Source organism: Cupressus sempervirens, chromosome 4, assembly GCF_028749045.1.
Source record: "Cupressus sempervirens isolate cs-2001-9-10 chromosome 4, ASM2874904v1, whole genome shotgun sequence".
Taxonomy (NCBI): domain Eukaryota; kingdom Viridiplantae; phylum Streptophyta; class Pinopsida; order Cupressales; family Cupressaceae; genus Cupressus; species Cupressus sempervirens.
This window is the reverse complement of record NC_143121.1, coordinates 564,442,107-564,514,195: the sequence shown is the minus strand read 5'-3', so window position 1 is coordinate 564,514,195 and position 72,089 is coordinate 564,442,107. Positions and strand designations below refer to the sequence as shown.

General features: G+C 33.3%; 2 pseudogenes; both read left to right on the top strand.

Moving 5' to 3' along the window:
• The first annotated feature begins 20,058 nt into the window (after nucleotides 1–20,058).
• LOC149562460 (glycine dehydrogenase (decarboxylating), mitochondrial pseudogene) lies at nucleotides 20,059–40,519 on the top strand (annotated as a pseudogene).
• A 13-nt stretch (nucleotides 40,520–40,532) lies between these two features.
• Nucleotides 40,533–41,167, top strand: LOC149562459 (glycine dehydrogenase (decarboxylating), mitochondrial pseudogene; annotated as a pseudogene).
• The last annotated feature ends 30,922 nt before the right edge of the window (nucleotides 41,168–72,089 follow it).

The following is a 72,089-nucleotide window of genomic DNA, read 5'->3' as shown; positions in this document are numbered from 1 at the left end:
TGGAAACCCAATTTGGGAAAAACCACTACTAACATGCTGCCAGTTTTTCACTCTTTTAAAGTGAGCTCAATGAGGAGACAACCCTGTTAAAAGTTAAAATACACACTATTAGGATACACTATTAGTTGTGATCCTATTAAAGGGTTTAATCACCTTAGTAGGAATGGTCATGTTAAAGGACTTAAGAACATTCCATTAGAATGTCACCTAGATCAAAGGACTTACAAATGACTACTAGGCCAACCTTTATTAAATGATTTTAACCAATACAATGGTTAGAAATTAATAACCAATTCATCTAATAAATATAACTCAATTTGCAAATACAAATCAAAATGTATCTCATATGCTAATCTACAAACTGGCATCCATTATCACCTATGTCTTTGATCTTGTTGGAAACCCTTCAAGTAATCACACTTCACCTCTTCTCAACTCTTCTCAACCTTCTTCTAAACTTCTCCATCGACTAAATCAAAATCTTGTATAATCCTATTAGATTACCCTTATGCCTCCTTAAATGGGTAACTATTATCTTTTTCTATTTAAACATCATCATGGATCTTAGGGTTTGTTTAGATTCATCAAATCTTCCATCATTTTATTCTCCTTCTCTCTTGTAGATACTTCTCAAACCTTTTCTTTGAATCCATTCATAGGAATGCACAAACATGATTTATCATGTATCAATTAATGCTCAAGGTAATTCATCCTTATTATCAACATACTTATCTTATCCAAAGAATTCAACTGTGTTGGTTGAGAATCTTAATTCCTTTAGAAATAATGAAATGATGACACTCAATCATCACTATGTTCCTCCACTTAGTCATGACTGGATAACTTTGTCATTACTAGCAAATATTCTCAGCATACTCTATCTTAGATCAGCCCAAATTTATGATACTTGGTCATTATTGATGCTCAGTCAACACTATATTTTTCTTAACTTATACTACCACTCGGTGAACTCTGGCATCACTTAGTGTCTATTACAAGTTTCTTAATCTTTTATTATTTTCTTAGTCAAGCCTAAAGTTTTATTCTTTTTTCTTTCATCTCTTCTAGGATTCAATAAATTAATCTTCTCCACTTAGTATTATGAATAAACAATACATTATCTTGTCAATGTGCCAACTAATCAAGTGCCCATTATAGTTCTAGATAACCCAACCTTTTGACTTGGTCTTCTTTTTGTTCACATGAATGCTAATGATACTACATTGGGGGATTATCCTAAATATTCTAGAGTATTGATATGTTGCATTCATGATTATATTTGTCAACATAGTTGTAATTCTGTTAAGACTAGAAGAATAGCAGCCAGTAATCTTAGTATGTGTAGAAGTTGAGGAAGTTTTAGATGATGCATAGTAGAGGATATGTTCCTAGTGTTGTCATAATGACATGTTTAAAAGGACCAAGTCTAACTTGATGGTATACAGAGGTTACACCTAATTTACTAGAAGAACTATAGAAATAAAACATCTATTTGCCAGCTTTTGATGTTTGCATTACATCTTTCAGCCAGAGACAAATGATAGTCATAGACAAATGTGAAGTTTTGTATAGACAATGAGCCAAAAATACTATTATAATTGTGAATTAATTAATTATCTCACTTTAATTAATTTGGAAATCCTCAAGGCCTACTTAAGTAATTATTAAAAAGATATGGTATGAAGGAAAGTTGTTTTCCTTACCTATATGAGGACTTGAATTAGAAGAAAAGAGGAATGTGAAGTATTAATGCATAGTTCAAGAAGGAGTATAATGCTTACTAAATGCATGTAAGTGATCCAAGGGATTATTGGATGCATAGTATGAGATCTAGTTATAAGATCTGAAGAAGAAGAAGTCTGGTTGACAAGACAAAGAAAGAGGAAGGAAGTACATTTTATTCTGCAAGGAATAATCCATAGATCATTTGGACAGTGGGTTCTTTGATCTTAACCTTGAAACTATTTGGGTAGTGGATCCAACTATCTTCCAAAACTCCCAATAGGGTTGGCATAACTCCTAACATGGTTAGACTCTCCTAATAGGGATTTAAAGTCTCCTAATAGGGACTCATATGTACTAGCTGTTGTGACAAATTCCTAATAGGGTCTATCCTCTAATAAGGAATATTTATATTAGTACATCATCTTGTGGGTACCATCCCCACTGAGGTTTTCCCTCTGATCAAGGGTTTACCTAGTTAACATATCTAGTGTTAATTGTGTATGGGTATCTTGTTGTGGTTTTAGTTAATATTACCCATATGGTTAAGATTGTTTAAAGATAATAATAATATTTATTTGGATAGCTGATTCAACACCCCCACCCCTCTTAGTTATATTAGTGGACTATATTTTCTAACAATTGGTACTAGAGCATCAAGTCCTTAAAGACAAGGCTTAACAACTTTGGGAGATCAATGATGAATATGTTTAGCAAGGATAGTCCAAGATTTTATGGGGCCAACTATGATAGTTGGAAGGAAAAGTTGAAGACTCGTCTGCTATGCATGGGTCCAAGATATTAGCTTTTGACAAAAAGTAAGAAAGAAATTGTTGAAGAATCAAAGTTAGAGGAATGCAGTGAAGGAGAAAAAGATCTATTTATGTGCAACATGAGAGCTAGAAAAGCCCTAATATCAGCTCTTCTAGAGAATGAATACAATCAAATAAAGAAATTTCTAATTTCTAATGAAAATTTGAAAGCATTAGAAGTCACTGTTGAAGGTGATGATCATGCAAAATGAATGAAATTGTAAAATTGAATTTGTGAATTTCAAGATGCTAAGATGATGGAAGATGAATCTATAAGAAGTTATGTTAGTAGAATATCAAAAATTGTTACAAGTATTTGATCTCTAGGTAGAACTGAACAAGATGATAAGGTTATACAAAAGATCTTGAAAAGTTTGTCACCACCATTCAAGAAAATAACTCAAATGATTTAGCTAGTAATGTCCACCAAAGATTTAATAAAGGAAGCATTGCTTGGAAGATTAGAATATGTAGAAGCAGAAATGAGATAGTCTAGAGAATTAGCCATAGTTGAGACAACCTTCAATACTATGAACATTTGACCTAACCTATAAAGAAGTACAAGCACAAGAGGAGACTTTAATAGTAGTAGCAGATCTGAAGAAGATAACAAGATTGAAAAAATAATAGCCATTCTAGTAAGAGAAAATAAAGATGGTAAGAAAATATTTAAATGTTGGACTTGTGATGAATATCATCATTATGCATCTAAATGTCCTAAAAGAGAGAAACAAATCTTAGTGGAAAAATTAAGCCTAGAAGAGATTAGGATAGAAATTTTTTATATGCCAATGAGGATGAAGAATCTAATGAGAAAGATTAGAGTGAAAGTGATGAAGAACTAGGATTTGTAGCTATTAAGGAAGATAACCTTGATAGAGAAATTAGAGAAGAGAGAGATCTAGCTACATGAGTTGAGAAGAAATCAGATTAGATAATTGATAGTGGATGTTCACATCACATGACTAGTGATATGAACAAATTTATGAGGTTTAGAAATCATGATGTAGGTATTGTTAGAGTTGGTAACAATATAGCCTATAATATTACAAGGATTGGATCTATTACTCTTGATGGTAAAACTAACACAAGTGATGTTTACTTTGTTGATGGTTTGAAACATAATTTGTTAAGATTTGGATAGTTGGTAGCCAAGAGTATCTATTGCAATTGATAGAGAAGGCTTACATTATCAAAGATAGAGATGGTAAGCTGATTGGTATTGGAACTAGATCCAAAGGTAGTGTATTTTAGTTGAATCCTACTAAAATATCATGTTTGGTTGCAAAGGTTGACAACAATTGGTTATGGCATAGTAGGTTCTATCATATAAACTTTGATAATATTGTGAAGGTTAGTAGTACATTAGTTGTGAGAGATCTACCTAAGATTACTAAGCCCACTAATGTTATCTACAAGGAATATATTTAAGAATAGATTTGAAAATGAATCTAGTGTGAAGATTAAGTGTTTGAGATTAGATAGAGGATGATAATTCACCTCTAGAGAGTTCAACATGTTATATGAAGAGAATAGAATTAGGAGACAATTATCTTCACCTAGAACACCTAAACAGAATGAGATTGTTGAAAGAAGGAATATGTTAGTAGAAGAAGCAACAAGAGTGATGTTATTTGAGACTTATATCTCAAAGACATTTTAGAAAGGAGTAGTTAACACTGCAAAACATAATCTAAATAGAGTACAGATCATGAAAGGTATGAGCAAGACACCCTATGAGATATGGTTTGCTCACTCACCACCAGTCAAGTATTTTAGAATATTTGGAAGTAAGTTTTACATAAAGAGAGATGATGATATTGGTAAGTTTGATCCTAGAAACAATGAAGGTATGTTTCTTGGTTAATCATTTAAAAGTAAAGCATACAGATGTTTCAACTATAGAACTAAGAAAATAGTGAGTGCACAATTTTAAGGGTTGATGAAAATTTTGGTACTAAATAGAAGATGGTAGATTATAATTCTAAAGAAGAAGAGGATAAAACTAGAATTGTTAGATAGAATGTTGAAGTTCTTGTTGAGACTAATTATGACTTCCATAATGATGTATTTGTTGATCCTAGAGAAGAACAAACATCTGAACCTAGAGAAGAGATAAGAGTTAAGATGTCAACTCCTACTTCTAGCAGAAACATGACAAAGAATCACCCTCCATAGTAGATAATTGGGAGAAAGGATAAAGGTGTGATTATAAGGAATGGAGTGAATGAGGAATTATGTCTAATTTCTTTAGTGGAATCTAAGAAAATAGATGAAGCATGTAAGGATTATCATTGGATGCAAGAAATGAAAGAAGAACTAGATCAAATTGTAAAGAATGAGACATGGGAATTAGTTCCTAGACGTAAAGAAAAAAATGTTATAGGAACCAAGTGTGTATTCAGAAATAAGATGAATGAGCAAGGAGAGGTTGTGAGAAACAAGGTTGGACTTGTTTGTAAATGTTACTCATAGCAAGAAGGATATATTATGAAGAGATATATGCACCTATGGAAAGAATTGAAGTAGTATGGATGTTCTTGGCTTATGCAGCAAGCAAGAATTTCAAGGTTTATTAGATAGATGTCAAGTCATCTATTCTGAATGGAGAACTTGAAGAAGAAGTCTACATTGAGAAACTTGATGGATTCCCTCTAGGAAAGAATAAATATTTTTTATACAAATTTAAAAAAGCATTGTATGGTTTGAAGCAAGCACCTATAACCTGGTATGAAAGGTAGGACATATATTTGTCTAACTTTGGATTTATTAAAGGTACAACATATGATAATTTGTATTTGAGGAAAATTAATGATGGTCTATTTGTCATCGTAATATTTTTGGATGGCATAGTATTTGGAGGAAATGATAAAAGAAAGTGATAAGTTTGCTGAAGAGATGAAAAATGAATTTAAAATGAGCATGATAGGAGAAATGAAGTTTTTCCTAGGATTGTAGATTGCATAGAATAAAGATGGGATATTTATTTCACAAACCAAGGACCTGAAAGATTTGTTGAAAATATTTGGTTTAGAAAGTTGAAAACTTGTTGGTACACCTATGATAATTGGCCACAAGTTATTGAGTAAAGATGAAACACCTACAATTGAGAAGAAGAAATGAAGATCTATGATTGGAGGATTGCAATATCTAACTCACACTAGACCATATATAGAAAATGCAGATTAGATTGTGGAAAGATTCCAAGCTGATCCAAAAGAGTATCATTATGCAGAAGTAAAAAGGATATTTAGATATTTGAAGGATACATCTAATTTAGAATTTGGTATGATAGATCTAGTGATTTCACCTTGTGCACATATATTTATGTAGATTGGGTAGGTAGTATGGATGATAGAAAGAGAACCAATGGTGGAGAATTCTTTCTTGGAGGAAGATTTGTTTCTTGGTTGAGCAAGAAATGAGACTATATATCTCATAGTACAACTAAGGCAAAGTATGTTGTAGCAACAAATAACTATGATCAAGTTATGTGGATGAAAAAAATGTTGAAGGATATTGGAGTTGAGTTTATAGAACTTGTTATCCTTTACTATGATAACAAAAGTACTGTAAGTATGCCTAAGAATATGGTATTGCATTCTACGAAGAAGCACATATCCATTAAGTATCATGTTTTAAGAGAGAAGGTAGCAAAGAACGAGATAAGTGTGATTATGTAAGCACTAAATATCATATTACAAATAATTGTATGAAGCCTTTTCATAAAGATAATTTTGAGTACCTAAGAGGTATGCTAGGGTTTATGCTCCTACCTACTTTAGAGTAGATGATGCAAGGACTAGATCAGTCCAGAGGTACAAAGAACTATGGTTAGATTGGAATGAATGCTAATGCTTCCTAAAGGGGTGAGTATTTGGTATGTATTGAGTCATTAAGGACTTTTGGTAATTGGTATTGAATAGTGTCTTTGGACACTCAAGTTGGTTGATGATTTGAGTAGTTCATTACCAATTGGTATTATGAGTAACACCTTTGACATTGATGTCAATAGGGGAGAAAATGTACATGAAAAAAATATTGAGAGAATGTACAATGGGAAGAAAGTACCAATTGAGATGCTAATGGGGGAGAGTTATCTCTTTAGGGAGATTTAGAAAGATTCATGCAAGTGTGCAGAAGGAAATGTAAGTGTATAGAAGGAAATTCAAGTGCACAGAAGGAAATGCTAGTGTGCAAAAGGAAATGTAAGTGCACAATCAAAAGTACTAGTATGTAGATGTAGCCAAAAAGTAGTGTAAGATGTTTACTATAAAAAACTACTTCTGATCCTAAAAGATAACGCAGAACATTACAATGTTCCAAAAAAAATTGATTGACAAAGAGGATTTGAGAAGATGATAATAGTAGAGTACAATTCAATATTCTTGGAAATTAGATGTTTTTCATCTATATTTCCATTAATACCAAAAGGGGAGATTTTTGGCATGAACATTGATGATACTACATTGGGGGAGTATCCTAAGTATTTTAGAGTATTGATATGTTTCATTCATGACTATATTTGTCATTGATATCAACATATCAATAATTCTATTAAGACTAGAATAATAGCAACCAACTGAGGAGGTTTCAGATGATGTATAGTTGAGGATATGATTCTAAGTTGTCTTAATAGAATAGTTAAAAGGACTAAGTCTGACTTGATGGTATATGAAAGTTACACCTAATTTACTAGAAGTAGTGTAGAAATAGAGCATCTATTTGGTAGTTTCTAATGCTTGCATTATATCTTTTAGCCAAGATATAATGAGGTGATGTACAGTTAGTAGGAGATAGAAGATAGTCATGTGATGATTCCAACGAGTGCTTAAGATGTGGTTTTATACATGTGAAGTTTTGTATAGACTGTGAGCTGATAGTACTATTGTAATTGTGAATTAATTAATTATCTTATTGTAATTAATTGGGAAAGCCTCAAGGCTAACTCAAGGAATTATTATGAAGATATGGTATAAAAGAAAGTTGTTTTCCTTACTTATAGAAAGGAATTGAATTAGAGGATCAAGTGGAATGCAAAGAATTAGTGCATAGTTTGAGAAGGAATATAATGCTTAGTAAATGAATGTAAGTGATCCAAGGGATCATTGGATGCATAGTATGAGATTTGGTCACAAGTTTTGAAGACATAGAAGTATGATTGACATGATAGAGATAGAGGAAGGAAGTACATTTCAATTCTATTATTCTGCAAGGAATAATATAGAGATCATTTGGATAGTGGGTTCTTTGATCTTAATCGTGAAGCTATTTGGGCAATGGGTCCAGCTATCTTCCACAACTCCTAATAGGGTTGGAAAAACTCCTAATAGGGTTAAAATCTCCTAATAGGTATTCAAAGTCTCCTAATAGGGACTCATATGTATTGAATGTTGTAATAGACTAATAACAAGGTCTATCCTCTAACAATAAATATTTATATTAGTACATCATCTTGTGGCTACCATCCCCACTAGGATTTTGCCTCTGATCAAGAGTTTCCCTAGTTAACATATATTGTCTTAATTGTGTATGAGCATCTTGTTGTGGTTTTAGTTAATATTACTCATATGGTTAAAATTTTTTAAAGATAATGATAGTGATAATAGTTGGACAGTTGATTCACCCCCTATCTCTGTTATATCAATGGACTATATATTCTAACACTTGCTACCTTCTCTTTTCAAATCCTCTTCCTCAATAAAATGAAATCAAACTCTACTTAGGTAGAAATTGTCTCACTAGTAAAGTTTGACATCAATGATATTATAACAATCATGCCAATTGTAATCTCCAACAATGACCCTCTGGCATTGATGGAAACACCTCAAGTTACCATGCATTCCAAAAAGTAAATTGTGTATTGAAATAACTTCTATCAACTCCCTTTGTGTATTCTATAAAATATTATTTAATATCCTTTGTTTCATATCAATTCTTAGGTAAGAAGCTCTCATATGTGAATATCATCTAGTGTACCTCTAGAAATAAGATCACAACTCCATCTAACATATTAGAAAATTATCATTATACACTCTTCCTCTTGTGGTTTCATTTTGAACTATTCATTCTTTCCCTTTTTGGTAACTAATCATACTCTCCCTCTTTATTTCTCTATAGATGGTAATTGTACATATTATCCCTCTTTGAAAACAATGCCAAAGACATCTTCATCTCTCTCATACATCTTCACCATGTAGATATCTTCATGTCAGCTCTCTCAATTATATTCTCCTTTTCTAATACTATTTATAATTAATTCAACATCTTGTTCTAAATATCTTTATAGCTTTAGATAGCTAATAAAGTGTGATTGCTTACCTCAATTTTTAAGATATTATGGTCAATAGATTTGATACAATTCCATATCTCTACTTAGATAGCTTTAGCAAGGGGAATGACCTCTAATTTACCTCTTAGATATTCAGGAGCATCCTTAGGTAAATATTTAGTAAAAATATTCATGAATTTATCCTTGGCACTTCATAGAAATATGCTTGGCCTTTGTGTGCATTACAAGATTTTTTGATATGTTTATAACATTTAATTTATCATAGAATATAATAATAGGTTTGATGTAGAGTGTTAATAGCACAATATGGTTTTATCAAAAATTGGGAAGTTGTACAAATGTTTGAAGAAATTGCTTGATATTCCAAAGATGCAAAATGAAAATTTTTAAAAGGTCCAATTCCTTTTCTATACTGATAATGGATCACCCTTGAAAAGATCCTACAATAACTTTCCTTCACCATTCTCCAAATTGTGAAATTTAGAAAACTACATTTTTTGGCCTAAAGCCCAATTAACACTCCTGACTTGATGTTTCACAAATCACTTGATATTCCTCCAAAAGGCTTGGGAAAATAATTAGAGATTATAATACCCTTTTAGGAGTTCTCAAAGACTAAAAAGTTATAGACTCCAACCGTACTCCAGTATTCCAAAATGGTCTCAAGACTCACAAACCAAATTGGCCTAATTGGATGTGGTTTCTTAAGGAACTACTCTAGAATGGGTGCATGGGATTGGATCACTAAAATTTATGGATTCTTTGACCCCACATTATACTAGGAAAAATAGGAAACTATACTTCCCTATCTATGCTTTTGAAACCTATTTGGACATAATCCTAACTCTATCCCCCCAAGTGGCCATACAAAGCCACTAGTGGGAAGTCAAGTTAGGGCACTATCTTTAATGGATACCATATATTTAAGGATTTAACAGACCAATTTTTCATGGATGAACATAAATTCTACCCTACTTAATGAAATGAATTCAAACCAAATTCTACATCATGTTAACTCTTCCCCTATCCAATCATATCATTTGTAGACTTTAAAAAACTTCATACAAAACTATACTAACAAAAAATACAGTAGATTTTTGCACAAAACAGAGTTATTTTATTGATATCAATAAATCCTTATTTACAATGGTGTTCTCTTGGTTATAGAGAGATGACACAATCTTAAATATCCTTCCTCCAATAGATATAATCACATTTTGGGATGTTGGAGGTAGTTTTCAATTTTTGGCAACTTCTTGGCAAAGAGTTGCTAATTAATGTTTTTTGTTAAAAAGTGCAATTTTTCTTTATTAATAGAAAAAATGACTCCTACATTTAATATAAGAAGAAAACATAATTAAAACCTAGTTTTTAGACCATGATGGCCTTATTTAATCCAATACTAATAAAGACTCCTAATTAAGGGTCATACAAGATTAATGCAATCAAGATTTATAAAACACGCTGAAGTAATGCCCTTTACAAGTGACCAAGCCTAGTACCTCACATGTCTAAACATGATCAAATCATTATTCTTATCATCTTGGTTGGTTGATGTAGACCCTTTCTCCTTGTCTTTGCATGGGTGCCCTGCACCATACTCCTCTGGCCAAATGAACTCAAGTCCCTTGAGTTGGAATAGTATACAAATTTATTCTAGTCTATTCAATATGAGCTTTGTCATCCAAGTGGCCTCCTCTAAGGCTTTTCCCTACCATTTTACTAAGTATTCATAGTACTCATGCCTCCTTGCTTTTTTTCTTACCCTTTTATCAACAATGCATTCAATGCTTTATGGTGTGTCGATTGGTATCTCCTTAAGAGTTTCCTAAGTTTCAAATTCACCTTTTCTTGCAAAACAATCATCAACACTAATGAATTTATAAGCATAAATATCAAAAACATTAAAAATGGGTGAGACAACAATATCAAATGGAAGATCTATTTTATATGCATTTGGTCCACACTATTTCAGAATCTTAAAAGGGCTTATCTTCTTCATGTGTAGCTTTGTGTATCTACCCTTAGGAAGCTTTTCCTTCTTCAAATGTTTCATTACTAAGTCTCACACCTTGAACTACACATGTCTTCTTTTCACACTATTGGTTGTTTATATTTCACAATGGTCTATTGCTATCTTTCCTTAACTTGTTGATGCATCTCCTTCGTGACTTCTACAAAGTCATTAGCCAATGCACTTTTTTTGTGATGTTTTGCACTTCTCTAAGTTCTAAGACTCTTCTAGGGTGTGTATCATAGACAATCTAAAAAGGACTAAAACAAGTACTCCTATTTATTGAATAATTATAAGAGAATTTTTCCTATGGTAGTATAGTATCCCGTGATGTTCCATATTCCTTGGTTAGGCATCTAAGCAAGTTGCTAAGTTTTCTGTTTGTGATCTCAGTCTAACCATTAGAATTGTGGATAGTATGCTAAAGACATAGCAAGTTTGGTTCTCAAAATTTTCCATAAAGTCCTTTAGAAGTGTCCAATGACCTTAGAGTCCCTATCTAATATAATGGTTAAAGGTAACCTATGAATTCTAGAAATCTCTTTGAAGAACAATCCCACATTACTAGAGGCATCATTAGTTGTTTTGCATGGAAAAAAGTGTGCCATTTTAGAGAACCTATCTATAACAACACAAATGTTGTCAAATCCATTCTTGGTCTTGGGCAATTGTAGGAAAAAGTCCATGCTCACAAAGTCCCAAGGTATAGAGGGTATTGGTGGAGGTGTATACAATCATTCATTAGATGCCACTCCTTTAGCCCTTTGGCACACCATACAACTCTTCACAAATTTCCTAACACATGTCTACATTTTAGGCAAGGAATAAAATCTCCTTACTAATTCTAAGTCTTATCTAGGCCAAAATGACTTGTTAGGATGGTAAATTATTTTTCTTTTATTATATTCTCCCTCATGGAGCATTTAGGAATACATAATTGACTGCCTTTAAAAAAAGACCTTCTTGAATAAGAGAATTAGAATATTCATTGTGATACCTATCTCCAAATTCTAAACAAACCTATATGTAGTCCTGAAGTCTTCATCCTCTTGATGCATGTCCTTAAGTGCTAAAATGCCAACACTCTCCAACTGAATTTTTGAATGGTAAGATTTCTCCTGCTCAAGGCATCTTCTATTTTATTAGCCACCTCTTTCTTATTCTTGATGGTGGAAGTAAATTCCTACAAGTATTCTACCCATTTTAGATGCTTGTGATTCAACTTTTCCTATTTGCTTAAGAAGCTTAAAGCATGGTTATCAATATAAACAAACAAATATTTTGGTAAAAGGAAATGCCTCAATTTCTTAAGTGACTGGACCATGGCGTACATTTTCAAGTCATAAGTTGAGTATTTTTTCTTAGCCTCATTTAACTTATCATTGAAAAAGGCCACACGCCTTCCTTCCTAAATTAAAATACCACCTATAGCTTTGTTACTCACACCACACTCAATAGTGAACACTTCATTAAAATCTAGAAATACTAGTATGGGTTGTTGGGCCACCTTTATCTCAAGGTACTCAAAAGACCTATCTACTTCATCTATTCATACAAACTGATATTTTCTCCCCCCTTTGATAGTATTTATCACTAGTGCACAAACTCCATTAAAATACCTTATGAATTTCCTATAAAAGCTTGTTAGCCCATGTAAACTTTTAACCTCACCTGCAACCCTTGGAGTGGGCCAATTTAGAATAGCCTCCACCTTTGATGGATCCATCTTTAAGTGTCCTTTAGAGATTAAAAAAACCAAGAAATATTAGTTCCTCCTCCAAAAACAAGCATTTTTCCAAATTTATCTTAACATTTTCTTCATGTAATCTCTTCAATACCATATCTAGGTGGATTAAATGTTCACTCATGTCCCTAGTAAAGATTAGTATATCATCCAAGTAGACTACTACAAAGAGGTTTTGTAAGGGTTTGGGGACTTCATTCATCAGCCTCATAAAGGTACTAGGGGCATTTGAGAGGCCAAAAGGCATGACTACCCATTCAAAAAAGCCCTCATTAGTCTTAAAGGTTTTCTTTCATTCATCCCCTTCCCTTATTCTTATATGATCATAACCACAATTTAGATCAATCTTGGAGAAATAGCTTGCTCCATCTAGGCAATCCATGAGGTCCTCCATTCTAGGCATAGGGAACCTATAGCTTATTTTTATCCTATTGTTGGCTCTAGAATCTATACATAGTCTCTATGTACCATCCTTCTTGGGAGCTAATATTACATGAATTGCACAAGGACTTATACTCTTTCTAATGAATCCTGTTTCTAGTAACCCCTAAATTTGTTTTACAATCTCAGTATTCTATTCTAGAGTTATTTTTTAGGAAGCTTTATTTTGTAATCTAGCACTTGGGATTAGGTCTATAGAGTGGCTTATGTCTCTCTTGGGTGGCAAGGAATTTGATTTCTCATTTGCTACTATTCCTCGGTACTACTACAACAATTCTTCCACTTCTTTATATCCTACATCCTCAAAATTTCTTGGGTTTTGATCTTTAACTTAGGCTTTTTTTTTCATTTTACCATAATAGAAAAATAGGGTTTATCCTTCTACTTAAGGAGCTTTAATAATTCCTTCTCTTTAATCAATAGAACATCACTTTTTTAGAATCTTTCCTTCTCACTACCAAGTAAGGGCTTCATTGTATAACTAACTCCATCTTTGGTTAAGGTGTAGACACTTGTCTTTCTACCATGTTGGGAATCCATAGAAAACTACCAAGGCCTTCAAAGAAGGAGATGTCATGCATCAATACCTACAACTTTATACAAAATTTTGTTTCTATACTCTCCTATTTGGAATAAAATCCAACACTACTCATCTACCACAATCTGTTTCTCTTTGTTCAACCAAGAAACTTTATAGGGTGTGGGTTGAGAAATTGTTTTGAGAGTTTCTTAATCATTTCTATGGATGCAAGGTTTTTATTAGACACACTATCTATAATAACTTTACATGCTTTCCCATTAACCCTATAGTTAGTCCTGAATAAAGATTTCCTTTGTTACAATTCTTTAATTGGTTCTTTTAACAAAGTCCTGTTAAACATTATGCATTCACCTTGTTCTAGATCAACATACCTTGATTGTTTGATGTGGTATGAGGTTGTACTTTGGAAATCATCATCTTGTGCCCCATGTATTAATTGGATCTTCCTATCACCCCTTTGATTATTTGTTGTAGCATTTTCCTTGTTGAGACACCTAAAGGATTGGTGACAAACTTGATTATAGGAGAAGCATTTCCTTATGAAGACATCTTTTTCTCTGCCTCCAAGTTTGCCCCTACTATTACCTCTGCCACATCTAGAGTTTGTCTTTGGTGAATTGTCTCTTTCCTTATCTAGATTGCTTGTCTCTACTTGAGTTTTAAAGTTTCTATTCTGAAACATGTCTCTTCCTCTAAAGTTGCTTCCTCTTCATCATCTATTATTTTGATCTCCCTTCCTCTTTTGATTATCCTCAATTTTCAAAGCCAATTGAAAAAATTTATAAATAGACTCCACAAAAATTAGAGAAATTTCATCTTGAATACTATACTTAAGACCATTTATGTACCTAGCCAACTTCTATTTCTCACTCTCATAGATTCTTTTGTTGAAAGATTAATAATGGGATTATTGAGTATGGGTACTTACATCTAGGTCATGTTGATTTAGGTTTTGTAGCTTCTTGTGGATTATGATCTCATAGTCTTTTGGGATGAATTTCTTCTCATCTCCTCCTTCATCCTCTTCCAAGTTGATATTAGAGCCTTCTCTTCCTCTCCCCTCTCATTTTGTAGGAAGTTCCACCAACTAAGGGATGGCCCCTTCAATTTGTACTTAGAAATCTTAATCTTCTAGTTTGTAGGTATGTCATCACATTCAAAGTGATTTTCAAGGGCCTCCAACTACTCCATACACTCCTCTAGTTTTAACTTACCATGGAACATAGGAATGACTCCCTTATCCTTCTTCCCTCCCCTCTCTAGGGCTGCAAGCATAGCCCTTTGATCTTCTAGCATGTCTGCTAGTCAAGGTGGTTCTTCTTACTCCACCTATTTTGCCTCCATCTCTGCATTGTCTCCTCTCATTATCTACCCTTTCAACTTATCCAATTCTCTTCTCATGACTCTATTCTCAACCCTAAATGCCCTAATTTTTGCCACTTTTTCCTTTACTATATTGACTAACTCCATGTTGCTCACCCTTAAAGGGATCTTCCTATTCCATTCTTCACCTTCAAACATCTTGTCTGAATTAAGACTCCTAAATTAGTATCAAAGTGGCTCTAATACCACTTGATGTAGAATGTTAGTAGTAAAATATTATTTTACCCAAAATTGGGATGTTGCAAAAATATTTGAAGAAATTGCTTGATATTCCAAAGGTACAAAATGCAAATATTTATAAGGTCCAACTCCTTTTCTATATTGATAATGGATCACCCTTGAAAATATCCTACAATAACCTTCCTTCACCAATTCCAAATTATGAAATTCAAAAAATTGCACTTTTAGGCCTAAAGTCCAATTAGCCCTCCTAACTCGATGTTTCAAAAATAACTTGATATTCCTCCAAAAGACTTGGCAAAAAAATTAGAGATTCTAATACCCTTTTGGGAGTTCTTAGAGACTACAAAGTTACAGACTCCAACCCTACTTCAACAATCCAAAATTTTCTCAAGAATCACAAACCCAATTAGCTTAGTTGGACATGGTTTCTTAAGGAAATACTATAGAATGGGTACATGGGATTGGATCATTGACATTTATGGATTCTCTTACCCAAAACTACACTGGTAAAATATATAGGGATATTTAGCCTAGGGCAAGGAAGGAAAAATAAAAAACCATACTTCCTTGGTCTACATTTTTGAAACCTATTTGGACATAATCCTAACTTGATACCCCCAAGTGGGCATACAAATCCACTTGTAGGAAGTAAAGTTAGGGTGCTATCTTTGATGGATAGCCTAGATTTAAGGATTTAATACATTAGTTTTGCAAGGATGAATGTAACTTCTATCCTACTTGATGGAATGACTTCAAATCAACTTCTACATCATGTTAACTCCTTTCCCTATCCAATCATATTATTTGAAAACTTTGGAAAACTTCATACAGAACTATACCAACATAAAATACAATGGACTTTTACACAAAATCGATTTATTTTATTGATATCAGTAACTCCTTCTATACAATGGTGCTCTCCTAGTTAGAGAGAGATGAAACAATCATAAATATCCTTCCTCCAATGGATACAACCACATTTTAGGCTATTGATGGTAGTTTTCAAGCTTTTGCAACTTCTTAGCAAAGAGTCGCTAGTTAACAACTTTTGCAAAAAAGTGCAATTTTCTTTATAAATAGCAAAGCTGACTCCTACCCTTAATATAAGAAGAAATCATAATTAAAACTTAGTTTTTAGACATTGGTGGCCTTATTTAATCTAATACTAACAAAGACTCCTAAGTAAGGGTCATATAGGACTAATGCAATAAGGATTTATAAAACATCATGAAGTAATGCCCTTTACAAGTAACCGTGACCAATACCAAAAATGTCTAAACATGATCAAATCATTGTTCTTATCATCTTGGTTGGTTGATTTAGACTCTTTCTCCTTGTCTTAGCATGGGTGCCCTGCAACAAGGTTCAATGATCTCTTCCTTCATTCCCTTCAACAATTTCTTGATCCACACTATGTTTAAATAAGTAACTATTATAGCCACATCTTCAACATCTACTATAGACAGATAAATGTATTTCTACTTCTTGCTTGTCCACGAAACCAATCTCTTTCCTAGAAACTAATCTCCACCTTTGTACTCTTTATGTCATAAACATTTCCAATCCAATATGGATCTTTATAGACTTTTAGTTTAAACTTTTCATTCTTCTTATAATACAATCCCAACTACTAATGCAATATTTGGTGTACTACAAATCAGGTATTGTAGCTTACCAATCATTGATCTATATAAGGTTTGATTCACTTCAACACTATCATCATTCTTTAAAAGTTTATGTCTAGTAGCCATAGGTGTGCTAACTAGTCTTAATTCTTCCATTCTAAAGGTTTTCAATATCTCCTTGATATACTTGGATTGTATAATATAGATACCTTTCTTCATATGATATAATTGCATACCAACAAATAATTTGATATCTACAAACATAGACATCTCAAATTCCTTCTTCATTTCATTAGCAAATTATTTGCATAATGAATATTTTTCTTCAAATATGATATCATCAACAAAAAATTTAGATAACAATATCCCTTAATCACTTTCACTCTTCAAATATTGGTTGTTGTTTTTGTCATTAGTTCTTTCAAAACCAATCTTTACCAAATAATTTTTCAGCCTTTCATACTATGCTCTAAAGGCTTGTTTCAATCCATATAATTCTTTGTGTAACTTATATACCATATATTTCTTTCTTGGATCAACATATCCTTCAAGTTGTTCAATGTATACTTCCTCTTCTAGAATTCCATTCAAAAATAAAAGTTTAACATCCATTTGATACACTTTTAATCATTTGTACACAACATATTCATGTAGAGTTCTTACTCCTTCCAATCTTAAAATTGGGGCAAATGTCTCTCCATAGTCAGTACCTTCTTCTTGTGCATATCCTTCTCACACCAATCATTATTTTTTTGTTGTGACTTCACCATTTTCATTTAGTTTCCTAGATACCCACTTATCTCTAATAACATTCTTCTTCTTTGGTCTATGCACTAATGTCCAAGTTTTTTCTTGTTTACTTTCTCAATTTGTTCATTCATTGCTTGAATCCAACCTTTTTTGTCCAAAGAATCTTTCACTAATTTGGGCTCAAACTTATATAGTAAGAATTTTTGGTTTCTTAACTTATTTCTTGTCATGACTCTTGAATCATTTTCCCCAATGACTTGATTGGGTGTATAGTTTATTTTTACATATTTTTCTAGCATAGATTGTGGTGGTTCATCTAGAAAATTCACTTTAGTTTAATTACATATCTCATCTTCTTCCTCTTTTTCACATCTATAAATCACCTCCTAATGCTCGATAGTCTCTTCATTTATCTTGACATCTCTTTTTGTTTCTCGACTCTTGAAGTCTATTGCTCGATAGACTGCTAGCATAACTTAATAGTAACTAATTTTCATTGCTTAACAACTTTGTTTTCTTACTATGGTAATGTGCAAGGCTCTGCTTCATAAACACATACAAATGTTATGTAATCTTTAGGTTCCTTTTTGCATTAAAATTCATTATTTTTTGCATATTCATCAATTTTCACATTTGCACTTTCCACAACTTTGTTAGTGTTAGAATTCAAAAACTTAAGCTTTTCTTTTAGTGGAATATCCCAAGAATATATCTTCATCACTTTTAGCATCACGTTTTCCATTCTCATGGTCCTTTGGTATATATAATTTTCTTCCAAAAACTTTAAAGTATTTCACATTAGGTGCATATCCATACCATAACTCAAAAGGTGTAAGGTGTGTACCTTTCTTGACTTGTACTTTGTTCAAGGTATCAATAGTTATGCTTACAAACTCTATCTAATAATTCTATGCAAAATTATTCTCCATCATCAATGTCCTAGCACAATCCATGATTGATCTTTTCCTTCTTTTAGATATACCATTCTCTTGTTGCATACATCTATCTCTTGATTCCTCTATCATTGTAGAATATGTTGAACCCATTGGATGTGAATCTACCTCCTTTGTTAGATCTTAGACACTTGAAGATCTTACATATTTTTTCTCAACTCTTTCCAAATACCACTTAAATAATTGAAATGCATCAGATTTTTCTTTAAGAAACATCATAGTTATCATTCTAGAGTAATCATCAAAAAATGAAATACAAATTTGTCACCACAATAGCTTTGTACTCCAATAGGTCCACTAGTACATTTGACCCCATTTTTAGACCAAAATTTTCAACCATCTAAAAAAATGGGGTCAAATTGGTCATTTTATGCAGGCAATGTATATAATTTTTTTAACTAGAAGCCCGTGTTGGTCAAAATTTCAACCAACACAAACTTACACTTTCCCAAAATAAAAAACAAGCTCTTTGTTGCACCCTAATTTCAATCTTACATGACCGAAAGAAAGGTTGTGCGGTTAATTTTTGTTGTATACTGCATTTATTGGTGCCATTACATGCAAAGGAAGGGTTTGAAGATTACGTGCCATTAGCATTTTACTGTTTGAGTTCCAACAGCATTTGGCAGCTTCAGTGCAACTTCTGCCAGAATAGTAAGGTTCTATCTCTGTTATATCTCCTTCTTTTCATTGTTCAACACATCATCTTCAATGTATTCAGCCTCATGTGTCACCTTTGTCATAATCTCTTAAATTTCTAAATTACTAACCTCATTGGCCATGAAGTTGTCTCGATTGTGCTCTTTATCCTCAGGAGTAGTGTCAAGTGTGATTGGAATTTGTAACATATAATTTTCCTCAAGGGCATGTAACAGATCACCGAGTTGGGATAACTCATCATCCTATTGAAGATATAATGCAGGGTGAAGGCTTGGATAATTTTGTTGATGCTCTTGTTTTAAAATAGGAAATGGATGCAATTGCATCTTTTACTGATACCTCTTAATACTGGTAAATTCTTCTCATAAATTTCATGACCAGGCTACAATTTTCAATAGTTCCAGCAATGTCTTGAGGATCAAATCAATTTCTTGGCACTAACTCATACAATTCCACATTTTAAATTTTTTGTAGCATTTATTGTATCACTAGATATTTACACTTTAATCAGTTAGCTTTGATGTTATGTTAATAATGGCATCAACTATGGTCTTATCATTTCTATTTCTATCCTTGGAGACTCAGAAATGGAGGAAATGGAAATACTCTTTAAGATATAGGAAAATATAGTAAATAACTCTCCTAGAAACCCATTTCATGTCTTCAAGCACAAAATAATTTGATAACATTCACTTCTGCCAGTAAACCACCTATATTTGTAGATAGAAGTGAGACAAACAAAATCGAAGGCCCCAAACCAACACTTTCCTTATTCGCAGGCAGATCTATGTGACTAGATTCTCTATAAGCCCTTTAGAAGAGGAAACACTTAGTTTCAACCATGGAACTAGACTAGGGAATGCATAGTGAGACAGGACTAGACCAAAAAAGCCAACAATCCATAGAATCAAAACACTACAAAGCAAGAACCTTCGAACATGGAGAAATCTGATGCAATTGTTCAAGGTTATTGGCACTTGCAATAAATGTTTTTCTATAAAATTTTAAACATGGAGAAGGTTAATATGGCATTCTTCTACAGACCACAAGGGGCATCCTTCTTATTTAAATTTAAATGGTGGGTGAGTTTAGGGCAGTAAACATATGATAGTCCTCAATACAGGAAAAAAACCCTAATCCAGTAGTATCTAGCCAGGCATATCTTACATCAATATAACTTCAACTTTCAGGGGATGACTACCAAGTTATTACACAGAAAGTTCCAAGAATGTTGATATATATAAAATATATAGATTTCTTCACTGAAACATAACTAGGATGGAGAACTCCTCAACAAAAAATATGCCAGACAATAATCTAGACTGTAAAATCATTGTATGTGGGGAGTGTTGATGTGTGTTTTATGACCATATTAACCGTAGAATAAAATATTGGAGTATCTTATCCTCTCTTGATCAAAATTCCATGCATGCTAAGGTTGCAAGTAAGATCACACAAGTAATTTCCAATGTTCCTTGTAGGTTGCATAGGCTCAATGGTAAATGTGATATGTTGTAGGTTATGATCCAATAGTAGGTTATGTTCTCTGTAGGTTTTCTAACAGTGTTATAGAACTAATTAACATCATTAGTTACATCTTGTGGTTTGATCCAGTTTTCATTCATTCTTAATCCTTGCAATTATATTTTTCAAATCCAGTTTCCATTTCTTTTCTTTTTTTCTCTTCAATGTTAGTTTGTGTGATTTTTGATGTTTTTTCTTCTTCTTCCTCATTTTCATATTTTAACTTAAAAATTTCCTACCTTTATCTATCTTCTTCTATTCTATGACCTTAGCTTTCTTGGGTCTTGGGCCTTATGTGATGCAGAGAATCCACTCAGTGATTCAAATTTGCATGTTTCATTATTCTTCATTGCAAAAATCAAGTAGAGATTCATAAGAACTTTTAATTTGCTGATGACAATAATGTCTCCAATACAATACAATAGCTTAATTGTCTCACTCCTTTTCCAAATATTGAATTGAGACTTAAAATATTTTGAACTTCGAGTAGTCAAAATTTAAATGGACTAAATGACAGTAAACAGATTGTCATGCAACTGACTACTTAGAACATCTTTCTATAATTGTTTCCCATCAAACAATAAACTCTTTCAGAAAAGTCCATTTCAAATTCATTATGTCCTATAATTATATCAGTATAATATAACCATTAAGTTTTTCAATGGCATGGCTTCTTCAATGACATACCTCTGCAAAATGGATTGCTCTCGGGTCCCTCTGAATAGCGTCACTGTCATTACAAACACACATTCAATTTACATATTGTGACCAATCTAAAAATCCCTTCAATACAGTCTAACATCCATACGAATTACAAATGATATTAGTTCCCTTTTTAATTGTGACTATGGCAACAAGTCTCTCGGCAACATTAAACCATCTTCCATTATCTGGCTACCCTCAATCCAATATGCATAGACCGGTTTGTCTGGAACTGTTTCGAGTTTCAATGCATAAGAATGTTTAAGACTTAATCATTGCTTAATCAATTTTAAAGAGAAACCGAATGTATCACACTAGATTGCTGCTATTCCCAAATTGGGACTATTTCAATCCGATGTAGAACTAAAACCAAATCTTGAAAAAGAAACCGGTATCATAAAGCATACCCCAATTTCATATTCAAACATTTAACTTCTTGAAACCAATAGCCGATACCAAGAATTGACTTGGAGCAAAACAAAATTGAGATCTTTGAAATTGTATTGTAATTGGTGATGACTTCAATCACAACTCTCTTTTAAACTATTGTTAAACCATTTCATACTCATCGTGACCAGCCACCAAGGTAAGAATAGAGAAATTATAAATAGATTTAGTATCTTCAAACCAAATAGCAATTAGCGCAAGTTTTGAATACAATATAGTTCCATAAAATTTGTTTACTCCAATGTGCATAAGAACAATGAAGAAACAAAATATCTAAACATAATTAAATTCTACCATTATTCCATTCCTGATTACATTGTTTCTCCACTTTCCTTGATTCTCAAATCTTCTCATACTACTACTATTCAGAAAAAATTATATATATTCCTCTCAGGTTTCTTTAATTACATATATCTAAAGATATTCAAAAGAAGGTAACCCAATAACTAATTCTTAAAATTGACTTTTAACTTCCCACACCCGACTCATTATAATTCTAAATATATTAAAGATACTAGTAAAGTATCTTGGAGTTTATTCAAAACTCTTAACTTATAATGCCCAATTACATCATTAAATTAACTATATAAAACTAAGACTCATCCCAACATTATTAAAATAATCATTTAAAGTGCATTAGAATCCCAGATCTTGAAAATAATTGGAATCTCTGGATGCCCCTGTATCATTATGACTTTGCCTTCTTCCTTGTAGCTCTTGTAGGTCCCTATTTAGCTAGTTTTTCTAGCTTAGAAGTAGGAGGAGTCCGATCTCCTTGTAACCTTGTGAGGTTGAGGAGTAACCTCAACTTTTATTGCCAAAATATCAGGTGTTTCTACCACCTCTACACTCTTCGTAACATTGTCCTTGATTGGTTTTATGCTTGTGATTCCCAATTGAACCTTTATTGAAACTTTGCTTTCCTTCTTCATCACTTCCCATTATTATTTGATAATGCCCTCCTTTTTTCTAATATTTTCCACAAATTTCTCTACCTTCATTTTTCTAGATCATTTGTATAATTATTCCCTTGTCTAAATTTCTCACTATAAGTCCACCATATTTATGCTTCCTTATCTCTAGGTGAGACCAACATAACCTCAGCATGTTTTTCAAGAAATTCTTGGCTAACCTCATAACCAAGAATGGTGAATAAATATCTCTCTAGGATCAATAACCTCCATGCATGTCAAATTAGTTTCAACCATAAAGTAATTTATATCTGTATACTTCTCCACAACTAACCTAGGTATTGTATGCATATATTTCATCTCTATTTGAAATCCCTTGAACAAACCAAGCAGATCACAAATAATGTCACCTTTGTATTACATGTGGTAGTGCTTAGTTACCAAAGCATTTGTTGTTACATAATTAGTCGAAGCATGTGGGTGCATGTTTCTTTTTTTCATTACAAACACAAACATTTTAGTTTAATCCAATGGCTTTGCTCAATTGTTTATTGCTTAATCATTTAATGTTTAATGCTGATCATATGAGCCCTGTAATATCTAATGCCATAGAATTTTAGGGCCGCCACCTGGCATCCCCACATTCCATATGAAATCATTTGAACATAGAGAGATCTCTAGAAAATAAATGATTTTAGAGATAACTAAAATAAATGTGAGTACTTCAAACTTATCAGAAGAAGGAAATCACTTATTATTTTCTTTTTTACGTTATGGATGATTTCAACTTTCAACTTCACCAAAAGACCAAGGATGCATTGAAATATTTCACTATTTTGAATGCAATTATAGTCAATATATTCTAGGTTTAAATGTGTCAGATTATAGCAATTCTAATTTTTGTAGATACACTGCTGGATCTTTTTTGTGTAGATATTTTGTATTCAACATTTTGATTTTGTTGATAAGTTATCCTTCTCTAATTAACATACTCTTTCAGATGGAAATAATTAACATACATTGTCTATAAATCCACATTTTACAAACATCTATGCCTTCTAGAAATTATAGGATCATTTTAGTTACATTTGAAAACAATAATCAAGAAAAACCATATGTGCAGATATAAACATTAATCACAAAATTTCCAATTTATTTGCAGATATATTTTCCTATGAAGAAAGACCAAGCTTGACAATATGAACATTGAACAAAATGAGACAATGGTTGCATTGTGGGCTCAGTTTCAAAGAAAACCTAATAAATGTTATTGTCCTTGCAAAAAGTGTAAAGGGTTAAAGACTCGAAGAATTCTAATCACAACAGCCCAGAGTCATTGTAGGAAACATGGTCATGTTCAAGTGGGCCATGATTTTCGTCCATTGCTAAATGTGGATTTCGTATTGGAGGAACATGGAGGTGTGAATATCCAAGCTGAGGATAACACTCTCATGGAAGAAGATGATAATGTGCCAGAGGACATGATTGAAGAAGATGGAATTGGGGCAGGTGATGAAGAGGCTCACAATGATGGTACTAGCGAATCTGATAATGATGATGAAGATGGTCTTGATATACCTTTACTTGAGAAGGCACACAAGCCCTTATACGAAGGCTCCCAAACAACTCTACTCTTGGCTATAGTGTTGTTGGTGAACTTAAAGGTTATGAATGGTATATCAATGTAGCAATGTCACGTATGCTAAGGTATGTCATTTTTTTCATCTTCAATGTTAGCATACAATTACTATTCATTATATTAATAATGCATATTTGTTGTTGTAGGTTGACTAGTAAGTTTTTGTTACCACCATCAAACATTTTGCCTTGTTGGTACCGAGAATTATCTAACATTATGGATCAGATTGGAATGAAGTATTAAACAATACATGCATGTTCCAATGATCACATTCTATATCATAAACAACATGAATTTGCAACAGAATGCCCTAATTGTCATAGTAGTAGATATCGATCAGATCAAATAAAAAAAAAAGTGCCTCACAAGGTTCTTTGGTACATTCCCATTATTCCATGTCTTCAATGATTATTCAGGTGCGCTAGCTTGGCACAATTTATGGATTACCATGCATGCAATAGAAGTTAGGATGACATTATGCAAATGCCTGCCGATGGTTCTACATTTAAAGAGATAGAAGAAACATGGTCACATTTTAAAGAAGAACCTCGTAATCTAAAGCTTTCATTGGCAGCGGATGGTGTCAATCCATATGGAGATATGAGATCTGTTTACTCAGTGTGGCCTATTTTTGTTGTTAACAATAATATTCCTCCTTGGATGTCCATAAAGAGGGAGAACATAATGTTGTCAATGGTTGTGCCAGGTATTTTTTTCATTTTATAGTTATCTAAATTAATTTATAAATAGTGCATGAAAATGGTCATAATAATAATGTAATGTTTATGTTCATTCAATTGCTAGGTAAATACCAAGTTAAAGATATGAACATGTATATTGAGCCCCTAATTGATGAGTTGTTGAAGTTATGGAATGGCATCACTATGTATGACATCTCTAGACTGATAGGACATTGACAATTTCAATTCCATGCAATGCTTGTATGGACAATACATGATGCCCTTGGGCTAACTCATTTTTGTGGTATGTTATATTGTTAATATCACATATTTTTGGTTTGTTATATTGCTTACACATTACTATCAAATTTTTAAGTTGCACATGATAATTGTACATGATCCACTTCTACATGATCTTTTAGGTCTTCAGACAAAGGGAAAACTTGCATGTCCAGTTTGTGGTCCGAAGATGAAATCTTGTCATTCAAAAACTTTAAGAAAGTAGGTGTTTGATGAGTTTAGACACTTTCTCCACAATAATCATAGGTATCAAATTGCTGAAAAACATCTTTTCAATGGAAAAGAAGAGACATCATCAAGGCCACAAAGAATGAAACCTCATTTATGGAAGTTAGAATATGATCGACTAAATTGTCGAGGTAATATCCAATTTGTTGTCCGAAGTTTAAAATTTGTATTTTGATATTGTCTTATATTTACTAATGTTGTCATTGATGCTTGTGAAGGTCGTCAAGGCATCAATGACAACCTTCCTAGAGGAATGAAAAATTATCCTACTCAATTTAGTAGGTTACCATACTACAAGGATCTCCCAATTGTGCATTTGTTTGATGCTATGCATATTGGAAAGAATGTAACAGAGACACTATGAAAAATGTTGGATGGAAGGTGTGATTGAGAACAAATTGCCAAAATTTGTACCGACATTTATGAATCCAATCATGCACTAAAAGCTTCCATTGAATCAAATAGCAATGGAGACTACATAAATACAAGTGCCCTTCCTTGGTTATTAATGGTGCAACAAAGTGATGCATTAAAAGGAGTCATAAAAAAATAAATTTTCCAACAGGATTTGCTGCAAATATAAGCACTCTTCTATCAAAGAAAGGTGATTTTGGGCCAAGGTTGAAAACACATGATTGGCATACCTTCGTCAAGGTAAGTCATGTTCTATATTTACAGTATATTTGTAAGATTGAATGTACTACCTATTGCATTATTTAATAATATATTAAAATGATCATTTTTAATGATTGCAGTTCGTCCTACCTCTATCCCTTCCACAACAGTTTGACAATAGTATTAAACAAGTTATATATGATCTTGGAAAATACATGAGGTTAGAAGTGTTTTTTCTTAGATTTGTAGCTTTTTCTCTTAAATCTATTGTAAAATTTTATTTGAAATCTTGTTTATCTTGTTTTGTGTGTTGAATCTCTTTTAGGTGGTTATCATCTAAAGAAATTGACAAAAAAGATATAAAATATTGGAAGAGAAAAATTCCATTGCTTATGTGTAAAATGCAAAAGTGTTTACCTCCAACCTTTTTCAATGCTCAAGAACACTACCTCATACATCAAGTTGAGGAGATTGAATTGTGTGGACCTGTACAAGCTAGATCAATATGGATGGTTGAGAGGCACTTGAAATTTATGAAGGGCTTGGTTCAACAAAGAGCATGGCCTGAGGGTTCTATGATAGAGGGATATATGATATACCAGACCATGGTGTACATTACTGAATATCTTCCAAAGTTTGCAGCAGATATCTATGTAGATCGCATTTGGGATCCCAACTCTAATGACAAATTCGAAGGGGAGTACTTGACGGGGAAAGGCAGAATGAGGAGGTTGAGAGGTAATTATAAGTTTTTTTTTTAAATTTTAATAATTATTATTCATCATCAATATATATAAGTTGTTTGTAACTAGTGTAATTGTTTTCTTTATAGTTGGTCATGAGTGGGATGCACTACACTTGTATATTGCAAACAATCTTGATTGGATGACAGTATGGATTGAATAGTCTCAAGAAAATGGTCGCTCATTAACATGGGATGGTGTTGTATCATTGGTTAAAGAAGCTCATCGTAATGGAGATCCCAATGTTACACAAATGGTACTTGATCTAATATATGGCTTAAGAGATACAAAGGTACGCATAAGATTACTAATCATCACACATAAGTTTAATATCAACTCACAGATCAATGCAAATAATCTTGACATGTTTGAATAATTGCAGGTCAAACACCACAAAGCTATGTACTACCATGGCTATAAATTTTGCACAAAAAAGTTAGATGAAACGAAGAAAACGTGTGATTCCGGGATAAGTGTTGTCTTTCCGGTCACCAATATTTCATCTAGAACTGATATATATCCTCAACAATCTAAAAATTGATACAATGGCATTTTGGATGATATACTTGAGTGCGACTTTAATTCATTCAAAATACTTCTATTTTTTGTCAAATGGTTCAGGTTACGACTGAATCAAAATGATCCTAATAGGACTGTTATTGAACATGATAGTGGATTTACTATGATTAATACAAGGTCATTTGAGCCAGTCAGAGATGAGCCCTATGTTCTTCCAAGCCAATTCGAGCAAGTGCTTTATTTTGGTGTTCCACACAAACTAGGTTGGTCATTTGTTATTAGACATGACCCAAGAGGAAGGCCGGTAAAGTATAATGTGATCGAAGAAGAAGAAATTGAAGAAGTAGAAGAGGAAGTAAATGATTATCAGGAACAAAAATTACCCAGTGATGAAGATGAAGAAGATGGTGATAATGATGATGATGATGTTGATGAAGATCATGATCATGGTGATGATGGTCATGATGATGATGGTGATAAAGATGATGATGATGGCAATGAAGATGGTGGTTGTGACGAAGATGATCAAAGTGACAAGTACGATGATGGTGATGATGATGATGATGATGACATGGATGAAGATCATGATGATCAATGAAATATCCAGCTAGGATCAATGTCAACTATGATGGGGTCTTGTACGACCAAACTTTTTTTCTAAACCATATGTGCACATATAAACATTAAGTAGAACATGTCAAATATTTTTTTTAATATACACATTAGTTACACTAAATTTTTAACTTAAGACAAATGATTTACATATAAAATCTACTTTATTATTAACATTTTTTTTGGTAAGTCTATTACTTTAATTTCGCTACTGATTGCTAAGACTTACTAATTTTTTTCACAGGGCGATATGGATGCACCATCTCGGACACCTTCACTACAGGTAAACATTAAATATTGTAAATTTTAATGTTAATATGGAAACAAATGTTGTATTATTATGTTCATTTCTTTATGTCTTTGGAGTTGTTTTGATGAAATTTTACTGATATTTGATGTCACAAATGATAGGAAAAAGCTAGAATGACCGCTGATCAAATGCGATCCAAAATACGAGCTTCATATCTACATAACATCACCCTTAGTACTGACCCTGTGTTCATCACCCAGCAAATCAAGCAAAGATACACTGATGAACTTGTTAACATTACCATCGAGGTTGACAGAAGTGAGGAGAAAGAGGCACTGAGAACAAAATTGGGCCGTAGAATCCAATCTTTGCAAGTAAGCAATAATTCAACTAAAGCAATAATAAAAGTTCAATAGATATGAATATTTTATACTATCTTATGGATCATGATCTCTAATTTTATGTGTACTTGTATAGACATTTGTGCCATTTGTGACATCACATGGTGAACATGGTGATGCTCATTGCGCACAACCTTCATGTAAGTAGCACTTTGTTTGTTTTCATCAACATTATAACACTTACTTTTTTTTTTATGGACATTTGTAGCTAGTATTCCATTTGATCTTTATCCATTGCAAATGTCTTTGCTAACAATATTGTATTATTTTCTAACAATATTGTATTCTTTAGCTCATGATGAAGTGTGGACTCCTCCTTCAGTTGCTGGTCCACTATTTCCTAGTGCATCATTAGCAACAAGGGGCATGCAGACATCCTCATCTATGCCCACTAGAATTGGTAAAACCTTGTTTTGCTATATTTTTTAATGTATTTGTACAAGTTGATGAACAATGAAGTAGCATATTAGTGCTTAAATGATGTCTATAGAAGCCTGCATATACACAAACACATGAATACACACACCATGCATGCATACATACATACATATTTTGCATTCGTGTGAAGACCTTGCTTAGATGCAATGATTGCTATATGTTCCATTCATGAGAGATGAATTCTTCTAAACTAACTACTCATAAAATCCTTATAAACTATTGTAAAATCTAATTGTTAAAAATAGGACATGCAATCCTTAATAGAATGCGAGGAAAAAACATTTTTGCTAGTCAATTTCTTCAATTTGATTATATCCATAAGTTTGCTTTAATTCATTTGGTGTCTACTTTAATTGTCATGATGTTTCAGTTGATAGACCAGTAGAGAGCAGTACTGCTGAAGCTGATCCATTTCCTGGAGTAGTTCGTTTGATTAGTACTGGTTCATATGAAGGGACATTATTGCTGAATAAGAAAACTATGTTTCCGTTAAAAGAACGAAAGCTTCCAGGTGCTTTAAATTTTTTTTATTTAAAGTGTAAATTTAATTTATTTTTATATTACTCATTTTGGACTGATAACTCCTTTATGTTTTTGTAGGTAATAATGTTTTCTTTGACCATCTTTTTCATATGACATTGAGACTATTCAGACCCACCATATGTAAAAGGTACATAGTTTCATATCATTGCTACATAATTTTTCTTTCCTTCCATTTATTGTAATATATTAAAGTTATTGATCTAACAATCCATTTTTTTTTAAAAAGGTGGAATTTACAAACCGTGGAATTAAAAAATCAGCTCATTGCATCTTTTGACGAGAAATTTGGAAAAAACATTTTTGACAATAGCCTACTTCTAAAAAGAGCAGCAAAGCATATAAAGACTATGAGGGATAAATATAGAAGGGCTCTTAAGGATAACCCAAAGTATGACCATCCTACTATGATTCCACCAATGGAGTGGAATGAAATAGTAGAAGATGCAAAGGAGAAAAGGCTATGTGAAGATAGAAATAATGAAGCAACACAGGGCAAAAAGAGGTATGTCATCATAGTATTAAGTACATTGTAATCATGCACTAATTATTCATATTTGTAAATATATAATCTAAGATGTTTGAAATTTTTCATAGATTGCAGGACACATCCGTGGCTACAAAAGCGAGACTAGAAAAGTTTGGCCAACACAAACTTGGCTCTGGTGGCTATATGAATCTCCAGTCTCGAGTTGTAAGTAGGACCAATTATATGAAATAATTTTTTTAAATATAATGTTGCAAAAAGTTTTTTCTAGTGAAACCATACATACAAAATTGTTGATATTAAGCAAAAAATATAGGGCACAGAATTCAATGTGGAGGTCACAGATGAAGATAGAAAACTTTCCTTGAAGGAAGGCTATAAAGTCATGGCTGGATGCCTATGTGAAGAATCTATAAGCCTTGCCCAAGAATCCAGTTTACCAAATGATATCTCACAAGTAAATTGGTTAGATGAAAAGTAAATGAAATTGAAAAGTTGATCCTTTTCTTTTTTGGTATTAGTTTTGAACGTAAATTGACTGCATAACAATGTGCATAACATTTTATTGCAGTCTTCATATCCTACCATAGAACCTGCTCGTGATGAAGGCCATAATGTGCATTATAGTGGTGGAGGTATTAATTTTATATTGGAAATTAACTATGCAATTATGAATACAATTTAACATCTTCAATTGCAATTTGACATGTATCCTTTTTTTGAATATTTTAGAGCATGTTGAACATCATTCCAAAGGAGTGGAACATGTTCCAAGTGTTCAACATGTTGACATGGCAGCGGATCAAAATGTTAATGTACATGATGTGGCATTGTCAGGTAAGAGAAATGCATGTTATGTTGTACTAGCACTTAATTATAGACTAGTAACAGTTAAAAAAAGAAAAAGAGTATGCCAATTTATCCCATTCACTTGTTCTTGCAACAGAGCCCCCTTTAGTGCAACAACCTCCTACTCCTGCAGAGAGAAGGAGCCATCATAATTTGACATTACATGTGCTAGAAGAGGACGAGAATGATGTAGATATGGATGCTCCTATGAGCGCTTTTCTTAAGAGAGCTCAAAAAAACAAAAAGACGAAATGATGTTTTAAAAATCTTCTTTGATAAACCTTGTTGGATAATGAAAGAACTTTGTTTTAAGTAATTATGTATGAATGATGCGTATTAATACTGATTTTTATTTTATGTTAATGAATATTGTTATGTCTTAATGAAGTCTTGATTAGTATTGTGTATTAATGAATTTTATATCATATTAATGAATGTTATGTGATTGTATTGATTGAATGTTATAGTTCATAAATGGATGAATGAATAAATGAAGTATGTAATTAGATGATAATGGGTACTTTAGATTAATTTTAGGGGGAGGGGGGTGAGGCCAGATGATCTTCCACCTTCATGTGGTTAGCCTTGTTAAGTAGAGAATATTATAGTATTCTTGAAACCAAGTGAAGCTCAAACTAACATAAAATGGACACTTCACATGTGGTAGGTCTAAAATGATCCATGACTAATGCTGCCAATAACATGAATTTGTGAAATACATTCTGATATCACCAATTTCAACACTCTATTCGAAGCATAGGAGTGGTCTATAGTCTTAGCATGAATTTTGAGTAATGCCTTAGTCTAGATTGTCTCAGAAGTGGCTGGAAGAAGCCTGCATGAGTCTGAGACTATGAACTCTCCCTGCCTTGGCCAAGAAGAACTTGCCAACTCTCTACTATTATGGCAAACTACAGAGTGGTGTGGCTAGTCTGCAACCAACCAATAAGTTCACAATTAATGGAATGAGCCTTCCTTCATCAAGGATTTCCAAGCAACAATCTCAAGTGTACCAATTTGATCAATGCTCCAAACATGTGAAAGTTAAAGTTTGAGGTTGGATAAGTGTGAAAGTTAAGATTTTTTATAAACTTCCCCATACAGAGGGAAGATGACTTGAAATATTTTAATTTTTGTTGTCTTCAAAAAAAAAGGCAACAACTGATTCTAACTAGGGTCAAGGACTGCGAAGGAAGTAAAGAATGAACCCAAGATCTCCTAGAAACCAATGCATTATCCGATGGGCACTAGAGTCATAATGGGAGGCAACACAGAGTCTTACTGGGGAAACATGTGACAAGTTAAAAATGAGACCAGCACAAAAAAATTTGGGGTGGATATCATCTTTGGGTCTTCTCAAAGATTTGGTGTCCCCCTGGACTATGGGGGCCCCTCATTTATATAGCTTGGTTACATCTTAGGAGTAAAAATGAATGATGTCTGGGAGGATTATTGGAGTTAATGTGGATTCCCATAGGAATCCTGTGCTAAGGATGGAAATGTAGACAAGGGAGCAACACATTAGGCAAGATAATGCCACTAGAAATATCTACATGATATAGGCATTAATTACAATATATCTTCTATGTATGTAATCTATCATGGTCTGGAAGGATTGAAAAAAAATGTAGAATGTGTACATGGTTTGGCGGGAGCATTTATTAGTGGATTAAAGAAATTGGGCACTGTTAATGTTGAGGATGCTCCATTCCTTGATATTTTAAAGGTTATATGCTTATCGTTAAGCAAGGGGAGATGGGCATCAAAACTTCTATCATTACTATCTCAGCTCATGGAATGAATCCTGCAAGTGCTACAATGTGTGGAATGAAAATTGTTGTTGTTTGAACTGTTGCTAAAGAAAATATCAATATGGAGAAACTAAGGAAGGATGTAGAGGAAAATTAGGAAAACTTGTAGCACTTATGATTACCTATCCTTCAATGCATGGTGTGTATGAGGAGGTTATTAAATAAGATGTGTTAAATCATTCAAACTTTAGCTGATAATTCTATCATAAAACTCTGCAGGTGTGCAAATTGTGGACATAGAGATGAGCATGCACAAGATAATAGTTGTTGGGTCTGTGGATCAGAAGATGGTGCTCAAGACTGTGAGAAAAATAGGAAGAAGAGTAGAGTTATGGCCATTGAATCCTTATCAGCCTGGTCACATCATACTTCTATATATACTGAAGTTTATAATAATTATAGAAAGCATGGATACATTGGGAGTTTTGGGTATTTCAAGCTTGCAGATGAAGATGAGATTTCAAATAGACGCACTTTCATGTAAGTTAGAACAAAACCCAATAAAGTAACTCAAACCCTATTTTATGTTTCATCCTAACCAATGTTGATAAAATGTGTTGATGGATAATCTTGTTGTAGGTTTATGTTAAGGTCACTTGGTAGATCTTTTCACCTTCCAAAGAAGAAAATAATCAGAGATTCCAATGTTTAATGCATTATTGCAAACTTATCATCTTTAATGAATTCCCAACCCAAGTAGTCTATTACACAGCCCCACCTTTGACAATTTTCTAAATACTATGATCATTATGCTTAACATGGGCTAGTGATATTTTTAATAGTTGTAAATGCTCATTCTTGAGCATATTCTAATTGGAAAATCTCAATGAACAAATATACGTGATTTGTAGATTTTGATTATAAAATTTATTTTTGTATAAGGAGTTTAAATTAAATTTTCCAAACCAGTCAGAGGAGCTAATTATTTTGTCATGTTATCACAGTTTTGGTTCATAGATAAATTTTATGAAATCATCTCCTAATACCAAGTGGCAAAGTTGATTTTATTAGAAGGAATAGACCAATACTTTGGGAATAGACCATTACTTTGGGACATTGTCAGCAGCCTTAAAGAGGTGACTTGGTGGGGCAGATTGATGAGCCTACATAGAGAGGCCAACTTGGTGAGACAAGATGGTGAGTCGACTTGGTGAGATGACCTGGAGAGATAACTTGGTGAGAGGACTTAAGGAGTTAATCCTTATTGACTAAAAATCAGTGGTTAATTGTCTGCAAATTTGGTTGGAGACAACTCCTTGTGTTTTTCTAGTGCTTGGACCAATTTAGTTGCCTCTTTGTCAGTAGTCTTTGATTGTTACCAAGCCGAGCGCTACATTTTTCTAATTTCACTACCATGTTTATGGTGACTCACTACAAGTTATGTTCTCTATTGTTTATTTGTATCTTGAATCCTTCTCCCCAATCCTCAACCTCAATGTGGTTCCACTATCTTTTATCCCTGCCTTATGTTAGTATTGTTTGATGTTTTAATTTTGTAGCTTCTATTGTTTGTATTGTTTGATGTTTTAATTATTTTCTTCATTTATTTGCTCAATGTAGGGGGTACTTCATGATGGAACTACAGTGGCAGTAAAGAAACTTTCTTCCAAATCATTCCAAGGAAAAGAAGAATTTTCCACAAAGAAACTTTTCATTAGTCATGTGCAGCATCAGAACCTTGTAGCATTAAAAGGGTGGTGTGTGAAGGAGAAAGAGAGACTACTAGTTGGCTGACACTCCAAGCTTCTCCAAGAGACACACTGCACATATAGCTTCAGTTGCAAAGAGTTCATAGGTCAAAGAAACCACACTATGACAGATTACCAGTAGTTGGTGCACGTTGGAGTAACTGGGAGTTAGGAGCCCTGAACTAAGATCATTAAAGACATGTCATAAATAGTAGCATAGTTCCTCTATTATTTGTGATTTATACCAGGTTCTCTTTATCATTTGTTTGTGTTGGTAACTTGTGTTAGTAATGTAAACATAGATTATTTTCTTGGGATACAGTCATTGATTACTCCTTCATGGTTTCGGATAGATTAAATGTTGTACGAGCTCTGCTGTAGTGGAGAATAATAAAAATTCAGAACTGTTATCTCTTGAGTTTTCATATTGTTTGCACATTCCTTTGGTATTGTTACTATGTTCCCATGAGTGATTTCTTATAGTAGTATCCAAGTTTAAGACCTAGGTTACATGCTAACTATTTGACAAAATACTTCTAGCCCAAACTTGATCTCCTTGATTAGAGCAAGCAGGGATTATTACACTGTTCCTGATATCAGTTATTCACATTTCAATTTTATGAGTTTCATTGGTACATTCAGCATTACAAATTTGATTCTCATATTTAGAATTGGCTTAGTTTGATGAAGTTTTAGTACTGTCATTTCTTTCCAACATATTATCTAAAATTCAAACTAGAAGAATCACTTAAAAATCCCATAAGAAACTGCATAACAGTGAGGGTTAGTCATTGTCAAAGTGTTTGATGAAATTTCAAACAACTGAATTGGAAAGGAAATTGGTGCTTATTGAAGCCATACCCAGTTGGGGTTATTACATACCATTGATCTTTATGCAGTTTTGATAGTTTGCTTGACCACTTAGAACATTTTCATTGATTGTTCTATATGGCTCATTTGATATTCACTGTTTCAAATCATAGAGTAAGGTAGTTCATTTTCTTGTTTGAATACTTAGAAATTATTTGATATTACCTCGTTGAAAAGGCTTATTTTCCTTCCATTCTGAATGGATAGATCTGATATGTATCAGTCATCGTAAAGAAGTAAAAGTTGTGCTTTCATTTTCATAATCTAAATTGAGATAAGATTGATTTGTTTAGAAGCCTTTTGAATTTCTTGTTTAAATGTAGACCTAATTCTTTGAGTGTATATACAAAGTTCAAGCACATGCATATGCACGTGTGTTTCCTTTTATTGGTGATAACATTTCCTTTTGCAAATTGTGTTTTGGATCAGATATAAATATCTGATCTACTTAGTTTTATCTGTGGGTTGAACTTTTACAAGATGTTGCAATTGATTGTCAATTTGCCTAAATGTCTTATATTATTGCTTTTAGTTATTAATTGACATCAATCTTCTAAAATATATCCAGGTTTCCATGTTGAAGGGAAGAGTAAATATTGTTGGTGGCTCACCAAGCAGGTATTATGGTAATCATAACTCTGATGCAATTATATCGGAGTTTGGGTTATGAGCAGACTTTCTAAGTCTTGATAGTAAGATTTAGCTAGGAAAAATGAGCAGGAGATAGGAAAAAAATTTAAAAACTAAAGCCAAAAGGCTAAGACACTAAAAGGCACCTTTACAACTCTAATCTACCATTTAAGGATACTTCTGCTTTTTGTTTTAATGCCATGGATTTTATAGTCCACGAACTTTTATACCTGAACACTCGTGAGAGTATATATAGGGAAATGTTGTTTCCCAAAACTCAAATCCTCTTTGGTACTGATTCAATGTAGCTTCTATTTGATTATTTTATTATGTCTTTAAAGTTGGTTAAATGAGGGTTGCATAGTAAAAGACTCAATTTCTTATAAAATATTTTTATTTCATTGTTTTATCAATATTTTGAGTTTGAGTGCCAAGCTCGAGTCTTGTAACTAAGCTTTGATGCTTTTTTTGTAGAAAAAAAGACAAGGAAAAATGGAGATACATTACTAAAAAACTAGGTTACAATATATGATGACCCACTAGACCAATTCAATAGTTAAAAGACTAATTTGCCAAAAGTTCAATACAAAGAGAAGAGCTTATGTTAGAAAGAATCCACCACGAGAATCACCACAAAAGGCCCAGGGGATAAAGAGATAGCAAAAAAAACTGCATCATTGACTGTCCATGTTCACAAAGTTTTAATTTAAGCTGCATACAAATTAACTTCTATGTGCCTAAGCTAATATTGCTAAATGATTATAAATATTCTAGTCCACCCTGTAGTTCTGATCCATTTTGAATGTGTCCTCCAAACCTAATGCCAACCCTGAAATGGAGTGATGCCACCCAGGACGAGGTATGACTAGCCATGGAAGCTAAGGGAAAGTCTAAAAATTTCTCCTTTGATCACTGATCTGCATACTGGAGTACTCATTCTGCCTGATACAATCCAACTCAATGATTGACCCATTTGAACTTCCTATCCAAGCTCATGCACTTGTGATTGTTGTCCACTATGGTCCATGCAGCCATTATCAAACATTGATTTATTTTCTATCCCGTTGGAGGCATTGTACTAGGTTACTGTAGTGTTGTAGAGGATAAAAGTGCATACTTAGAACTTCTTTCAACTTCTCTTATACACCCTTCAGCCATTTCATTAAATGTGCCATTCTATTTGATTCAATGGATTTTAGCATTTAATTGTATTCAACCTCTTCCTAATCCTTTTATTTATTTTTCCACTATGGTCGAAAATGTGGATATGATTAATATTGTAGACACAAATTTGTGAAACTAATCCACATTCTAGTTGAACTTTGCTTGAGTTGGCTTTCCTCCAAAATTGGTTTGTTGCTTGTTTGCTTACCTGTATAATCTAAGAGGACCACTTTTTTTAATAGATCTTGTTGAAGAAAATGGGGAACATGTTAATGAGGAACAACCTTCAATCTTTCAAGTAAATACTGATTTGGTTTTTGCAAGTGTCCATGTTTTTCTTATGTATGGAAATTAACATAGTTTCTTTCTCTTTTTTTTTTAGGAGGCTCTATTTGGAGGCTCTGATTGGAGCACATCTTTTGGGAGGTGGTGTAAATGCAGCTATTGAGTTAATGTAGTGGATGAATATGGAAGTTGGCATTGAAGTCAAATCAATAGACATTGCATCCCAACACTCTTTCAACTATCCGAGTGTCTTGGACACAAATTTGGATGAATTGGAATCGTATCTAAATTACCACTTTGTTAATCAATGTCTTTTAGTAGAAGCACTCACACATGGTTCACTTACTGAAGCTAAGGGACCTTCCTATCAGGTACATTTTGTTTTACCTTACCTTGAACAATCCGTATATTACTTTGGTAGTAGTTAATTTAAAATCCTTTTAGTGTGCTGATTTTAAATCTGTAAATTATAATTATGAGGTTCAAATCTTACCTACACCACCACTCACACCTTTGCAATATGAAAACATCAAACAAATGGGTACCATTTGCAATCGGACATTAAATCTCTCCTTACAACAGGGTTGTCTAGATTGTTATTGAAGAAGACAATAAAAAGTTTGTGTGGTGCTCAATTTATGCTCCCATTGCACATTACAAGAGAAATGAGCTGTGGAAATGGATGTATGGGCTTCAATACATCCCTTGGATTGTGGGAGCTAACTTTAACATGGTTGAGAGTAGGGAGGACAAATCTATTGGAAGTGAGATAAGTGCAAAGGAAATGAAAACTGTTAATAGAATAAAATGAAAATTAAGCTCAACCTATTCGATCCTCTTGAAGGATATAGAAAAGAAAACCAAAATAATTAGTTTACTGGGTATAATTTCCAAAAGGTAAGTATAAGGATATATTGCAGATTGGATATATTTTATTGCAATAAAGAATTTTTAAGATTTGATCAGACTGTCATGAATGTAGTGTCAAGGTTACCCCTTGTTCTTTATCTGATCATCATTATTGCTACTGTAAGATTCATGTATCTAATGATCAACATTAGGACAATGAAAAGCAAGATAAATTCCTTCAAAACACCAATTTACTAAAAGATGATTGCAATTACCCAATCTTTACCACCAGGGAAATTAACAGATGGACGTTATAAGATAAAAATGCAATTAAAATATGGAATGACAACAATAAAAATTTGGCCACTATATTTCAAACTATTGGACAAAAGAATAGCCTTAGAAAATAGGAAAACATAAAATGACCTTCAGAAAGATCTGTTCAAACTAGAGAAGAAGATTCAAATGACCCCAATAACTCAAAATTGAATGAGGAGTTAATCATAGCAAAAAAATTATTGAAAAATCTACATGCTAAAAATATACAAGGATTAGGAGTAAGAGCCAAAATAAATTGACTTAACAATGGCAATAAGAGCTCAAAACTCTTCTTCAGATGTATGAAAGTTAAGAATGTCTGAGAACAAGTTGACTATATATGAGCTGATAATAAATTGCTAAGTGATCTTAAAGAGATAGAGAAGAACTTTTGCTATTCTATAAGATACTTTTCTCATTTCAAGGACATAGTGCAAGAGATCTAAGAAAAAATATAATTCACAGTAAGATTACAGATGATATTGTAGAAATAATTAATATTTAAACTGTATCAGAATAAGAAACAGTAAATGCAATTCAAAAGTTGAATGATGAAAGGACCCCAACAGCAGATAGTCTCCTAATTGAATTCTATAAAGAGAACTTAGATTGGTTTGGAGATGACTTGCTTCAAGTCTCTACTGAAGCCATTAGATAAAGGTTGTAATTTATTTATTTGCCTGATGTTTTCATTATTCTAATCATTTCCTTATTTTCTTCTACAAGGTTGATGAATTATATGAATGAATGTAATCTTTTATGACTGAAGTGTGTGTGGTGTGTGTGTGGATGCAAGCCATACATTGATGATCTTGTGAACAGGAATGAGTGGAATCCAGTGAGCTTCAATGAAATTGAACATGCATGAAGAGGATGATATCAAGCACTTTGTGAACTATGAGTTGTTGTCCATATATGTAAGGCAGTAAGACATTTTTTTAATTGAGTAGTGAGCTCTAGGCATTGTGCCTAAATGCAAGTGCATCCCTATTTGTAATAAGTTAATACTTTTAATAGATTATAATTTATTGTAGGTTTCAGCCCCATCCTCATCCCTTGTCCCCTCCTAACAGGTTTCCATGATATACTAGAATCTTTTTTGAATCACTAGAACATGATATTAGATCTTACTGGGCTCCCGTGTCAAATGATTTTCTTTTGGACAAGGCCACTACTAGTTTTGAGGCTATTGTGATATGTAATGATATAACCAAAGATAATAAGAAAACTTCTATCATTTTTAGTAACTCTCATCCTTAGACATTTGATGTGTGCCATATAAGGGTAGGTTGGTTGGGGTTGAAAGTCATGAAATCTGATCTAAAGTACTTTGATTATAGTTCCAAGGATGTTTGTGGGGTGCTTGTTCAACACCCTAGGATAGAGAGGGAAGTTATTGATTACTCTTATTTTGTTAAGAATGTTCATGCTAATGGTGTGAAGGTTGTCATGGCCTCTGATTTTCATACACTAACAATACTGAAGCCTCCTGAGGAATTTGGGGTGGATATCATCTTTGGGTCTTCTCAAAGATTTGGTGTCCCCCTGGACTATGGGGGCCCCTCATTTATATTGCTTGGTTACATCTTAAGAGTAAAAATGAATGATGCCTGGGAGGATTATTGGAGTTAATGTGGATTCCCATAGGAATCCTGTGCTAAGGATGGAAATGTAGACAAGGGAGCAACACATCAGGCAAGATAATGTCACTAGAAATATCTACATGATACAAGCATTAATTACAATATATCTTCTATGTATGCAATCTATCATGGTCTGGCAGGATTGAAAAAAAATGTAGAATGTGTACATGGTTTGGCGGGAGCATTTATTAATGGATTAAAGAAATTAGGCACTGTTAATGTTGAGGATGCTCCATTCCTTGATATTGTAAAGGTTATATGTTTATCATTAAGCAAGGGGAGATGGGCATCAAAACTTCTATCATTACTGTCTCAACTCATGGAATGAATCCTGCAAGTGCTACAATGTGTGAAATGAAAATTGTTGTTGTTTGAACTATTGCTATAGAAAATGAAGGATGTAGAGGAAAATAAGGAAACCTTGTAGCACTTATGATTACCTATCCTTCAATGCATGGTGTGTATGAGGAGGGTATTAAATAAGATATGTTAAATCATTCATGACAAAGATATTCAAGTGTACATGGATGGTGCAAACATGAATGTGCAGGTTGGACTAGCTAGCTCGAGTTGAATTAGAGTGGATGTATGCCATCTCAATCTTTACAAGACATTATACATTCTACATTCTGGTATGGGGCCTATAGGAGTAAAGAAACATTTGGCACCATTTTTACCATCACAACCTCTGGTACCAATAAATGGAATTACTACTCTTTCAGGGAATCCACAACCACTTGATATGATATCAACAACACCATGGGGCTCAACCATGATTCTACCAATATCAATAAAAAGGGAGATTACGAAAATTGAGAATGGGAAAATGGACATTAAACATACTAGTTTGATGGAAGATAATGTGTATAGAGAAAAAATTATAAATCCTTATGTTTTGGAATGACAAGCAAGGTAGATAGAGTTGAATGAAGGCTTTGACAGGAATAAAAAGAAACATAAGGCAATCAATAGTCATAGATAGTTCAAGAATTGACTTATTCCTAATATAGAAAATAGTGCAAAACTTAAAGAGAGATTAACATTTATCAAGTGGATTTGATCATCTTAGGGTCAGATAAACTTCTATTAGTCAGGAATAAAATAGAAGATACAACTCCATTGTAAAATAAACAATTTGTAAGACAATATTATCAGACCCCAATTCTTGAGTAAATTAGGAACCAAATGCTAAAAAAATATCCTCACAACCATATTCAAGAGAAAATTTTGACTAACAACCATTAATATGATCCCACAACTTAATTTTGGAGTTACCTACAGATATTTCAAATGCATTGTTAGGGGAGCTTCCACAAATTAGAGTGGCTAGTCCATCTCAAATCTCTTTAGTGTATAACTTGTTGTGCATAGTTGCCAAGTTTACTTATTGTATCGAGCATATTAATGAACAAGCATATTAGTTACTATAGGTGTTTATGATAGTTTGATTAGTTGTTGTCGATATTTTTCAGGTATTCTATAAAATAGTTCACATGCCTTGCGTATGATATGACATTTTGCATGCATCCTGCACTCTCTCATTCGGCTAATGATGGATTACAGAGAGTGATATGAAATGATGATGCTAAAAGACACACAATCAAATCCAAAATGAACTTGCATTACAAATGGATTGTGGAAATCTGATATTGTTGATTTTGCATGCATGTCTACCAGGACAATCACAACTTAAACATATATGCATGTTTAAGTAATCAACAATATCAGATTTCCACAATCCATTTGTAATGCAAGTTTATTTTGGATTTGATTGTGTTTTTTAGCGTCATCATTTTAGATCACTCTCCCTAATCCATCATCAGTCGGATGAGAGTGTATAATGCATGCAAAATGTCACATCATATGCAAGGCATGTGAACTATTTTATAGAATGCTTGAAAAATAATTTTTACCCAGGCGTTGGTAGAAATTTCTACCTTCAATGGTCAAACTTTTTGACCTTCATTGGTAGAAATTTCTACCTTCATTGGTCAAAACTTTTGACCTTCATTGATCAAAATTTCCAGTTTCTATGGACAAAATTTTTGACCTTCATTGGTCAAATTTTCTACCTTTCTTGGTCAACATTTTCTACCTTCAATGGTCAAAATTTCTACCTTTCTTGGTCAACATTTTCTACCTTCAATGGTCAAAATTTCTACCTTTCTTGTCGACATTTTCCACCTTTATTGGTCAAAATTTTGACCAATTCCAGACAGAGTTTGCACCATGGCTGTGAACATTTTTTGACCAATACTTTGGTCAAAATTTTGACTGAAAAAATTTTGACCAATGAGTTGGTCGACATTGGTTGAAGTGTGGTCAAAAAATGAGTCAAAATTTCAACCTTCAATGGTCAAAAAATGGTCTTAGATGTAGTAGTGGTCCATCAAGGTTAGTATCAACCAATTTGAAAATATCATCAAAAGTATAGGTTTTTATCTTGAAACTAAACATTGTTGTTTTCCCCATTTGACATTTTTTACACATAACATTTTTAGGTTTCTTCAATCTTGGTAATCCTCTTACTCTTTTCATCTAACTAATGCTTACCGAATTATCAAAGTGTGCATGACATTACATCTTATGCGATATCCACATATCATAAAATTGTGAAAACAAGCATGTCTCATAAAATGGGTCTAGATAGACCAAGTTACCTCTTGTTTGTTTTCCAATAACATTAAATGTTTTTTCCTTCTTATGAAGGAATCAATTAAGTTTCCTGAACTGTTTAACTATTCAACACTTAACAAATTATAGTTAAGTTCTCTAACCCAATATGCATTATCACATGTAGTCTTATTGATCATAAACCTTTAACAAGACATGCTGATCATTACCAAATGTAACACAACTTCCTTTGTAGTATTCTAAGATTTCAAAATTACTTTTATCACTAGTCATGTGATGTGAGAAAACACTATTAATTATCCATCCATCACCTTTACTCATATATGAAATAAGGGTAATTTTATCATCTTCACCAGAATCATCTTTCATTGCAACATAGACAACTTCTTTATCATGATCATCATATTCATTACCAATTTCTTCCCTAGAAACATAACAAGATTTCTTACCTTTGTCCTTGTAGTCCTTGTATCTTTTTGTTGTCTCTATCATCTCTTCTTCCTTGGAACTTTCTTTCTGTCCTTTCATCCTTGTCTTCTTTATTAGGACATCTTATAGAAATATGAGCAACTTTATTACATGAAAAATTGATTATAAGAATATTACATTTAAAATTTTTTTCCCTCTAGGTTTCCTTGTAGCCATTAATGCTTCAAGCTCATCAAGATCATTATTATAAATGTCGCTATCACTATTCACATATGTTTCTTTTCTTTTCTTAGACTTATGAAGAAAAAATAGAGATTTGAATGCAGATTCAATTGTAGGAGTAGAGAAATTATCAAAAATTGATAGTTCAAAAGTAGTAAGTCTACCAACAAGACCATCCAAAGTTATATTGATATCAAGAGTACACCTCACTTTGTGCATTTTAGAAACTAATAAAATAAATATGAAATAGGTTTCTCAATACCTTGTTGATAATAGTTTCAAAATCAATATTTTCATCAGCTCCTCTATTACCATTCACCATCTCCTTAACTCGGCCAAAATATTGTGCAATCATATCTCCTTCTACCATTCTCATCTTATTAAACTTTCTAATTTATCTCTTAGTGCATTATTGTTTCCACCATAGATGGTTTGCAGTGTATCCCACATTGCCTTTGTAGTAGTACAACTCTTTATGTCTTCAAACTCAATATAGCTTAGGGCATATGCAATCTCCAATATTTCCTGATTGTGTTCCTTCTCTTTCATTGGCTAGGTTGTCATAGGTATAGGTACTACTATGTAAGAATTCTTTACATAGTATAATACAGAATCTCCAATTCTAGTTATGTGTAACTTTATCAATTTTTTCTATGGAGGGAAGTTCTCTCTATTCAACCTTGGTACCTCCTTTTTGTACATCTTGATCTTTAGCTCCAAGTCCCTTGAAAATTTTCCTTGCAAGTGCCACAAGCTCTTATACCATTTTTTAGAATAATTTAAGATTAACTAAGAAGGGATTGTGGGTGAATCTATTATTCTTAGGTGCAAATATACCAATTCAACTTTTAAACAATTTTAACAACTTAGATCTACTCACTAATCCACTCAATCTCAATAGAAACTTAATTACTAAAATAAACTTGTAGTTTACTTTTCTAATAGTAATCAAATTGTAGAATAGAAAATAGTTGATAGTAAAATACATTGAATAACATTCACACAAGTATGATACTAGGATTTAATGTGGAAACCCAATTTCAAAGAAAAAAACCAATGACATGCTACTAACTTTTCACTCTTCTAAAGTGATTTTTTTGAGGAGGCAACCCTATTAAAGGTTAGAATACACGTTATTAGGTGTGACCATGTTAAAGGATTTAATCATGCCATTAATAGTGACATTGTGAGAGGAATTAAGAACATTCCATTAGAATTTCACCTTGATTAAAGTATTTTAACTGATATAATGGTTAGAAAGTAACAACAAGTTAATCTAATAAGTACAACTCACTTTGCCAATACATATCACAATGTAGCTCATATGTTTTTGATTACGTAAAATAGGTTTTACAAGGATCCTAAAACCCAAAGTTTTACAGCAAAAAGAGTGAGATGAAACAAACTAAGCAAACAAAAAAATTCCACAAAAGGTCGAAGACAAAAGAAGGCCTGAAGCCAAAGAACAAAGGCTAGAGACAGAAAAGAAAAGCCAGGCAAATAGGCTAGTGGCCATCCGTGTCCATGGCCTACAGGGTTTCTACAGCATCATTATCCTTTTGACTGGCCACACCCTCCTAAATCCTGGTAGGAGTGTTCATCTGGTTCCCTCGATTCACCTGGTCACTAGCCTCTTTCTGAAATTCATCCTAGTTGAATCCTTGTTTTGTGTTCTTCTTTACATCCCTATCAAGGCCAATTGTAGTCAAATAGTCCCCCAGATTGACAATATTCTCATTCAAGGTGTGAAGGGTGTCCACTATCTATTTGGTGATTATCTGGTGGACAAAATCTAGCCTTTGGACCTTCTACTCAAGTTGAGTGAGTATGTCATCTTGATGGTCTTTGGAGACTTGACCTCTGTCTTTCTCCTAGCTACACACTTGGTCATTGCTTCCTCTGGCTTCTTGGTCTTTGTTAGTACCCTGGTTGTTGGGCTGGTTGTTCCTGGCCTTCAGAGCCTCAATTTCCTAAGAAATCCACTTGATGGAACAAAAGTTGTCAATCAGACTATTCTTTGCATTATTCAAGAAGTTGAAGCCAATTTCATGCACATTGTCAGAGATGACCAAAAGAGTTGGGTCAATAAGGTTATCATAGTGGTTACTTCTATCAAGGTCCTCTAGCACTTGGATTTTAGCAAGTTCTCTAACAATACCCAAACTGACCTTCTCCCCATAGAAGTTCCTCCAGGCCCTCCTCTTGTTCTTTCTAATTACCCCCCTCCCCCCCCCCCCCCTTTTTTCAACCATGATTTCAATCATCTCCTCCGGGGGTGAAATGGGAACCTTCTGAGGCGAATTGGGTGGAGTAGGGCTAGGCGGCACATCAACATGGTCACTAGGATGTTCCTGGGGTAGGGTCTGGTTCACTTTTCTTTTCTTGGGGTTAACCTTGGGGTCCATAGGGGTCACCACCTCCTTGTCATTTCCTCTCCCCTTATCTTCTTCCATCTCACTTTCCTTCCCCATCTTCGATTCCTCCTCCTTTGACTCTGTATTAGACTCCACATCATCATCACTAGCCTCTTTCACCTCCTTAGGATGAGGAGAGGGGGGGATAAGGGGAAGACATCTGGGGCTCTTCCTACTAGGGATGCGAGGATCACGGGTAAATGGGATAGCTTTGCTTGGGGTGTCAATATTCTTTGATTTTTCAAGGCACTATCCGAATCCCCAATGGTTTTACCTCTAGTATGGGTTTTCAAGAACTCATGAATCAGAAGCAGGAGACCCTCATGAAGGGCAGGATTTTTGACAGGGCATTTCTTGAACCCCTCTATATTCTTGGCCATGGAGGTGAAAATGTAAAAAGGAAAAGAAATTTTCACTTTGTGTCTAAAGTGATTTAACAGAACAAAATGATGAGTCCTGATTCTATCAAACCTAGGGTCAAGAGTGACATATTCAATGATAATCCTGAGAGCATACCTCCAGAACTTTTTGATGGAATCAATGTCATAGTAGGTGTCAATCTTGACCAATTTTCTTTTCTCCTTATCATCCTTGACAAAGTCATTGACAGTGTTGGCAGACATCTTCTTGTCCTTGTAGAAGTTCAAGCCATCCTAAGAAAAGCCAGTCACCTCTGCAATAAGACCCTCAGTGATTTGGTGGGAAACACCATCAATTTTGACCCTGCCATTTTGCCAGGAATCAACCATAGCTTTAGTAATGCCCGCATCAAATCCATGAAGATTCTCCATGAATCTGGTTATATCACCCTTCTGGAGCTTTCTCCAAACCTTCCTCTTCTCTTTCCATCTCTCTACTTCACCCCATGGCTCTCTTCTGATCCTTTCTCCCACCATTGCAAAATTTGGCTCAACTAACCCTAAACCACTAGCAGTATTGTTGAGTTTAGAGTAGCAAAAGGCACTGAGAGAAAAAATAATATTGTGCATGTTTAAGGGTTTATTTTTGGCTTCCTTTAGCTTGTGTCTTCCATACATGTGATTATGGAGCAGAGGGGGTTCTGCATAACTCCAAATAATTCCCTTTTTAAAGTATGATTTTGCAAATCCTATCATCATTAAAAAGACGTTATGTTGGTGCCACAAATTTTCTCCTTTCGGATTAGCTCAGTCGTCGCCACCGAAAAATCATTGTTACTTCCCCACGTCATCACTGAGTTGCTAGCAATCGCTTTGTTAGTGAACCAGTCAGCGATCGTGTTTGCTTCATGATAAACATGGCTGACGTGGTAGTTTTTAAATTTCCTTAAGTCCAATTTTAGGTCCTTAATAATGCTTTCGATGGTCCAAGAGGGTTTAGTGACTCCTAAAATGCAATTTATTATATTTAAGGAGTCACCTTCAAGCCACAGCTACTCAATCCTTGAGGCTAGGGCCAACTTAACAATGAACCTAGCAGCACTGGCTTTAGCTAGATGATTGGTTTGGTGGCCAATTGGGGAAGAGATAGCAGCAATGCCACCTCCTGAACTATTTCTTATAATACCTCCGCATCCAGCTGGACTAGGATTCCCCTTGGCTGCCTCATCAAAATTAGCTTTATGCCAATTCTCAGCGAGAAAAGACCAAATAGCCTCCTATCTTCTTTTGATATGTAGCTCATATGTTGATCCATTAATTGGCTTCCATTATCACCTCTCTCTAATCTACTTGGAAACCCTTCAAGCAATCACACTTGACATCTTCTAAACTCTTCTCATCCTTCTTCTCAAGTTCACCAATTAATTGAATCAACAACTCACATAATCCCATCAAGTTACACTTATGCCTCCCTAAATAGGTATCTTAGATCTTTTACCACTTCAAAATTATTGTGGATCTTAGGGTTTGGTTAGATTCATTGAATCCTTCCATCATTTCATTCTCCTTCTCTCTTCTACATACTTCTCAAAATGTTTATTTGAATCCATGCCCAAGAATGCACAAACATGATTTATCATGCATTAAATGCTCTGGTTCATTCATCCTTATCATCAACATGATTTTCTTATCCCAAGAATTCAATTGTGTCAGCTAGGAATCTCAATTCCTTCACAAATAATGAAATACTAACACTCAATCATCATTGTGTTCCTTGATTCGTTCATCACTGGACAACTCAATCATTACTAACTATTCTGCTCAACATACTCTAACTTAGCTCAGTCCAACTTTTTGATACTCAATCATGACTAATGATTGGTCTACACTATTACTTACTCGGCTTATACTATCACTCATTTGACTCTAGCATCACTCACCATCTATTATAAGTTCCTTAATCTTCTTCTCTTTTTTCTGGTCAAGCCTACACTTTTAGTCTTCTTTTGTGTTAGCGTAAATAATTAATTTACTAATTATTTATTCTATTTACTTAAGCCTACTTAGGTAAATGCATTTTATTTGTTAGTTTTAGTCTAGGAGTTAGTTATAAGTTGTTGACAATATGAGATTTTGTTCTCTCCTAAGTCATACTTATCCTCTCACATTGTTCGAGGACTTTCCACCTCAAGTGGATGTATGCTTAGTTGCACACTTATCTCCTAGCATCTTCTAGCTTGTTCTGGAAGATTCCTAGAGCTCTTTATATTTGGGTTCCCTCATTGTATTTTCATAACATAACAACAACACTTTCTCATTGTAAATTTATTTTTTCTTGTGTTTTCATATTTTCTCTCTCATGTCTGTTTAGGGTTTTTCCCTTGCTCCACGCTCTTCCTTCCTTGGCTTCTCTTTGATAGGTTTTCACATGCAAGTGATTTTGGGCATCTTCAGAGTTGGATTTCATCAACTCCAACATGGTATCAAAGCCTCCTTGCTGCTACTTCATTGAAGGATTTTTGAAGTCATGATTTGGAGTCACAAACCCTAGTTTATTTGTGCATTTTTTCTTCAAATTAGGGGATCAACAAATTTTTAGAGCACTTTCAGCCCAAATTGATGTTGCCATTAGGTCTGGAAGGCCATTTTCAATTAGGATTCATATAAAACTTGCTAATTTTGGAGACAAAGCTCCAGGCGGCAAAAAAAAATTAGTCGCAAGCCCTTTCGTATGATTGTATGGATGATTTCACACTTTGAAAAAAATTTAAAATAGTTTTGGGCCATGCCACCACCCAATGGCCACTACAGGGCTGCCCAAGTGTAGCTCTAGTGCTTCGTCAGCTAGCCAGTGTGGAACCTTTTCCCAGTTAGCACTGATTGAGGCTACCTCAGCACTGTGTGGCAACATTTCTACCTAGTCTCAATCTGTGTCAGTGCTAGCAAGGACTCCACATCTCCAGCACATGTGGAGGTTTTTTTCTTCGTCAGTAGGGCTAGCTTAGCATCTAGTCTAGTTAGCACCATGCAGGTGTGACATGTGGCACGTGTGTCATGTGGCCCTACCATGTCACACCTATATCGTCAGCCTTCTTGCCACATGGCATCCATGTGGCACTACCACGTGGCATCTTTTTTTGCATTGATGGGCTCTAAGCCATCAAATTTAAGTCTGTAGAATGCTAAAATTAGCATTACATCAGAACTGCATCATCCACTTCTTGCACCTCTCCTCCTAGGTCCTTTGTGACCTACATTCATTTTTTTGGCCATAACTTGAGCATACAGAGGTATTTTTCAAATCTGAAAGAAGTGCCAAAAAGTTGGTTCCAAGACGAAGACATTGGTGTTGGTATTTTTAGGTTTTGATGCCCTTTTATTGTCTATTTTTTGGTTGAAGTCTGAAGTTCTATTTTTGACTCCAGCTTGCATATCTTTCATGTCCCATGTTAGTTTTTTGAAAAATTTATATTTTTGGAAAGTTGGTTCTATGTACTTTTTAGAAATGTGGTCATTTTCTTTATATTTTGGCCCATGCTCTTTCTATCATAATTTTTCCATTTTTGCTATATGGTGGATATTTTGAGTGTTTTAGGCCCGAGGATCATTTTCTTGGCATGGTTTCCTTTGTTTTGAGTTGTATTATGTTTGTTTGCAGCTTGTTTTTTGTTTTGATCATTGTAGCTATCATTTTGAAGCACTTTTATGTATCACACTAAGATAAAGTGCCACTTTTGCATTTTGGGGTCATGAATGTTGTTTTGGGTCAGTTGTACATGCACTATTTTTATAAAGCACCATGGGGGGGATAATTATTTTCTATTTTAGGCATTCTCCCTTTGTCAAGTGAGTGTCCCTTCCATGAAATTAGCCTCATGCAGAGTCAGTGTGATCATGTCTTTATAGGTGTTTGTACCTCTTCCTCTCTCATCATTCTTGGTTCGTCTACAAGAGAATTTGGCCCACCTTCTCAGTTGCCTATCATCACACCCCATATGCATTAAGGGGGGCTTTTTTTTTTGTTCTAATGCATCCTTGGTTTGATGGTTTGATAGTGTGAACTATGTACTCAATGGTTGATCCTATATACAAGGCGATTGCAGTGGTTGGCTACCTATGCATTTTGGTGAGATGGATCATCTACCATATAGACATGCTCAGTTTGTGCCTTCTTCTTCCTTGGTGGTACTTTAGATTAGCAGTTTTCTTATTGATGGTAGATTTTCGGCTCTTTTTTCTTCAGTGATGCACTTCATGATCACTTCTTGTTCCTATTTTAGGGGACAATTTTCCTAGTTGGAGGCTTCTTCAGTTCTTCACTAGGATTTTACCACTTTTTGGGGGAGGGTTTTTCCCACATGGTTTTCTCTCTTTCCCCACTTTCAGAGGTTGCATTTCATTTCATTGTACATGGGTACCTAACACGGCCTCGTTTCCGGGACCCATTCTACATTCATCTTAGTTTTGTGAGCTTAAGGCATTTCCCTAAGTTGTACTTAAGGGGGGGTGTTAGAGTAAATAATTAATTTACTAATTATTTATTCTATTTACTTAAGCTTACTTAGGTAAATGCATTTTATTTGTTAGTTGTAGTCTAGGAGTTAGTTATAAGTTGTTGACAATAAAAGAGTTTGTTCTCTCCTAAGTCACACTTATCCTCTCACATTGTTTGAGGACTTTCCACCTCAAGTGGATGTATGCTTAGTTGTCACACTTATCTCCTAGCATCTTCTAGCTTGTTCTGGAAGATTCTTAGAGCTCTTTATATTCGGGCTCCCTCATTTTATTTTCACAACATAATAACAACACATTCTCATTGTAAATATATTTTTCTTGTGTTTTCATATTTTCTCTCTCATGTCCATTTAGGGTTTTTTCCTTGCTCCATGCTCTTCCTTCCTTGGCTTCTCTTTGATGGGTTTTCGCATGCAGGTGATCTTGGGCATCTTCAGAGTTGGATTTCATCAACTCTAACATTTTTTTCATCTCTTCTAGGCTTCAATACAATTATCTTCTCCACTTAGTATTATGAATAAGCAACACATTATCTTGTCAATGTGCCTATAATCAAGTGACCACTGACTTCCACATAGCCCAACCTCTCCACTAGGTCTTTTTGCTACTTTCTCTTTTCAAATCATCTTCATCAATCAAATGATATGGCATTCTAATTAGGTAGAAGCTATCTCACTGTTAAGGTTTGATATCAATGAGAATATAAAAATTGTGCCAATTGTGACCTCCAACATTACTATATTAATTTAATTTATTGATGCTTTAGATATTATTATATTGAATGAAGAAAATTTATGTTTATTGAACTAAATATTATCCCAATTGACACATAATTAAGAGTTCAACATATATCATTTAATAAGGGAAAACTAGTTTTTAAGTCTTGTAATGTATCAAATTCAGTCCAAAGATGACAAATAAATAAAGCTATAGTTGCCCATCTGAAAGAAAATTGAAAAATGAGAGTGGAGAAAAATTTATAAAATTATTTGAAGAATTGACATACCTATGCAAAAACCTTTGCAACCATGAAGCTTTTAACTTTCCTGGTCGATATATCAAAGTAGTCAGTCAAATTAAACCAATAATTATAGGAAGGAAACGACCCAACTAACTAAATTTACCATGGAGGCATAATTACTAATTTTTTAAATGTTTTTCTTTGAACTATTATTATTATCAAATATGCTTCAATTTGTAAGAGTGATTCTTGTAGATAAAAAGTGGAGGATCATCACAAAATGGACCTACATATCTAAGGTTAAGTCTCTATAAGATTCCAATTACATCAAGTTAACCATCATAAATTTATCATGCTTATTTTGGGAGAACAAAATAAGTTGAAGTATATATTCCTATCTATATTATAATTTGACTTCATTCTAGTTTCTAATTATCCATATCAAATTAATTTCAATACAATTTCTTATTTGATAGTCCACATAATTTGTGAGTTTTCGCACTAGTGATTATGGAAAAATATAATTTATTTTAATTTCAATGTAGGATCAATTTTTGAGATAAAGGACTTCTCATGATCCATGAACAATATCTTCATTAAGTAGCCTTCAAAATGGATCCCAAAAGTTTATATATAGCTAATTATTTTACTATATTTTAAGATTATTTATATAATTATTAAATTAAATATTTATTATAATAAATTATTTTATTATATATATTCTTACATATATAGTTATTACATAATATTAATATAATTTTTAATAGTAGTATTATGTGATATCTTATCACAATAATTTAATTTAACTTTTAAATATAATATTATTATATTATATTCATAAAATTCATCATTATGAAACTAACATGTTCCAAATTGACATAGAATTAGGAATTATGCGTATAAAACTTAATTTAAGGGGGAAATGTGATTTTAAAATCTTGTAATGTATCAAATTTGAGAAAGATGAAAAATACATAAAATTGTAGTTGTTGATCAAGAAGAAAAATGATGTATAATAGAGATTGGAAAATATTAAATTTTGATGTTGTTATCAAGATTTAACTATGTGATTTTTGAGTCAAACTCATTGACCCATGTTTCATGAGTAGTGATTCAACATGAATCCATATCTCATGAGAATAAATGGAACACTTAGCACTCATTGGATCTAGGTGATGCTCACAAGGGTGAAGCACCAGGACTTCCTAGGAGGTCACCCATCCTAGTAGTTAAGCATGCTTAGGTTGGACTAGTACTTAGATGGGTGACCTCTCGGGAAGTCCTAGTGCTTCACCCCTATGAGCATCACCTAGATCCAATGAGTGCTAAGTGTTCCATTTATTCTCATGAGAGATGGATTCATGTTGAATCACTACTCATGAAACATGGGTCAATGAGTTTGACACAAAAATCACACAGTTAAATCCTGATAGCAATATCACAATTTGAATTGTTGTGGAAATTGTCTCCTACTTATCAATATTAATTTTTTTTTGAGAAATAACATAAGTATTTAACAACCTTAGTAATCCAAAATATTTTCACTTCATTTTTTGATATATCAGAGTAGTTGGCCAAATTGAACCAACAATTATTATTTTAAATGACCCAACCAATTAACTTTAGCATAAAGACATAAGTACTAGTTTTTAATATTTTCTTGAATTCTAACTATAAAATATAATTTAATTTACAAGAATGCATCTTGTAGATAAAATTTTGAGGAGCATCACAAAATAGCCCTAGTGATCTAATCTAAATCTCTATAAGATTCATCTTATGTCAAATTAAGCATCATAAATTTACCATGTTGATTTTAGGAAGAAAAACATATTTGAATTGTAAATTCCTATCTATATTATAACTGAATTTCATTCTAGTTTTTATTTATCCACTTTGAATTTATTTTCAATGCCATTCATTGTTTGTGTTAGATTTCCAATGGATAGTAAAGAGAGAGGAAACATAAAATATAAATCACAATTTAAGAATATAAAAAAAAGTTTAAAATTTAAAATTAAAATTAAAAGAGAAAGGAAATAATGAAAATTGGAGTGTTAGATGATGAAGAAAATTGTTACCATGTAAATGGTATAAATTTAAAGAAATCATCCAAAAGAAAACCCCTTATGAATTATTATGAATAAGGAAAAGCTTACAAAAATGTGTGTGTGTGTGTGTGTGTGTGTGTGAGAGAGAGAGAGAGAGAGAGAGATCATTTCTAATAATATAAATTATGTAGAAGAATGATAGAGGGGCATCTCTTAAATGATATGAGTCGATAGGGGTTACAATAGAAACTCACAAATTTATGAATACCTGTTGGATACAATTGATTAATTGTGTGTTGTCTTTAATACACAAATGTCATATCAATTGACAATCAATGCATGTTGAGCTCACATGGTCAGTGAAGATATTTTTCCTTATCTATTAAGCATTCCTAAGTTTTCTCTATAAAGAAGGCAGTATCTATCGAGTTAACTTGGGGGTCAAATGAATTCATGAGGAAAATAGTGTTAACTAATCTCACTTGGTTAAAGTTGAACAAAGTTAGGGTTAATTGAGTCCACTTGGTTACCAAAGGATTTTTACAAATTCATACTGTTAACTAAGCTTCTATTGGTTAATAGAGGAAATCACTTCTAAGTTATTTTCTACCAAGTTGGGTTGGCTAACAAAGGATTTTCTTGTTTTGGCATGTGAAGCTTAAATTGTTTCATCTATTAGTTCCAGCCAACTACAGTGATGAGTATTAGTTGTTCTAATTTTTATTTGAGTTGACTTGACAATCTGAAAGGTATAAGTAAAAGGTCAAGTTGTGATTTCAAAGTGTGTGAAAGTAATGAAATAGAAGAGATAAAGAGTGGAAGTGAATTTGAAGGATAAGAAGAATATCCTTGTGGTGCAAAAAAAGTGATATTCGATCAGGAAGGATCAAGTGTAAGCCAGAACTAAGATCTTTAATTAGCAATTTATTCACATCTCATTCAAGTCATTTCATTGTTACTCTCTAAAAATTGTAGCAGTGATCCAAAATCTCTTAACAAAGTTGGTTTAATAGCCATTTGTAAATCTTCTAACAAGGTGACAATTCCACTGAATTGTTTCAAGACCTATAACAAGGACACTCCTAATATGGTGATTAAATCATTTAATAGGGTCACACTTAATAGTGCGTTTTGTAACCTGTAATAGGGTTGGTTCTTAATAGGGCTTAGTTTAGAAGAGTGAGAAATAGTAATTAGTTACAATTGGTGGTTTTTCCCAAGTTGGCTTTCCAGATTAAATCCTGGTGTCATTTGTGTTCATTTCATTGTTTTGATGCTTGAATTGAGATTGAGTAATCAATGAACATATCTTAAGATCTACAAAGTAAACACATTCAACATTTACTAAGTTACAATATTTTGTCTATGTTTGCTAAGCATCAATAGTATTCAGTTTTAATTTATAATTGTGTTGACATCTAAGGGATCTAGGATTTATTTTAGTAGTAACTAATTCACCCCTCCCCTCTTAGTTACTCCTCTTATATTTCCAACAACTGGTATAAGAGATTTTGGTGCTTGCAAAGAAGGTTTCAAGGACCTAAGCTAAAGATGAGGATGTCTTACAAATGAGAGATTCCAAAGTTGAATAGAGACAACTTTACAGCATGTCAAGGACTTATAAGGCTTTATCTAGCTACCATCAATGATTCAGGTTGCAAATATGTTGATGAAGAATAAAAAACTCCCACTAGAACATTATCTATTGAAGATATTGCTAAGAAAAAGAACCATAACATCATGATGATTGATATTACATCTGCTCTTAGTTATGCTGAATTTGATGAGATAAAATATTATAAATATGCTCATGGAATGTGGACCAAACTAACTTGGATATCAATGGAGGAGATGAAAATGTAAGAAGAGCCAAAGTAGAAAGCCTTAGAGAAAAATTTGGTCAAATGAGAATGACAGAAGATGAGAACATTGCAAAATATGTGGAAACAATCAAGGCTAGTGTAAGTGAGATCAAAGCATTTACAGGAGATATCAAAGAGGAAATTGTTGTAAGTAAAATACTTAGTACTCTTCTTCTATCTATGCAATTAGAGTGTCTTCTATTTAAGAAAACAGATGTGATCCAAATAACAAGATAAGATTGGATGTCCTAGTAGGAAGACTGACAGCTTTTGAACTAGACAACTTTGACAACTATGTTGCTACTTTCAAGAATATTGATTCTACATTTGAAGCTAAACTCTCATTCAAAGAAAAGGGCAAGGAAATTAAAGACAATCAATAAAGTGAGGAATAAACTGAAGAAAGTTTTGAAAATGATCTTGAAATTGTTGAAGCCCTACTTGCAAAGAAATTTTTGAAGAGCAAAGGAAAGTACAAAGGTTAAATCCCTCTAATTTGTTTTTCTTGTGAAGAAATTGGTCATATTACTGCTAGGCATCCAAGCAAAGAAAGAAAGGACGAGAAGAAAAGGCACAAGTACAAAAGCAAGAAAGAATTTAAAAGTAAAAAATCCTACAAAGACAAATGTAAGAAAACTTTTTTTATGGCTAAATATTTTGATGATAGTGAAGATGAAATACTATATATTGCTGTAAAAGATGAATCTGATGATGAAGGATATATGACACTTATCTCTCATGTTAGTAAAAATGATACATGGATCATAGATAGTGGATGTTCACACCATATGAATAGAGATAAAAAAAAGTTTGAGAATTTTAAACACTATTATGGAGGTAATGTAAGATTTGGAAACAATGAACCTTATTGCATAAAAGGAAAAGGTTGTATCTCATTAACCAATCAACTTGTTTGTGATAATGCCTATTGGGTTAAAGGACTAAAACATAATCTGTTGAGTGTGGCACAACTGAAAAACATTGGAATAAAGGTTTAGTTCATGAACGGCGAGGAAAGATGACTATATGAGAAAGGAAATTTGGTTGGATCAGGCAAATAAATAAAACATAACCTATTTTATCTTGATCTTAGGGATTGCTCATGTTTTATTGCTCAAGCTAAAGAAAGTTGGTTATTGCACAAAATACTATGTCATATGAAATTTTATAATATGGTTAAGATAAGAAAACTCAAAAGAGTAAGAGGTATCCCTAGTTTGAAGAAACTTAATGTTGTATTGTGCAAAAATTGCCAAATTGGTAAAATGGAAAAGACTAGTTTTAAGAGCAAAAACTATCAGTCAGAAGATGTCTTGGAAATTGTGCATACTGAATTATGTGGACTCATTGGAATATAAGTTATGGTGGAGAAAAATTATTCATTCTTTTTGTTGATGACTTTTCTAGAATGATGACTATAATGTATCTTAAAGAAAAATCAGAGGCCTTTGAGAAATTCAAATGGTATCTAGCAAGACTAAAAAAAGAAACTAGAAAGAAATTGAAATGTTTAAGATCTGATAGAGGTGGTTAATTCATCTTAAATGAATTCAATAATTTTTGCATTGAAAGAGGAATCAAAATACAAGTATCAGCCCCTAGCACACCTGAGTAAAATTGAATAGATGAAAGAAGAAATAGATCCATCATGGATTGTGCAAGGACACTAATGATTGAGAAGAATATTGATATCAAATATTTGAAGGAAGATATCAACACTATAGTTCATTCTTTGAACCAAATTTAGTGAAGGACTCAAAAAAAAACTCCCTATAAACTATCATATGGCTACAAACCCAATGTGTCAAGAAACAAAACAAGACTGGTATGTAAAGGTTATTCTAAAGAAGAAGGTATTGATTATGGTGAAAATTTTTCCCCTATTGAAAGATTAGAAGGTGTTAGGACTCTACTTGCATATGCACCTCACAAAGGATTCAAAGTATATCAGATGGATGTTAAATCTACATTGTTGAATAGAATTCTTGATGCAAAAGTCTACATCAAACAACCAAAAGGTTTTGTAGATCCTAAGAAAAGGGACACAATTTGCAAATTACACAAAGCACTATATGGTCTCAAACAAGCTCCTAGGGCCTTGTATGAAAGACTACATAACTATTTAATTAAGATTAGCTTTCAAAGAATAAATGATAATAGTAGTCTATATATCAAGGAAGGGCTAGATAAGAAGATTGTGTTGGTAGATATATTTGTTGATGATACACTATTCACATGGAAAGAAGATCAATGCAAAGCATTTTCAAAAGAAATGAGTAAAGAATTTAAAATGTCCATGTTTGGTGAGATAAAATTCTTTGTTGGATTGCAAATTTAGTAGAACAAAAATGGTATCTATATCACTCAATCTAAGTATACCAAGAAGATACTAAAGAACTTTGCAATGGAAGATTCAAGACTAGTTGGAACTCCCTTGTGTACTAGACATAAGCTTACCAAAGGTGATGAATCTAAAGAAGTAGGTCAGACCTTATATAGATTAATGATTGGGAAATTATAGTATGTAGTACATATAAGGCCTAAAATTACCTTAATAGTTGGGATAGTGTTAAGATTATCTTTCTAAGTTGTGAGGCCAATATCAGATATTTTCTTCTACTTTCTACTCCACCATGGATGTCTCAGGTGATAGACATAAGATGCCTTCATTTGAGATCTTTTGCGACCAGTTAACTTGTGAATAGTCTAAGATCAATCAGATGGACTCACTTTCAAGTTCATCGTCACATGCATTACTTACGAAGGATACACAGGAGCAGAAGATGAAGCAGATATCAGATTCCTCGAGTTCATCATCTTCTAAAAAGAAGGAGAAAAAGAAGACTGAGACTTCTATCTTTTCCTATTGTAAGAAGGGACCTCATGATGAGTCATGTTATTTTCAGAATAAATTTGATGGTTATGAGAAATAGATTGTAGATTTGCAAGCTCTCCTTTAGAAGAGCATTGTTACCTCTCCATCTTCTTCTACCTCATAGGGGTCTACTCTTCAATCTTCCACATCTTTGACATAGGATCTTGGACAAGGTCATTCATTACAGGCATCCTTAGCATTCCCTTCACAGGTCCCTTCAATACTGGATTCTAGTGCTTCTCACCATATGACATCTTCTAAAGGTGTCTTCTCTACTATTAAGGCTTCTCCCATTCCTCATATTCTTATGGGGAATAATGTTGCTCTACCAGTCTATGGGAAAGGTTCAGTTCATATTCAAGATGGTATATTCAGTGATGTATTGTATGTTCCATCTCTATCTGCTAACCTTCTCTCAATTTCTTAGATTGCATGCAGTGGATCAGGCAAGATAGTTGAGTTCACTGCTGATTCAGTCTTCATTCGAGATCATGTTACAGGAGGCCTTATTGCTATAGGGATAGTTGATTCTTCCACCCATCTCGACACCTTCTCATACATTTTCCCACCATCTCTATATTTAGAGCATGCCTCCTCTCATTCACAGGAGCATCATGTGGTGCAATTAGGATACTTGAACCTTTATATTGTTCCTAAGATCCCTATTTTGATTGCCACACCACATTCAATTGAGGGCTTTTCTCTTTTGTGAGATTTTGCTTCCACTCTGCCTAATCCTCTAGCTTCATTTATTGAGCCTCCAAATGTAGTTGTTGTAGCTACATGTTACTTGAGGATTCCCGTTACAATTTTGCATACATTCTACTCTGAGCATCAGCTAGGCTTTCTAGTTTCTCCTCTCATTCAAGGATTCCCTTGCTATGTACCCTTGTTTCTTCCATATTGGAATTTCATTGGTTCGATTGGGGCTCCTTTATTTTGGGGAGGCTTTAGTATCTCTCATTGGGGGGGCAAGTTGTACTTGTTGTTTTCAGTAGGTCTCTTGACTCTTTTCTAGCAGAAGTTGTCCTTGGGGGAATTGGTTGTGGCCTTCCTTCCTTCACTTCATGTTTTCTTCAACATGTTGTTTTCACCTCTTTTTGGAGGAGATTTTTTCCCATTTGGTTTTCTCTCTTTCCCCATTTTATAGAGGTTGCATTTATTTGCATTGTACATGGGTACCGAATATGGCCTTGTTGTCGAGACCCATTTTGCATTCATCTTTTCTTTGTGAGCTTAAGGCATTCCTATAAGTTGCACTTAAGCAGGGGTGTTGGAGTAAATAATTAATAATTAATCATTTATTCTATTTACTTAAGCTTACTTAGGTTAATGCATGTAGTTAATAGTTGTAGTGGTTAGTTGTTGACAACATGAGAGTTTGTTCCCTTTAGCATACTTATCCTTTCCACCTTTTGTGGATGTATGCTTAGTTGTCAACCTTATCTTCTTGGACCTTCCAACTTGTTCTACAAGCTTCCATTAGGCCTTTATATTTGGTCTCTTCTCATTTTAAATCAATCCATTCACATAGTAATTCTAATCTCCTATTGTGAAATATTTTTTTGTGCGATTTCTTGCTTCAAGCTCTTGCTCTTAGGTTTCTCTTTAGCAAGCTATTTGCACTGCAGGTGATCTTGGCAACTTCAAAGTTGGATTTCATCAACTCCTACATGGTATCAGAGCCTCCCTACTACTTCTTGTTCAAAAGATTTTTTGAAGCTGCAATTCAAAGACACAAACCCTAGTTTGTTTGTGATTTTTTCTTCAATCGAGAGGAAGTACATTTTTTTTGGAACCATATCGATGCTAGCAACCCTCCATAGCCTCTCCATGAATAATTTTCACTATCATACCAGCCTCAACACCTATACCACACCTGTGTAACCTATTTTTGGTCTGCGACACTAGTATTAACACCCTATTCAGCCATCGTAGCCGCAAAGCATAACACACCCAACAATCACTGCTATACACTTTCCAATAGTTAGATTTTTTTCTAGTGACAAGTAGTTGACATCTGTATGGCTATCAAATTTATGATAGTCTCTATAATTTTCTAGCAAGGTACATTTTTGGAGCAATAGTCAATTTTGTTGCCATAACTTGAGCATGCGGAGATCTTTTTTTTATCTGAAAGAACGTTGGAAAGCATACTCAGAGATGGAGATAATGGTGCTAGTTTAATTAGATTCTAAGTTCATTTGAGCTCTCATTTTTGGCATCAAAGTAGAGGCTTGTATTTTGCATCAAAAAATCTAGGTTCTTTTCCAGTATTTTGCTTTCCATAGTTAGTTTCCTGTGGTATTTGAGGGATATACTTGTACATTTATGGGCGGATGTCTTTCTTTTCTATAATTTACTTCAGTTAAGATCCTTCTACTTCCATCTTTTTCTTTCTCTCAATGGGGAATCCATCTATGACCCATCTTACTCCACACAACTATCACACCTGGAAGGCACAAATGACTAGGCTTCTCATGTCAAGAGGTCTATGGTCTTGTTTGGATGAGCACCAACCTACACTCACACACCCTTTTGAGGTGCTATGGTACAAGAACAAAATGGATGAAGCTATGGAATTGAGTGCACTCCATATTTTAGATAGTCTATTATTTCACTTGGATGGTTTGACTACTCCACGGCCTTATTGACAAAAATTTTAGTCTTTGTTTGGTCAGGTTAATGAGTTTTAGGAACTTTAGTTGGATGCATAATTGACATCTTTGACATCTACCAATCTTCCTACCATTGAGGACTTCTTGATGAAGTTCAAATCTCTACGTACACTTTTGTAGGGATGTGGGAAAAATAAAACTGATGATGAATGTATCTTTTTTATACTTTCCAGGTTGTGAGGCCAATATCAGATATTTTTTTCTACTTTCTACTCCACCATGGATGCCTTCATTTGAGATCTTTTGTGACCAGTTAACTCGTGAATAGTCTAAGATCAATCAAATGGACTCACTTTCAGGTTCACCATCACATGCATTACTTACCAAGGATACATCAGAGCAGAAGACAAAGAAAATATCAGATTCCTCTAGTTCGTCATCTTCTAAAAAGAAGGAGAAAAAGAAGACTGAGACTTCTATCTTTTCCTATTGTAAGAAGGGACCTCATGATGAGTCACATTGTTTTTAGAAGAAATTTGATTATGAGAAATAAATTGCAGATTTGTAAGCTCTCCTTTAGAAGAGCATTGTTACCTCTCCATCTTCATCTACCTCACAGGGGTCTGCTCTTCCATTTTCCACATCTTCAACATAGGATCTTGGACAAGGTCATGCATTATAGGCATCCTTAGCATTCCCTTTATAGGTCCCTTGGATACTAGATTCTAGTGCTTGTCACCATATGACATCTTCTAAAGGTGTCTTCTCTACTATTGAGGCTTCTCCCATTCCTCATATTCTTATGGGGAATAATGTTTCTCTACCAGTTGGTGGGAAAGGTTCAGTTCATATTCAGGATGATATATTCAATGATGTATTGTATGTTCCATCTTTATTTTCTAACCTTCTCTCAATCTCTCATTACATGCAGTGGATCAATGAAGAAAATTGAGTTCATTGATGATTCAATCTTCATTTGAGATTGTGTTATAGGAGGTCTTATTGCTATAGGGACAGTTGATTCCTCCACCCATCTCTACACCTTCTAACACTTTTTCCCACCATCTCCATTTTTAGAGCATGCCTCCTCTCATTCACAGGAGCATCATGTGGTGTAGTCAGGATACCTGAACCTTTGTATTGTTCCTCAAATCCCTATTTTGACTGCCACACCTCATTCAATTGTGGGCTTTTCTCTTTCATAGGATTCTACTTCCACTCTGCCTGATCCTCTAGCTTCATTCATTGAGCCTCCAGATGTAGTTTTTGTAGCTACACCTTCCTTAAGGATTCCCTTTCCAATTCCATATACATTCTCCTTTGAGCATCAACTAGGCTTTCTAGTTTCCCCTCTCATTCAAGGATTTCCTTGCTATGTACCCTTGTTTCTTCCATATTGGAGTTTCATTAGTTCGATCAAGGCTCCTTTATTCTAGCGAGGCTTTAGTATCTATCACTGGGGGGGTAGGTTGTACTTATTGTTTTCAGTAGGTCTCTTGACTCCTTTTTGGCGAAAGTTGTCCTTAGGGGAATTGGTTGAGGCCTTCCTTCCTTCATGTTTTTTTCAGCATGTTGTTTTCATCTCTTTTTGGGGGAGAGTTTTTCCCATGTGGTTTTCTCTCTTTCCCAATTTTATAGAGGTTGCATTTATTTGCATTGTACCTGGGTACCTAATATGGCCTTGTTGCCGAGACCCATTTTGCATTCATCTTTGCTTTGTGAGCTTAAGGCATTCTCATAAGTTGCACCTAATGGGGGGTGTTAGAGTAAATACTTAATTTATTATTATTTATTCTATTTACTTAAGCTTACTTAGGTTAATGCATGTAGTTAATAGTTGTAGTGGTTAGTTGTTGACAACATGGGAGTTTTTTCCCTTTAGCATACTTATCCTTTCCAGCTTTTGTGGACGTATGCTTAGTTGTCAACCTTATCTTCTGGCATCTTCTAGCTTGTTTTACAAGCTTCCATGAGGCCTTTATATTTGATATTTTTCTCATTGTAAATCAATCCATTCACATAGTAATTCTAATTTCCTATTGTGAAATATTTCTTTGTGTGGTTTCTTGCTTCAAGCTCTTACTCTTAGGTTTCTCTTCAGCAAGCTCTTTGCACTGTAGGTGATCTTGGCAACTTCAAAGTTGGATTTCATCAACTCCTACATATGACATGTTTTTTTGGCATCAATTACAAAGAGGGAGATTTTTGGATACAATTAATTAATTGTGTATTGTCTTTGATGTTACAAAAATGTCATATTAGTTGACAGTCAATGCATGTTGAGATCACTTAGTCAGTGAAGATAGTTTTCCTCGTCTACCAAGTGTTCCTAAGTTTTCTCTATATAGAAGGTAGTATCTACCAAATTAACTCAAGGGTCAAAGAAATTCAAGAAGAAAAGAGTGTTAACCAAGCTCACTTAGTTAACAAATGAAAGTTGAACAAAGTTAGTGTTAATCGAGTCCATAGGGTTGCCAAATGATTTTCAAAAATTTGTAGTGTTAATCGAGCTTCTCTTGGTTAACAGAGAAAATTGCTTCTAAGTTTGTTTCTACCAAGCTAGTTGGCTAATAAAGGATTTTCTTGTTTTGGCATGTGAAGCTTAAATTGTTTCATTTATTAGTTCTAGCTAACTATGGTGATGAGTATTAGTTGTTCTAGTTTTTATTTGACCTAACTTGACAATCTGGAAGGTATAAGTACAAGGTCAAGTTGTGATTTCAAAGTATGTGAAAGTAATGAAATAGAAGAGATAGAGAGTGGAAGTGAATTTGAAGGACAAGAAAAATATCCTTGTGGTGTATAAAAGTGATATTAGATTAGGAAGGATCAAATGTAAGCTAGAACTAAGATTTGTAATCAGCAATTCAATTGCATCTCAATTAGGTCATTTCATTGTTTCTCTCTAACCATTGTAGCAATGATCCAAAATCTCTTAATAGAGTTGGTTTAACAGTCATTTGTAAATCCTCTAATAAAGTTATAATTCCATTGAATTGTTTCAAGACTTCTAACAAGGCCACTCCTAACAAGGTGATTAAACTCTTTAATAGGATGAAACCTAATAGCGTGTTTTACAACCATTAATAGGGTTGGCTCCTAATGGGGCTGACTTTAGAAGAGTGAAAAATAGTAACTAGTTACAATTGGTAGTTTTTCCCAAGTTGGGTTTCCACATTAAATCCTAGTCTCATTTGTGTTTATTTCATTTTTTTCATGCTTGCAATTGAGATTGATTAATCATTGAACATGTCTTAAGATCTACAAAGTAAACACATTCAACATTTACCGAGTTACAATATTTTTTCTATGTTTACTAAGCATCATCAGTATTCAATTTTTGTTTATAATTGTATTGACATCTAAGGGATTTGGGATTTATTTTAGTAGTAAATAATTCACCCCTCCCCTCCTAATTACTCCTCTTATATTTCCAACAAATACCACCATGCATAATAAGTGTGTGCAAAGTGTCAATATCTTCTTAAGAAGGATAAACTAGTTTTCTTCATAAAGGAAATACATAAATGACATGTCCTCACTCTTATAAAAGAAGAAAACAAGATGAAATGTCCTCACACATGGACAAGAGGAAAAATAAAGTATAGGGATCCTTGGAGTTTACACCAATAAAGTTGAAATTTCACTTTAGAAATAAGTTTTCTCTAAATATTAGTTGCTTGATTTTCCTCATTTAAACATAGGAGAGTCACTTTCTTGTCTTCATCTTGTTCCCTAATGAAGTGATATTGGAGAGAAATATGATTTGTCCTTTAATGAAAATAGGATTCTTAGCCAAGGAAATTACACTTTGGTTGTTGCAATACAATGGTATAGCATCTTGTTGAGTTATACCTAGACCTTCAAGCAACCTTCTCAAACATAAAGCTTCTTTAGATGTATTAGTACAACCTTTGCATTCAACTTCAGTAGTGAAAGAGAAATAGTATGTTCTTTTTAACTTTTCAAAGAGACTTCACTTGAACCAATAAAGAAACATTAACCAAAAGTATATTTCTCATCATCAAGATTTCCACCTAGATCTGAAATAGTCAAATCCTTCTAATGAGAAATCAGAATTTGCATTATAGAATAAACATATATTAATAATGTCTTTAATATATCGCAAGATTCTTGTATAAAATTTGAAGTGATTTTATTGAGGTTTGGCCATAAATATTAAAAAAATCCAATACTATAAGAAGTGTGATATAGTAATAAGATATTGTCTTATTAATCAAGTCATTTTGATTTAATTATTAAGCCACTTATAATCTCTAGTTATTTAAAGCTAAACTTTGGGTATATAATATTAATTATTTTATTAGTTATTATCATGCAACCTAGGTTTTACCTTTTTAGGGTTTTAATATCCTTTTACAAGGATGTATCTCTCTTTGTAATATTCATTTATCCACTATTGATAATAGAAATTTATATTTTTTCTCATCAAGAATGTTTCTTCTATACATCTTTTAATTTGAACCTCCATAGCTTTTTCTTCTATTTTTGTGATAGGTGTTTGCATGCAAGTAATTTTTGGGAGTTATAGGGTTAAGCATTCATCAACTTCAACATTGTATTGGAGCTCTAGATCTTTATGTCCTTATTTTCCTTATGAGAGGTTTGGCTTGACTTCTAGATATATTTCTTTTTTTTTTAGAGGGTTTAGATTCTTTACAATGATTTGTTGGATCTTGGGGGGGTGGGGGGCACTAATTTTTTGGTCACTTTGATCCAAATGGACATCACAATTGAGCTTAGAGTGCCAAAAAACCCCTATTACCATCTAACACATGTCTAATTTTGACAAAGTTTGAATCTCTGATAAAAAAACATTAACTTCCATATTAGGCGTGTTTCCAAAGGCATCAATTTTAAGATTTTATAGGAACAAAAAATCAATAATTTTTAGAATGAAATAGATATTTTTTGGCATAGAAACCAATATTTTGTGGCATATAAATTGAGATAATCTATGTATGTTGGCACAAAAATTGAGGTGAGTTGGTACAAAAATTGAGGTATGTAGTGTAGAAGCACCTAGTTACCTTTCTCAAATTTGGCTTGTAGATGGCTTTGGCCAATCATTAGGATTTAAGGTCTAGAATAAGACCCACATGTGTTGGGTTAGTAGATTTTATGGGTTACATAGGTTTGTGAAAGGTACGAGGTCATTTAGGATGTTTTTTGTGCATTTGAGCTAAAAGTATGTTCCATAGGCCAAATTGGTCAAAGGATGGTCAAAGAATGAAAAAAATCATGGGAGTGAGCTAAATAGTCTTATTTAGTAATAATATACCTTTCCTTAAGATATTATGGGTGTTTTAGATTTTGAAACTTGTTGAAAATAATTGGTTGATTGTATATTATCTTTGATGTTACAAAATGTCATATCTTTACTAGTTAGTGTATCAAACTCACTCAAGAAATGAAGGTAATTTCCTATGTCTATCAAGCATTCTATTCTTTACCAAGTTTCGAAATTAGTGTCTACCAAGTTTACTTAGGCATCGAAGAGAACTTAGCAGAAATTGAGTACTAACTAGCTCACTTGATCAATGAAGAAAAGTTGGATAGAATTAGTGCTAAATAATCTCACTTGGTTACCAAAGGAAGGCAAAAAAGATGTGGTTTTAACTAAGCTTACTTGGTTAACATGGGAAAATAATTTCTGAGTTAGTGTCCACCAAGTTGGGTCAGCTAACAAGGATTTTCTTGTCTTGACATATTAAGTTAAATGGATTTGTTTGTTGGTTCTAGCTGGCTAATAAGATGAATATTAATTATTCTAAGGTGTATTCAAGCCAACATCGTAATGCATATTATATAAGTATAAGGTCAAGTTGAGGATTGAATGTGTGTGAGAATGTGTGAAAGATAAGAAGATGCTTAGAGGAAGCAACTTAGAAGGATAAGAAGAATATGCTTGAGGAGCTATAAAGATACATTCAATTAAGAAGGATCAAGTACTCGAGCCAGAATTGAGATCTAAAATAAAAATATATAATTTTTCATCAGTAATCAGGTCATATCATTGTTACTCTCTAAACATTGTAGTAGTGCATCAAATCTCTTAACAGAGTTGTCTTAACAACTATTTGTAGATCCCCTAACAAGGTGGAATTTCTAGATTGAAGTTCCTAAAGACCTCTAGCAAGGTCATTCCTAATAGGGTGATTAAATCATCTAATAGGATCACACCTAATAGTTTGTTTTATAATATTTAATAGGGTTGAATCCTAATAGGGATCACTTCAGAAGAGTGAAAAATAGTAGCTAGTTGCAATTGGTGGTTTTTCCCAAATTGAATTTCCATGTTAAATCTTGGTGTCAGTTGTGTTCATGCTATTTCTTTCATGTGTATGAAACTAAGTTAATTAAGGTTGATCATAGATAATATCTTAAGATCTGCATGTTCATTATTTGCTAATTAATAGTTGATATTATAGTATATGCCAAATTGCATCATATTGTTAGTATTAATCAAGTGTCTATGTATTAACTGAGTGACAATAGTTTCAGTAGAGTTTATGTTTTGTTCTCACATCTAAGGGATCTAAGATTTATTTTTTTGGTAACTAAATCAACCCTCCCCTCTTAGTTACTCCTCTTATATTTCCAACAATTGGTATCAAAGCTTTTGGTGCTTATAAACAAGGTGTTAAGGATCTAAGCTAAAGATCAAGATGTCTTATAGGTGAGAGATTCCCAAGTTGAATAGAGATAACTTTGAGGCATGGAAGGAACTTATTAAGCTAAATTTAGAAACCATTAGTGATTTAGGTATAAAATATTTGAATTTTTAGTATAAAGCTCCTACTAGAACCATGACTATAGAGGAGATTTTTGAAAGGAAGAAACATAATATCATCTTGATTGGCATTGCATCAACTCTTAACTATGTTGAATTTGATGAGGTCAAAATGTGTGCTACTACTTTTGAGATGTGAAAAAAGATAAAGGATATCTACAGAGGTGATGATAATGTGAAAAGAGCCAAGGCATAAAGCTTGAGAGGTTATTTTTATTAGATGAAGATGAGAGAGGATGAAAACATTACAAAATATGTTGATAGAATCAAAGCTAGTATAAGTCCAATCAAATCCTCTAGAGGGGAAATAAATGGTGTCATAGTGGTAAGCAAGGTACTCAAAGCCCTTCTTCCTATCTATTCATTTAGAGTATCTTCTATTCAAGAGATGAGATGTGATCCCAATAATAAGACAACCTTGGATGCTCTAGTTGCAAGACTGATAATATTTGAGCTAGACAACTATGATAATTAGGTTCCTAGTACCAATAATCTTGAGTTTGCATTTGAAGCTAAGTTGTCACTCAAGAAGAAAGATGCAAAATCTAAAAGAAAACAATCTAAAAGTGAAGAGGAAGACAGTTTTGATAGTGATGTCAAAGCCATTAAAGAACTTCTTACAAAAAGGTATCTCAAAGGAAAAGGAAAGTAGAAAGGTAAAATCCCTTTAATTTGTTTTTCACATTGTTTCAAGGTTTCCAAATAGAGAAGACAAAGATGAAAAGAAGAACAAAAAGTATACAAGAAAGAAGGATTTTAAGGACTTTAATGACTACAAGGACAAAGCTATGAAGTCTTGTTTCATGGCTAAAGATTCATATAGTAGTGATGATGACAAAATGTTCTATATTAATGTAAAAGATGAATATGATAATAAAGAAGATAAAATGGCACTTATCTCTCATGTTAGAAAAGATGATACATGGATTATTAATAGTGGCTATTCTCATCATATGACTAGTGATATAACAAATTTTGAACATATGGAAACCTATGATGGTGGAAGTTAAAGATTTACAAACAATGAACCATGTTGCATAAAGGGAAAAGGCTTTCTATCACTAAATAGTGAACATAGATGTGATAATACTTATTGGGTTGAACGACTAAAGCATAATCCACTGAGCTAGGTTAGCTACCGAAGGGTTTTCTTGTTTTGGCATATTGAGTTGAATGGATTTGTTTGTCAGTTCTAGCCAACTACAAAGATGAATATTAATTATTCTTAGGTGTATTGAAGCTGACTTCACAATGTATATGATATAAGTATAAGATCAAGTTGAGGATTGTATGTGTGTGAGAATGTGTGGAAGATAAGAAGATGCTCAGAGGAAGTGAATTAGAAGTATAAGCAAAATATCCTCAAGGAGCTGAAAAGATACATTCCATCAAGAAGGATCAAGTATTGAAGCCAAAATTGATGTCTAAAATTAGAAAAGATAAGTTTGCATCAACAATCAGGTCATATCATTATTACTCTATAACCATTGTAGCAATGTATCAAATCTCTTAACAGAGTTGGCTTAACAAGTATTTGTACATCCTCTAACTAGGTGGCATTTCTAGATTGAAGTGTCTAAAGACCTCTAGCAAGGCCAATCTTAATAGGGTGATTAAATCCTTTAATAGGGCCATACCTATTAGTGTTCTTTGTATCCTTTAACAAGATTGGCTATTAATAGGGCTCACTTTAGAAGAGTGAAAATAGTAACTAGTTGCAATTGATGGTTTTACCCAAATTGGGTTTCCATGTTAAATATTTGGCTCACTTGTATTAATGTTATTTCATTCATGTGTATGTAAATAAGCTAACTAAGGTTAATCACATATAATATCTCAATATCTATATGTTCATTATCTATTGAGTAAAAGTTGATATTATAGTACTTGTCGAGTCACAACATATTGTTAATGTTAACTGAGTGCCTCTGTGTTGATCGAGTAACAATTTTTTTAGCAAATTTTACATTTTGTTTTGACATTTAGGAGATCTAGAATTTATTTTTGTGGTAATTTATTCACTCCTCCCCTCTCAATTACTCCTCTTATATTTTCAATAGAACCCAACATATTGCAAAAATTACAAAAGTTGCTCACAACAACTTTGCATATTTCTTAAAAACACAATGGCTTGGGTGTTAGGAAACCATCCAAAGATGTGAAACATGTATTTTAGGGTGTAAAATAGGTTATCAATCTTGAGAAGAGGGTGAGCTCTATTAGTTTTATGAACTGTAGGAAGTTTTGATGTATCTTTTTTTAATACATTGTTGAAAGTTTTGAAGAGAAATGACTCTCTTTCCTTGATCATGAATTGGAATATCATAGTGAACTTTTTATTTAGCTAGAGAATTTATTCTTGTATCAAAATATTCAATTTGAAGTCTTGAAGTTGAGTTTTCATTATTTTTAGGAAAGTCTTTTGTTTTCACTAGTTCGTTGCCTATGGAAGAACTTGTTAGATATATGGAATTTTGAGGGGGGGTATAAATTAGTATTCTACAAACTTTGGTCACCAACTAGATATTATTAATTACTTTTTACCATGCATAATAAAGTAAAAAAGTGATGTTGAACAAAAATAATAACCATGCATAAAGAGAACTCATAACACCATATTTTGTCAACTAGGGAAACCCTAGCCAGAGGAAAACTATACCCATTAGATAATATACTAATATATGACCCTATTAGGGGTAAATGAGAAAATTATATACAAAGAGTCTCTATTAGGAGACTTTGAATCCCTATTAGGAGATTCCAAACCTATTAGGATTTTTAGTATAGTAGATGCAAGAAGAGTTAATATTTGAAACATGCGCTTCCAATTACAAGAAGAGCTCATTGCCCAAACAAGTAATTAGTCCTCATGTATATAGGTGTTGTAACTTCTTCCTTGATTGATCTTTGAAATTAACTTGATCTCGAATCATGAAATCAGGTTCTCAAAACTTTGCATGTATCGCTTCACAAAATTTTGCATATCACTAATTACAATTACAATTGCACAATTATTTTTGCAAGATGTCATTTGCATAAATACCATGCCTTTTCAAAAATTACTGTTAGGTTGGCTAAGACCATAATATACTTTTCCAACTTAGAGTAAACATCTAGGATGTTGGCCCTAATTGGTCAAGTAATTACTTTGTAAAAAAAAAAAAATACTTTACCTTAATTCCATTGTTACGTTTCACTGGTAAAATGTGAATTATCTCTTTTATGTACTATCTGTACTCATGTCTAAGGTTATACACATCATCATCAACATGTATACTATCCCCATCTAACTTTTCTAGTCATAATATGATGTCATAAATATTTTACATATAAAATAATGTACATCATGTGTCTCCATTAATGACAATAATTACATCACTACATAAAGCCAATTGTCAACAATCTCCCCCTTTGGCATTGATGGCAACAAAGTAAGGAAAATTGGCTAAGTGACAAAACCTTACCAAAAAATTACAATACTTATCATCTATTACATTACATATTATAGATGCTAAATTACTTAATTGCTCCGCCTTTGAATATGATTGCTACATACATAACTTACTATACAATTTTCATTTGAAACTCCTCTCCGTTTGACATTTATAACCTTTTGACATTAATGAAAAAGGTCAAAAAATAAATTTAAAAACTATCAAAAAAGGTTATCTAACTATATCAAAACATTGTCTTGCTACCTTAAGATGTTAAAATATTCATATAATCATAAAAAATTTCCTTTAAATTGTCCATAACTTTCTCCCATTTATCCTTTACTACTTTAGTAGTAGTGAGAATTGCACATAAAGCATATGATGCAATCTCAACTAAATTAAGGTCAAAGTAGGTGAAGTTTTCATAGGTTTCTTTAGATTTAAAACATTCTTCCAATGTCTTTCAAGAGATGATATCTTCAAAGCAATAAACTCTCTAAATTTTGATAGTCTCTTTGCAATTAGATCTTATTCAAATTCTAGTTTCCTAATATTAGAGTGTACACAACAACTTGTCCTTCTAATTCATCAATTTTGCAAGAGGGTTACTATAACTAACTGGTTAAAGCTTCTAGCTC